General features: G+C 45.1%; 2 protein-coding genes across 2 annotated transcripts in view; both read right to left on the bottom strand.

Annotated features, from left to right (window-relative positions):
• Positions 1–6,789: 6,789 nt before the first annotated feature.
• Positions 6,790–27,429, bottom strand: LOC144499773 (mesenteric estrogen-dependent adipogenesis protein-like). The gene is made up of 5 exons (XM_078222216.1): positions 27,064–27,429; positions 19,788–19,897; positions 15,723–15,835; positions 9,865–10,159; positions 6,790–7,844 (listed from the first exon to the last, which is right to left on the bottom strand). The coding sequence occupies exons 1-5, from the start codon at positions 27,297–27,299 to the stop codon at positions 7,690–7,692; spliced, it is 909 nt and encodes a 302-aa protein (XP_078078342.1). The 5' UTR covers positions 27,300–27,429; the 3' UTR covers positions 6,790–7,689.
• A 30,798-nt stretch (positions 27,430–58,227) lies between these two features.
• alox5ap (arachidonate 5-lipoxygenase-activating protein) overlaps positions 58,228–60,948 on the bottom strand; it is a 15,020-nt gene continuing 12,299 nt past the window's right edge. Inside the window, exons 4-5 of the mRNA XM_078222225.1 lie at positions 60,329–60,410; positions 58,228–58,686 (exon numbers count right to left, since the gene is read on the bottom strand). Coding sequence (XP_078078351.1) covers positions 58,524–58,686; positions 60,329–60,410 — 245 coding nt within the window. The 3' untranslated portion in view covers positions 58,228–58,523. The remainder of the gene's footprint in view (positions 58,687–60,328; positions 60,411–60,948) is intronic.

Below are 60,948 nucleotides of genomic sequence, written 5' to 3'. Positions count from 1 at the left end.
GAGTGTCAGATAGACATACACAGAACTAATAAGAGTGAATGAGAAAGACAGAGAAAGTGTGAACCTTACCATCCAGTCCCAGCCTTCAGCGCATTCCCAACCATACCATCAGTCCTTTTCATGGCCTTTAAGTACTATTCATTAGTACTGTATTTAAGTGCTTGCGTATTGCCAGTAAATACAATAATAATGCATTTTGTATAGATGGAATGATCTGAGCTTACAGCCAGGAACAGGCAAGGTGGGTAATATTGCCCTGGGCTTACTCCATTCCCATAGCTATGTCTCAATGTTCACAGTTCCTGCAGCCACCCTTCAAGTATTCAATATCGTGGGACTTTCTCTCCAATATTATGTAAATGAAGAACCTCAGCATCAGCACATTATAAGATCATGACAATTTCACACAAAATAAATGCCCCTGTTACTCTAATACCCAGCTCCCTGACCTACACAAACCTGCCAGTTGTTCAGCTACTTTGACTCCCTGAATGTTGCTTTACAAGGATGTTCTTTATTGAGTGCTGCAATTAATACTTGGGGAAAACAATCATCAATTGCTTCTTCAATAATCTTCCTTCCATCAAAAGGTCAGAGGTGGGGATGTTTGCCGATGATTGCACAATGTTCAGCATCTTTATTGACTCCTCAGATACTGAAGCAATCCATGTCCAAATCCAGGAAGACCTGGACAATATCCAGGCTTGGGCTGACAAATAACAAAGAACAAAGAACAAAGAACAAAGAACAAAGAAAATTACAGCACAGGAACAGGCCCTTCAGCCCTCCAAGCCTGCATAGACCATGCTGCCCATCCGAACTAAAACCACCTACCCTTCCGGGGACTATATCCCTCTATTGCCATGCTATTCATGTATTTGGCCAGACGCCCCTTAAAAGTCACTACATATCTGCTTCCACTACCTCCCCCAGCAGCAAGTTCCAGGCACCCACCATCCTCTGTGTAAAAAACTTGCCTCGTACATCTCCTTTAAACCTTGCCCCTATGCCCCCTAGTAATTGACTCTTCCGCCCTGGGAAAAAGCTTCTGACTATCCACTCTGTCCATGCCCCGCATAATTTTGTAGACTTCTATCAGATCGCCCCTCAACCTCTGTAATTCCAGTGAGAACAAACCAAGTTTTTCAACCTCTCCTCATAGCTAATGCCCTCCATACCAGGAAACATTCGTGCAAGTGCCAGGAAATAAGAGAGGATCTGACATTCAATGGCACGACCATCAATACCATACGGTTTGTAGATTTTCACAATGTGAATCCCCCACTATTAACTTGCTGGGAGTTACCATTGACTAGAAACTGAACTGGATTAGCCATATAAATAGTGTGGCTACAAGAACAGGTCAGAGGCTAAGAATCCAGCAGTGAGAAACTCACCTCCTGACTTCCTAATGTCTATCTATCATCTACAAGGCACAAGTCAGGAGTGTAATAGAATACTCTCCACTTGCCTAGATGAGTGCAGCTCCAATAACATTGAAAATGCTTGATACCATCCAGGAAAAAGCAGCCTGCTTGATTGCTATTCCTGCTACCATCAATCCCTCCAACACCAATGAACAGTAGCAGCAGTGTATACCATCTACAAGATGCACTGTAGGAACTCACCAAGGCTTCTTAGGCAGCACCGTCCAAGTGCTACCAGCTAGAAGAACAAGAGCAGCAGTTACCTGGGAACACCACTTCCTAGAGGTTCCCCTCCAAGTACTCACCATCCTGACTTGGAAATATATCGCCATTCCTTTACTGTCACTGGGTCAAAATCCTGGGATTCCCTCCCTAACAGCATTGTGGGTGTACCTACGTCTCAGGGATTACAACGGTTTAAGGAGGCAGCTCACCACCACCTTCTGAAGCGATGGTCAATAAAAGCTGGCCTAGCCAGTGACACTCACATCCCATAAATTATTTTTTTTTTAAATGTGACTAAAGAATTTCCCAATTTGGATCCATATTAGCTGCAGCTCATTGGATCACAGTGTTTGTTTCTACAGCTAATACTGCTCATTGGCTTTGACCATTATAATTAGTCATTTTGTCAGAAGTATTAATATGTTGAATCTACTCCTTCCGATTACCATTGTATTAATAATTAAAGTAATACCAATTATTTTACAGGCCAAGAGAAAGTCTTTGATGCTGCCCAGTCATATCATTTAGCTGGTGTGATTTAATTTTATTGTTCACCCTATGATCAGTGAGCAGTGGATACCACACACCAATGACAAGTAAGATTTTCAGTCACATTGTTCAGGCAGACCAATTGAAGCACTCAAAACTAATGAGCTATGGTTATCACAGAGACAATGATGTTACCAGGAATGAATAAGCAGCAGCCATTGTGTTTAGTTTCATTTTACTCACTAATATCAGCATTGAATTAATGCAGAGGTTAAAAGATCATAGGATATAGGAGCAGAATTAGGCCATTCAGCCCATTGAGTCTGCTCCACCATTCAATCATGGCTGATAGGTTTCTCAACCCTATTGTCCCACCTTTTCCCCGTAACCTTTGATCCCCTTACCAACCAAGAACCTATCTATCCCTGTGTTAAATGTATTCAATGACCTGGCCTCCTCAGCCTTCTGTGGCAATGAAGTGCACAGACACACCACCCTCTGGCTAAAGAAATTCCTCCTCAGATGGCACTTGAGGCAACCAACATTTTAATATAACTAGCAGACCGCCCATGCTGTTATTCAATCAGTATGTGGTATGTCAATATGTTATCTTAACCCATGTAAAGTAAAAATGTTTTCAAGTCATTGACTTATTGTGGTTGAATGCATCAATTTTCACATATTACACAAATTAGATATTTCTAGGAATACATTCTATGACTGTATTCACATTTATACGGAAGTTATAAATCAGTGGCCTTAATTCTTATTAAATATTCATTTAACTATGTTAATGTTATCCCTTATTAAAGTCCAGTGTACCACAGGAGTTAGCAGTAAAGACAGTGGTAATTGTCAGGAATGGTGTAGGAAATATATTCCAGTTCATATTTACGTTGGAAGTGTGCAGGAAACTGACCTTCACCCTGGAACATTGCTGGAGGGTGGTTCAGGTGCCTGGAACTTGGTGGCAGTCTTGTGTTCTGGGTAGTGAGAATAGTCTTAGTTTGTGACAACATTGAAAGAGGGTGTGGGGTGTGTGAGTATTAAGGAGGCAGTGATCTCAAGAGCTAGGAATGCTGAAGATTGGTGGTTGTGCAGTCTGGGAGCATTGGGACGGTGCATTGTCTAGAGAAAGTGGAGAGGGGAGTTTAAGGGTATTGATTATTGGGAAAGTCCTGTGATGCATAAGCAGTGTGAAGGGATCCTAGAGTCTTTGGATAGTGGGAGAGATGTTGAATACATTTACTACAGTGTATGAATATTTTCTAGCCCACTTAAGTAACGGTGGGTGACTGAAAAAACAGCTGAATCTTAGGCAGTAGGACTTACTAAGACCTGGATTCATAGCCCAATAACTTCTCTTCCCTCCGCAGGTCTCAATCTGCAAAAAATAAACTAGGTTGGGTTTCTGGTTGATGTTCACATCATGTAGACAATGAATATCTCTCTCCTCCTGGTCTCAGTATGTAGCAGCTCAGGGGAGATAGTCAAACGTCTAATGAGATTTAAATTGTTCCATCACCACAGAATACTCTGGTATTGTGACTTCACTACAATACCTCAAGCTATTCTAAAACCATACGCACTGCCACACATGTTGCTTTATTTGAAACAATAAAACAAATAATATGGTCTGTCAATTATCACAATTTTTGTACAGTTTAGTCAGAAAGGTATTGGAACATATTGAAAACAAAACATTTTTCTATATTTTATTTAAAACAAAGTTGCACAAAAACTTTATACAAATATTGGATTGAGAGCTTTGGTCAAAAAGGTGCCAACAACTGGATCCCATGCTCGGGAGATGGAGGCAGTGACTAGATAAACAAATACAGATGTAGGTCACCTCTGGAAGATGTAAAGCAAAGTGCAGGTAGAGTGGAGAAGAAGAAAATTGAGTTCTTAACCATGTGACATGATATGGAGAGAGCAGATAGTCTAATGTTACTTGCTGCAATCCATAGAAGGTGTAATCAGTAATGACTCATCTGATTAAAACACAGACTTTGGTCGTTCTTTTTGGAGTTGGTGAAACTCTGTATATCAACCTCTATATTGTAAGAAGGTAACTAATTTACCGATTTCTAAGTCCAAAGTGACTCCATAGAATGACCCAGTGACCTGTGCAGTGAATTGAATTAAATGTGATTCCCAGTAATAGCCCTAATCTATTTACTTTCCAATGTCAATAAAGCAGGAACCTGAGGCACATGCACAAAATATTCAAAAGGTGCTCATTCATTTAGTTTAACCAGCATCCAATGAGACACTTGAGTGAGCCAGAAGATATTCGATGTAGGGTGGCACGGTGGCACAGTGGTTGGCACTGCTGTCTCACAGCGCCAGTGACTCGGATTCAATTCTGGCCTCAGGTCACTGTCTGTGTGGAGTTTGCACATTCTCCCCGTGTCTGCCTGGGTTTCCTCCGAGTGCTCCGGTTTCCTCCCATACTCCAAAGATGTGTCGGTTAGGTTGATTGGCTATGCTAAATTACCTCGTAGTGTTAGGGAGATTAGCAGGGTAAATATGTGGGGTTACGGGGATAGGGCCTGGGTGGGATTGTTGTCGGTTCAGGCTCAATGGGCTGAATGGCCTCCTTCTGCACTGTAGGGATTCTATGATTCAATTCTATGATGCAACTTACAATATATTGTGAGGCTACTAAATTAATGTGGTTAAATATTTCAAAAGGCATTTTTTTTACATAATAGTGAGCGTAATAGAGTCAGGTATTTCTGGGATCTTGGAATCTTCAAGCAGTGGCTGGTCTATTATAGCTGGTTAAAGTCCAACAGGTTTATTTGGTAGCACAAGCCACTAGCTTTCGGAGTGCTGCCCCTTCATCAGGTGAGTGGAACTCACCTGATCAGTTCATCAGGTGAGCAGAACTCCCACTCACCTGATGAAGAGGCAGCGCTCCGAAAGCTAGTGGCTTGTGCTACCAAATAAACCTGTTTGACTTTAACCTGGTGTTGTGAGACTTCTTACTGTGTTTACCCCAGTCCAACGCCGGCATCTCCACATCTATTATAGCTGGGCAGCAAACATGTTCTGGTCTGGTTAAGTGAAGGTGGGTGATTGAGAACATGCGAAAAAGAATCAACTGAAACTTAGATTTGTGACCATGATGATGTTTGCTGAAGAACTGAGCAGTATTTTTGTGTGTATCCAAATACACCTCTCGGCCATCTACCCCCTTGCCATCGCCACACCCTCTCACCACCCTCCCCTCCCCTCACTTGGCCATCCTGACAATCTCACCAAAGATGCGCAGTCACTTTCTCAGTCGGCGAGGTGAAGGCCCGATGCACCGGCACCACATGTTGGATCTACAGACTGAGTAGTCAAAGGACAAAGAAAGGTACAGCACAGGAGCAGGCCCTTCGGCCCTCCAAGCCCATGCCGATCATGATGCCATCACTAAACTAATAAAAAAAAACCTCCTGCCCTTACTCAGTCCGTATCCCTCTATTCCCTCCCTATTCACGTACCCATCCAGATGCTTCTTAAATGTTACTAATGTGCCTGTTTCCAACACCTCCTCTGGCAGCGCGTTCCAGGCATCTTTAACTCCCTTAAGTTTCCACACAGGCATTGTCACCTTTATGGTACAGATTTGGCTCTGCTTCCAAATTTGTGACATTTGTCAGTTGTCACCATCTGCCAAGGGGCGGATGGACAATAAAGATATTCCAGCAATTTTGCCCTGAGTTCAAATGCCATTCAAACATCAAATAAAAAATTAGGTTTAAAATCTAGGCTGACACTCCAAAGCAATACATGGGCACACTGTTCATTAATTGGGCCATTAAACCTTGGTCAGGTCTACCAATTCAGGTAAGTAAATTGCTTTGAGACTCTTGTGAGATGCATTAAGGATGATGCAAATACTAGTTATTTTTTCTTGTTGTGTTCATTGTCAATGGAGTGTGTGGGCAGTGTAGGGAATGTCATTGAAAAATGTGCATCATTAGGGCCAGGCTCTGTATACACATGATTCAAGGCTCTGTATTCAATTTTCCCAAAAACATGAACACAAACATATAACTTCCATTTGGCAAATGTTGTCTCTCATTGATATTCCCAACTGAATCTCCGATGTGGAAGGGCAAACAAAGCTAATTCATACGTATGTACAAACATACATATCAATTAGGAGCAGGAGTAGGCCACTCGACCCCTTGAGCTTGCTCTGCCATTGCTGATCTGTTTGTAATTTCGACCCCGCATTCCTGCCTACATTTGATAACATTTCACCCCCTTGTAATCAAGAATCTATCTAGCTCTGCCTTAGAAATATTCTAAGACTCTGCCTCCTTTTGAGGAAAAGAGTTCCAGAGAGTCACTACCCTCTGAGAGAAAAGTTCTCCTCAACTCTGTCATAAATGAACGACCCCTTTTTTAAAACAGTGATCGCTAGTTCTAGATTTCTCCGACAGAGAAAACATTCTTTGCACATTCACCCTGTCAATACCCCTCAGGATCTAAATGGTTTTGATCAAGTCACCTCTTACTTCTAAACTCTGGTGGATACAAACCTAACCTCGCCAACCTTTCCTCATAAGACAACTCTCCCATTCCTAGTATTAGTCTAGTAAACCTTCTCCAAACTCCTCCAAGTGCATCTTTCCTTAAAAGAAGTACACAAAGAAAGTACAAATTTATTTGTGGCAATACTTGGAGTTTCCTCCCTTCTCCCAAGTAGTGGAATATCTTGTTAGTAAAATGAGCATATTTTCTCAGAAGCAGAAAATTAGAATTTGTAAAACCCTTGCTGTCCCTTAAGTGATCCTATTGTTAACGTACAGTCAGTAATACAAAGAGAAAATCTTTCTTTAACCCACAATGAAAACATTTTGGGTGGGAGTTTCCAGCCGTGCTAGCCCCAAGACACCAAAATCCCGCCGAGATCAACGAACCTTTGCAAGGTCCATCTCCCGCCCACTACGAATCCCGTGGCAGGCAGGGCAGAAAAATTCCGCCCATTGGGGTAACCTTTTGTCTTCACCAGCTTGTGGTAATCTGGCAGAATAGATTTTCCGTCTATTGTAACTATTGTGACTTTACAACAATCCCACCCAGGCCCTATCCCCGTAACCCCACATATTTACCCTGCTAATCTCCTTGACACTATTGTGACTTATTCCATTGATTTCAGTGGAATGAAAATTGGGTAAGTGCTAAAAACAAAAGTGCCGGTGATCTGCCAGCCAGATTACTGCTCAGGCAGCTAAACTGCAAAGTTCCTCCATTAGAAACCATGGAACAAACACCTTTCTAACCCTGTATGGCAATCATGTAATGGTTAGTGAAAGATATGCCATTATCATATCAACCAACAATGTTATACATTCCTCAAACCACACTAAATAAAACACTTAGAAGTGATATAAAAAAACACAGATTAATGCAAATACTAGGCAGCTTAAAAAGATGTTACATACATATCCTTCCCAAATTCAGACTCTTTCAAAGTCATTCATAAAGAACTCTTCTTCTCAGTTGAACGACTTGTGATTTGATCTCATTTTCTTAAAAACATTCATTCTATATATTTGGGCAGGTTTTGTGTAAACTGCAGCAGATATGATTTCTCATTCACTGCAGGCAGCTGTGTTGAAGGCATTTCCTTTATAGGTGTCCTCTTGACACATGGTTGCGCACGAGATGAACTGAGCACTTCTTTCCCAGAAGAACCTGTTTTTTTAAAAGAAAATATACTTAAGTAATTTGTGACATAATTGTTTATAAAGGAGGAATTGCTGGCTGTACGGCTAAATTGATAAGCCGATGCAATCATACAGTCAGTGCAGGAAGAGTTTATGGGATTGGGGTTAATCATATAATTTATAGCGGATACCAGTGACTAAACTGTTGAAATATTTCTGCATTGCAAACTAAATATTTTAGGAACTGAGTTACAAAGAGTGCATTGCTGCCCTAATCTGGTATATCTACAGGATTTAATCAATAATATGATCTCGATCAATGCTTCATTTTATTGTTAATTACCTTAAATTCTAGTCAAAACCAAATGCAGTGTTATTATAAAGGAAGGGAGAAACAAAGAAAGATAGCAAGCGAGAAAGATCAAATTTATATCACATTAAGAGCCGTTGTCTAAGACCCCTAGGTCTCTTTCATCTTCACTGTCAGGTATTCATGAAGTATTAAGTCATTCATTGTCCCCTCTTCACAGTGCTTTCCACGAGCGCGTATAAGATTTCACCTGCTATTCTTCTGCTAATTTTAATATTTTATCTGCCTATTGTATCGTTTCCTAGCCGCCTCTTTAGATTTAACCGTTCTTTAGTTTAGCTTGATACCGTTTGTAAATCTGACCCATTCGCATCACGTGGTATCTGTAAAATACTTGAAACCCTGTGACAGCACGATAACCAGAATGTGAGATCAGAGACTGGACAATACATTGGCTGTTCTTACTGTTCCAGTAGCCATTGCTGAAAGGGAATGTGAGTCAAAGCTTAAACATTTCACTTTCAACTTACTTGGCTCAGTGTTAACTGCCTCTGAAACATAAAGTTATAGGATCAAGCCTTACTACTAAGGGAGAAAGGGCCATGGAAGTTGTTGATGATAGGGCCAGGAGTGGGTCAATGGCTGAGGTTCGTGAAAATTGGAAATAGGAAGCCAATAGGGAAGCAACTTTATCACGGGGCAGGATTCTGACAGCAGGTCGTCCAACAAAGTTGGCGAATGACACCGCGGTGAAAATAGCCAGTTTAATGATGGTGCAAATATGAGGTTGGAGGCTCATTTTGAGGTCAAATGTGTCTTGTTCAGCTGCCAGGGAGAGAGATCAAACGGATGGCAAGGGAATAGAGTTTGAAGCGGGGAATGAAAATATTAGCTGTGGTCTTACCAACGTTTGATTAGAGGAAATTTCTGTTCAATTTTGGATGTTGGATAAGCAGTCTGATCATTTCAAAACAGTGGAGGAGTTGAAAGAGATGATGGGGAGGTAGACTAGCAATGATATCACAATACATGTGAAAACTAACACTGTGCTTTTGAGTGCTGTCATCAGTGATGTAGATGAAAAACAGGAGAGGGACCTGGATGGATTCTTGGAGACAGATGCCAGAGATAACAAGACCGAGCTGGATGACTGCAGAGGGACTTTGGGCTGGTTGAAAAAGACAAGGAGGAAATGTTTATCTTTGTCACAGTCATACAGGGTGTCATTTCCCACGCCGAGAGAGACTGTTTTGTTACTGTGACAGGGGCAGAAACCAGAGGAAGGGATTCTAACATGGAGTTTGGGGAAAGGTATGAATGGATTTGGGGGGATGCCAACCAGTCTGAGGACTTTGCAGAGGAAAGGAAGGTTGGAGATTTGACATTAGTTTGAAAGGGTTGGCGGGGGGGGGGGGGGGGGGGGGGGGGGGGGGTCAAAAGTTGGCTTTTTAAGGAGAGGGGTGATGATGGCAGATTAGAAGGAGAGAGGGACAATATTTGAAGAGAGAGAAGCATTTACAATATGGGGTAAGATGGGGAGCAGAAGGGAAGTTTGATGACTGGAAGTTAGCAGGGTTAGGATTGAGAGCTACACAGGCAGGGATGATTTTAGATAGGGCATAGCAGGAGAATCAGCAGAATATATAATCGTGAACTATTGAGCCAACTACCAAAAATATCATAGGTAAGATCTGTTTTATTACTAATAAAGACAATGTTGAACTGAACAAGTACATACCTGCACAAATTGAGGAAACCGCACCAGGGTTCTGCTCAGACACACTGCCTATTTGAACATTAGGGTCACTCATCTTGTCCAATAAGCTTTTCACTTTGCATTTCTCATCTTCTGTTGTGCAAGACAAGTCCAGAATCTTTCCGTTCAGTTCCTTAGTCTTGGAAGTACGCTCAAGCCGGTGGAAAACATCAAATGAATCACATTTGAGTTCACAGGTGAAATCCAAATCAAGACCATGGATTTTATATCCCTCGTTCAAACTGAAGAATAACTCGACTGCTTTTTGTAAGGTGAACTAAAAGAAAAAAAAATCGCAAGCTAGCAACTCTCTGTTTCTCTTTACAGGAAACACAAATTAGCAACCAGGATTTAACATGTAAACGAGTGAACACTAATGTCATTCCAAAATTCCTACTGTATAATCTATTAAACTAATTTAAATTAATAAAAACTAAGTCATCGTGCGGTTTTATCTTGAATAGAAATCCCACTAAGGGGCTGCTGCCACATTTTGCAAAATTCATTGCACGCGCGCTAATTCTTCAACGTCCTGTTACAGAACACTTCATGTGACACCAAATGCAATGATAATGCAAAACTTTATACAGTGCATTCATCCTTAAAAAAAACGGAAATCAAACTTGGAACAAAATCCCTCTTGAGTGTAGACAATTTATCAAATCTCATGGGAAGCTCACTTGTTGGGCATGTACTCGTTTAACAGAAGAAGTTTATATCGCATGTTTCACAAAGACCGGATATTTCACAGTGCTTTATAGCCAATGATGTACTTTTGAAAGGTGGTCACGGTTGTGATGGAGGGAATGTGATACAGGAAAGAGATAGAGAATCTGGTGAACTGGTGTGACGACAATAATCTCTCCCTCAATGTCAATAAACTAAAAGAACAAAGAACAATACAGCACAGGAACAGGCCCTTCGGCCCTCCAAGCCCGTGCCACTCCCTGGTCCAAACTAGACCATTCTTTTGTATCCCTCTGTTGTCTTTTGTATTCCCACTCCGTTCATATGGCTGTCTAGATAAGTTTTAAACGTTCCCAGTGTGTCCGCCTCCACCACCTTGCCTGGCAGCGCATTCCAGGCTCCCACCACCCTCTGTGTAAAATATGTCCTTCTGATATCTGTGTTAAACCTCCCCCCCTTCACCTTGAACCTATGACCCCTCGTGAATGTCACCACCGACCTGGGGAAAAGCTTCCCACCGTTCACCCTATCTATGCCTTTCATAATTTTATACACCTCTATTAAGTCTCCCCTCATCCTCCTTCTTTCCAGGGAGAACAACCCCAGTTTACCCAATCGCTCCTCATAACTAAGCCCCTCCATACCAGGCAACATCCTGGTAAACTTCCTCTGTACTCTCTCCAAAGCCTCCACGTCCTTCTGGTAGTGTGGCGACCAGAACTGGACGCAGTATTCCAAATGCGGCCGAACCAACGTTCTATACATCTGCAACATCAGACCCCAACTTTTATACTCTATGCCCCGTCCTATAAAGGCAAGCATGCCATATGCCTTCTTCACCACCTTCTCCACCTGTGACGTCACCTTCAAGGATCTGTGGACTTGCACACCCAGGTCCCTCTGCGTATCTACACCCTTTATGGTTCTGCCATTTATCGTATAGCTCCTCCCTACATTATTTCTACCAAAATGCATCACTTCGCATTTATCAGGATTGAACTCCATCTGCCATTTCTTTGCCCAAATTTCCAGCCTATCTATATCCTTCTGTAGCTTCTGACAATGCTCCTCACTATCTGCAAGTCCTGCCAATTTTGTGTCGTCCGCAAACTTACTGATCACCCCAGTTACACCTTCTTCCAGATCATTTATATAAATCACAAACAGCAGAGGTCCCAATACAGAGCCCTGCGGAACACCACTAGTCACAGGCCTCCAGCCGGAAAAAGACCCTTCCACTGCCACCCTCTGTCTTCTGTGACCAAGCCAGTTCTCCACCCATCTAGCCACCTCCCACTTTATCCCATGAGATCCAACCTTTTTCACCAGCCTACCATGAGGGACTTTTAAACGCTTTACTAAAGTCAATATAGACGACATCCATGGCCCTTCCCTCGTCAACCATTCTGGTCACTTCTTCAAAAAACTCCACCAGGTTAGTGAGGCATGACCTCCCTCTCACAAAACCATGCTGACTATCGTTAATGAGTTTATTCCTTTCTAAATGCGCATACATCCTATCTCTAAGAATCTTCTCCAACAACTTCCCCACCACGGATGTCAAGCTTACCGGCCTATAATTACCCGGGTTATCCTTCCTACCCTTCTTAAATAACGGGACCACATTAGCTATCCTCCAATCCTCTGGGACCTCACCTGCGTCCAGTGACGAGACAAAGATTTGCGTCAGAGGCCCAGCGATTTCATCTCTCTCCCTGAGTGGCCTTGGATAGATTCCATCAGGCCCTGGGGATTTGTCAGTCTTTATATTCTCTAACAAACCTAACACTTCCTCCCTTGTAATGGAGATTTTCTCCAACGGTTCAACACTCCCCTCCGAGACACTCCCAGCCAACACATCCCTCTCCTTTGTGAATACCGACGCAAAGTATTCATTTAGGATCTCCCCTACTTCTTTGGGCTCCAAGCATAATTCCCCACTTTTGTCCCTGAGAGGTCTGATTTTTTCCCTGACAACCCTTTTGTTCCTAACGTATGAATAAAATGCCTTGGGATTCTCCTTAATCCTGTCTGCCAAGGACATTTCGTGACCCCTTTTTTGCCCTTCTAATTCCCCGTTTGAGTTCTTTCCTACTTTCTTTGTACTCCTCCAGAGCTCCCTCCGTTTTTAGCTGCCTGGACCTAACATACGCCTCTCTTTTCTTTTTGACCAGTCCCTCAATTTCCCTGGTTATCCACGGTTCTCGAATCCTACCCTTCCTATCCTTCTTTTTTACAGGCACATGCCTATCCTGCAGCCCTAACAACTGTTCCTTAAAAGACTCCCACATGCCAGATGTGGATTTACCCTCAAACAGCCTCTCCCAATCAAGAGCTGCCAATTTCTGCCTAATCCCACTAAAGTTAGCCTTCCCCCAATCCAACACCTTACCCTTGGGACACCACTCATCCTTTTCCATCACTATCCTAAAGCTAACAGAATTGTGGTCACTATTTGCCACATGTTCCCCTACCGAAACTTTGAAGACCTGGCCGGGCTCATTCCCCAGTACCAGGTCCAGTATAGCCCCCTCTCTAGTCGGGCTGTCTACATATTGTTCCAAAGAACCCTCCTGTACGCATTTTACAAATTCCTCCCCATTCAGAGTCCCTGCTCTCAGCGATTTCCAGTCTATACCAGGGAAATTGAAGTCTCCCACTACAACAACCCTATTTTTCCTGCACCTATCCAGTATCTCCTGACATATCCGTTCTTCCACTTCCCTTGGGCTGTTGGGGGGCCTGTAGTACACCCCCAACATAGTGACTGCGCCCTTCCTGTTTCTAAGCTCCACCCAGAGTGACTCGTTACACGACCCCTCTGAATTGTCCTCCCTCTGCACCGAGATTGTCATCGACTTCAGGAAATGTAGTGGAGGGCATGCCTCTCTCTACATCAACGGGGATGAAGTGGAAATGATCGAGAGCTTCTGGTATTTGGTGTCCAGATCACCAATAACCTGTCTTGGTCCCTCCATGCCGATGCTATAGTTAAAAAGCCCACCAATGCCTCTCCTTTCTCAGGAAGCTCAGGAAATTTGGCATATCTGCTACGACTCTCACCAATTTTTCCGGATGCATCACTGCTCCTGCTCTGACCAAGACCAGAAGAAACTACAAAGGGTTATGAATGTAGCCCAGTCCATCACACAAACCAGCCTCCCATCTATTGATTGTGTCTACACTTTTCACTGTCTCAGAAAAGCATTATTAAGGACCCCATGCACACTGGACATACTCTCTTCCACTTTCTTCCATAGGAAAAAAATAAAAGTCTGAGGTCACATACCGACCAACTCAAGAACAGCTTCTTCCCTGCTGCCATCAGATTTTTGAATGGACCTATCTCATTTTAATTTTTCTCTACACCCTAGCTATGACTGTAACACTACATTAGGCACTCTCTCCCTTCCTTCTCTATGAACGGTATGCTTTGTTTGTATAGCATACAAGAAACAATATTTTTCACTGTATACTAATACGTGACAATAATAAATCAAATCAAATCAAAACACAGCCACCAATTTGTTCACAGCAAGCTCCCATAAACTGCAATGTCTGTACGATATTGGCCAGGACATCAGGGTTAACCACCCTGCTCTTCTTCAAAATAATGCAATGGAATCATTTTCATTCATCTGAGAGAGACAGATGGGTTATCGGTTCAAAGCCTCCTTCAAAGCACGTGTTAAGAACATCCTGTCAGCCCTCAGTTGCTGTCCTTTTCCACATTGTATGAAATGAGTTTGACACACATTCTCAATTCCAATGATACATTGGTGTAAACGTAACACTGGGCTGAATTTTACAGTCCCTCCTGCGAGCGGGATCTTTCTGTCCTGCCGATAGGGGCCCCTGTGGCAGCTTCTCTGGCAGCGCGACCAGCGAAGAACGCAAAACGCTGTAGACATTAGCGGGACCAGGAGATCCTATCGTCAGCCAATGATGAGCTGCCTCTGCTACCACAGTGCAGGCGGGATCGGAAAATCGAAAACTGTCATTTATATTGGGATTGTTAGAATCACCTCTTTGAGCAAGCTTTGGTTGTGTGTATGCAAAACGTCTTGGGGCATTTCTTTGCCATAAAGGTTCTATATAAATTCTTCTTGCTATATCTCATTCCACGAACCAGAATGGACTGTCTCACAAATTCTTGGGAATCGCTCATTCTACCTTGGAAATAGTTGTAGCTCACCCACTTATCTGGAGGTGTATCTACCTGAAAGAAAAGCTACATGGTGTATCAGTCCTTTTGTGGCTTGCTTTTATTAATGATGTTGAGTTTTTCTGGTTGTGATAGATTGGCAGCACTAAGCCACTGAGCCCACACGGTGGCACAGTGGTTAGCACTGCTGCCTCACAGCGCCAGGAACCAGGGTTTGATTCCCAGCTTGGGTTACTATCTGCACATTCTCCCCATGTCTGCGTGGGTTTCCTCCAGGTGCTCCGGTTTCCTCCTTCAGCTCGGAAGATGTGCATTGGCCATGCTAAATTCTCCCTCAGTGTACCCAAACAGGCTCCGGAGTGTGGCAACTAGGGGATTTTCACAGTAACTTCATTGCAGTGTTAATGTAAGCCTAGTCGGCTTACAATGTGACACTAATAAATAAAACTAAAATATCATGGATATGAAAAGGGCCAAAATTTTACCTAAAAGTTGTCGTGAAAGATACAATTACAGCACACTATTATTGTGCAGAATTTTTGCTTTAAAGTTTATTTATTAGTATCACAAGTAGGTTTACATTAACATTGCAATGAAATTACTGTGAAAATCCCCCAGTCACCACACTCTGGCACCTGTTCCGGTACACTGAGGGAGAATTTAGCATGGCCAATGCACCTAACCAGGACGTCTTTCGGACTGTGGGAGGAAACTGGAGCACCCGGAAGAAACCCACGCAGACACAGGGAGAGCGTGCAGACATGGGGAGAATGTGCAAACACCACACAGACAGTGACCCAAGCCAGGAATCGAATCCGGGCCCCTGCCGCTGTGAGGCTGCAGTGCTAACCACTGTGTCACCGTGCGAATGGATGTTATTATCCACTAATAGAATCCTGAGACTAAATTAGGATGGGGCTGAGGTGTTTTGAGATTCCTAAAATAAAACTACCGTCAAGCTATTCACCTCCATCTGAATAGGAATTACCTGGAGGACATAGTTTGTCCCCATTTCTGATGCTGTGACATTGTTCATACTATCTTCAATCTCCTGCCTCATTCTGGGATGACGTGTGTTCACAATGACAGCATAAATCATGTCTGCAGAAGTATAAACAAGGCACATATTGAGTACTCATTAGAGGACAACAGGCTCTTTGCTGATGCTGTGTTGTTCCGTAACATGTGGGTAAAATAAGAAGTTGATGAGTTTTATATTAACTTGATTATGATCAAATACATTATTTTGTTCCTGATTTACCATTTTCGTTCAATCTTTTCATTGGTATTCCTTTGCCGAAGCTAGTTTCCTGAACAACTCAGCAACAAAGACAAAGATTTTAACTCGGGGTGGAGGTAATGTTGGAGGGGACTGGAGCAGAATACAACCCACCCTTAGCTCAGCACAGTGAGAGTGGGAGATTTTAGCTCCCAGCTTAACTGCATAGTCCAAGGTGGTCTCCCAACTAGAACGGGCAGGGTGGCAGGTGTGAGCTGGGACCCTGAGGGCTGGCTTTTCAATTCGGGGGTCAGGAACTCGACACCCAGAACATTTCTGGGTCCCAACCCTGCATCGGGTAAGTGTCACTAAACTGTTTTAATCTGCAGACCTGGTGGCACAGTGGTTAGCACTGCTGCCTCACAGCACCAGGGACCCGGGTTCGATTCCCGGCTTGGCTCACTGTCTGTGCAGAGTTTGCATGTTCTCCCCGTGTCTGCGTGGGTTTCCTCCAGGTGCTCCGGTTTCCTCCCACACTGAAAGACGTGCTGGTTAGGTGGATTGGCCATCCTAAATTCTCCCTCAGTGTACCCAAACAGGTGCCAGAGTGTGGCAACTAGGGGATTTACCCCTGAACACTGACTTCATTGCAGTGTTAGTGTAAGCCTTACTTGTGACACTAATAAATAAACTTTTAAAAAAGAACTTTAATTGGGGTAAGCTCAGCTCGCCACCCTGTTGGTGCTGCCATGACTGGGCTGGCAGTTCCTGAAAGAATGAAGCGGGCAGGAGAGATGGGCAGCAGCCTCACACTTCAAACAAGTGCCCAAACACTCAATCATCAGGTACTTAATCCATTCTGCTCAAACAACGGCCACTTTGTATTAAAATCTCCCCTTTTTCCCGAAACTTCAAATCAGCAGTAACGATCAATAATGGCTCACTGTTGTTCTCCCAACAACTTTTTTTTCATTCATTAATGGGACATGGGCGTCACTGGCTGGCCAGCATTTATTGCCCATCCCTAGTTGCCCTTGGGGGGCAGTTGAGAGTCAACCACATTGCTGTGGCTCTGGAGTCACATGTAGGCCAGACCGGGTAAGGACAGCAGATTTCCTTCCCTGAAGGACATTAGTGAATCAGATGGGTTTTTCCGACAATTGACAATGGTTTCATGGTCATCAGTAGAGTCTTAATTCCAGATTTTAAAAATTGAATTGAAATTCCACCATCTGCTGTGACGAGGTCGCCAGAACGTTAGCTGAGTTTCTGGATTAATAGTCTAGCGGTAATACCACTATTACCAATAGTAATATTATTATTATTTTTACTATTACTAATAGTAATATTATTACTATTACCACTAATATCACTAATACCAATAGTCTAGCGATAACACAACTAGGCTTTCACCTTCCCCAGCAGGGGGAGACAATGGCCTAGTGCGCCAACATTCTGCTTGATCTTATCTTTCATCTGTCCCAGAGCTCATCAGTGAGCTCGACCAGCAGTGAGTTTGAAGCATGCATGTCATGATGGTAGCTGACTGTGTGTGGACTTGAACATTAGATACTATATTGGTAAATACTATTTGGTACTATTTGGTACTTGGATAAGACATTGTAAGATACATTCTGTACTACATATTGGGTCACCTAACCTGGGGGGGCTGGTGGCAAGGTGCTGTTGAAGGTCACTTAACACATGTTAGGGAGTTAGCCAGTGAGACAGCAGTGCTAATCTGGGCCACCCCTCCTGTCAGATGAGACACAAAGAGGGGAAAACAGTAGCTTAGTTAGTAATCCATTTGAGGCAGACATTGGATGGGTGTAAATACGTTGTGACAGATCTGAATAATCAGATAATTGCAAGTCGGATAAATTGAGGCACGCGCTGATGGCAGGAGGAGGCGACCTAATGTTGGATAACACTTTGAAAATAGCAGCTGCATTGGAAGCAGCGGATGGACAATCTCACAACATGAAACTGAGTCAGACCTCTGCCATTGGCACCACACATTCCAATTCTCTTCCCGCACCAAAAGATTAGATTAATCGGGTGGCACAATGGCATCTAGGTACATGTAAAAGTAAACAACAAAAGTCTGAGAGCATGTTTCAGATGTGACAGCTTGGGACACTATGGGAAAAGATGCCTCCTGCCCCACCAAGGGCAAGATAGGTAGTAAGTGTGGGGGATTTAACCACTTTGCCAAGAATTGCAGAAGAACAAGCTTGGCAAACCACATAAAGGAAAGAGAAACGAAAGAAGCACAGCTCTGAGATGAGCTGAAGAAGATGCAGAGTGAGGAATATGGATAACAATGATAGATACACATCTTCACAACAGGAGTAACCAGGAGAAAGTTCCAGTGATTGATGAAGTGAGCATTATTGTAGGTTCAGGCAATGATGTCATTGGCAGAGCACTGGGAGAGGAACCGAAGACAAAGAGAATCGAATGGACATCTCCTTACATTTCTGAAACCCCACTTTAAATTGTTGGATGCTTCATTGTGGATATGAGAGCTGGGGATGGGAATGTGGAGGCTGAATTTGTAGTAATTTAGGATGTTGACTCTCCTCCACCCAGAGAAACTGCGCAAGCCTTGGGGGTGCCGCACATTGGATTGAAAGCGAATTCTGTGGAATCCTATATCAAACTTAGTGAGGGATTTGAACCAGTGTTTCAAAGAATTGGGAAGTTACATGACTGCCAAGTGTTAACCATAGATGGGAATGTGAAGCCTGTAGCTCAGCCTTTACACAGAATACCTTCTGATCTAAGAGGGAACGTTGTGGAAAAGATAAAGGGCGGCACGGTAGCACAGTGGTTAGCACTGCTGCTTCACAGCTCCAGAGACCTGGGTTCGATTCCCGGCGTGGGTCACTGTCTGTGCGGAGTTTGCACATTCTCTTCGTGTCTGCGTGGGTTTCCTCCGGGTGCTCCGGTTTCCTCCCACAGTCCAAAGATGTGCGGGTTAGGTTGATTGGCATGCTAAAATTGCCCGTTAGTGTCCTGAGATGCGTAGGTTAGAGGGATTAGCGGGTAAATATGTAGGGATATGGGGGTAGGGCCTGGGTGGGATTGTGGTCGGTGCAGACTCGATGGGCCAAATGGTCTCTTTCTGCACTGTAGGGTTTCTATGATTTCTATGATAAAGGCTGGGATTTTCCATCCCCACCACCACCAGGCATTGCCATGGGTTGGACTGGAAAATTTGGAGAGCTGCCAACTTTTAACAGCTCTCCAAATTTTCCCATCCCCCTCACGATGATGTCGGGCGGTATCGGGGCTGGAAAATCCTGGCCCAAGGAGTTGATTGACTCATTCACCATCAAGCCAGATGAAGGACCTACACTGTGGGTGAATCCTGCTGTGGCCATGCCTAAACCAAATAGTGACATTGAACTCTGTGTTGATGTGACACGTGTATGAAGCAGCTGTATGAGGGCATCATCCAATTCCCACTGTGGTCAAAGGCCAAATTTTTCCGGCCGTTCCTGCTGTCAGACTTTCTTATGCCCACGCTGCAGATGTGACAATGTGGGTTGCTGGTTCCCCTCCAACTTAGCCTGCATTTGAAAATCCAACCCTTAGTAGTGAGCTCAAACTGAGTCTGAACCTGACCACACATGCACCATGCAGCACCTCAGCACAGAGATTAGCCAGTGAGCCGCTGAAAAGCCGAGGGAATTAGCTACGTATTTCTAATTATTTATAATGAATATATTTGTGATGAGATGCCTTTGCATTTTTCTCCTTCCTCTAAAAGCCCCAGAATGCACAGCAATAAAGTATATCAATAAAAAACACAGTGGTAACAAAACCTACCTTTTTTAGAATCTTCAGTGAGCTTAACACTAGTGAAAAGGACCATTGGTTTGCTTAATAAAGTCTCTTGAAGGCTTTTGTATTCCTTTTGTGATGTGAGAGTAACTTTCCTGGAAGTAAGAAAGAAAAATCAGAGTTTGACGCACAGTGCAGAAGAGTAATTTACTGATGCACATTCTTCAGTGTGATGGACATTGTTACAGTTAATTAATAGTCTGTCACTAATAGCAGAGTCTCCAGGTTCAGGCACTATTCTTGAGAACTCAATTGTCCAATTGTATTCCCCCTTTGATACTTCTAAAAATCTGTTTCCTTGGCCAGGCTTTCTGTTGACCATCCCAATCTCTCTCTTCTTGGCTTAGCATCTCTTTCCCCTTTTCTGTTCATTTTTGAATTGTCATGGGGTTTTTCTTTGTTTAAAGATAAATAAATAAATTTTGATTTTTGGATCTCCATTGGCAGAAATGGAGAAGTATTTGAAGACAGTCAGTCACTGGTCATGACCCAGTAAGAAGAAGATTTGAGTAAAGTAAACTGGGTATTTGCATGTACAAGTCATATATTAAACTGTACAGATTAATGGTGAGGCCAGTTCTGGAACACTGTGTACGGTTTTGCTTGCAAGCACAGTCGCTTTCCTCAGGTTCTATCACCCTGCCCTGCAAATTTACTGTCTTCATCTCAAAGAAGCTCTGCTTTCTTCATCTATTGCATCTCCAGCCGCCTGTCTTCTTGAAGGTGCTGAAATATATTGTCATCATCCAGCTCTGTGCTTACCTCTCCCAACCCTCTTAGTTCATTCAGTTCAATTCTGCCCTGTTTACATCACTGAGATTGAATTGATCAGTTGGTATTGGCTTGCTTCTTCCCTGGATTTCTTCACGCTTTCCTCGGTCCACATCTCAATGTTATCCACTCATTCCATTTTTCTCCTTCCTCTTCCATTTTTATCTGCAATATCTGCTTCAGTTGTTGCCTGAACAAGGCTCTCGGAATTATGGACCCGATTTTACCAAAGCTTCGCGCCCGTTTTCGGGTGCGAAATCGCGGTAAAGGTGGGCGTTGGGCCTATACCGCGATCTGCACCCGATTCCGAGCAAGTCGCGATTCTGAGCAGATCTGGCCCGCGCCCGAATCGGGCATGCATTTAAATCGACTTAATGAACCGCGCGCCCAACTCTACCGCCAAATCCCACTTTACCGTCTTCTGGTCCGATGCGGATCCACGCACTAATCGACCTGCCGAATAAAAATCCGAAGTCATCACTGCAGCCTCCGAAGAGCGGGGTCAGAGACTGCAACGGCTCTCTGACCCAGCTCCTCCTCTGGGGCGGGGAGGGGGGGGAGGAGGAGAGGGGGTGTGACGTATCATCCTCTGGGGGTGGAGGGGGGGTGCGCGGGGGGGCCGCTGCCACTCTGCGGCCAATCGGTGGGGAGGGAGGGGGCAGGGGATTCTGCTGCCACTCTGCGGCCGATCCGTCCTCCCCATCGGAGGAACGAATCCCTCCTCGCCGGAGTGGCCACATACTTCAAACACCACGACTGTCATTATTGACCTCAGCGGAACCCCCTGCCCCCTCCCTCCCCACTGATCGGCCGCAGAGTGGCAGCGGCCCCCCCCAGAGGATGATACGTCACACTCCCTCTCCTCGCCACCCCCCCCCCCCGCCCCCCGCCCACCCCCCACCCCAGATGATCTGGGTCAGAGAGCTGCTCTCTCTGCTTTTTTCTTTCCCACCTGGGCGCCATATTACACCCGGATCCCGCCCTTAGGTTCCGATTGGTAAAATCGGGCCCTATGTTTCCAATGTCTGTACTTGGCTAACTTTTTCCCTCGAACTGTACTTGCCAATCCCTTTGATTCTTGAACCTTTACTCTTGATCTAACCCACTCATTTGTCTTTCTGTCCATCCAGATGTTCCTGAGAACCCTCTGTCATACCCACATTTCAAAAGCTGTTCCCCTCACATCCTCTTCCTTCAGAGTCCAACTCTCACATCCGCAGAGTGCAACGCTCCACACTAGTGACTGTATTCAATTTTTTTTCATAACATAGACTACAAAAGCAAGGAGGTCATGTTGGAATTGTATGGAACTTTGGTGAGGCCACAGCTGGAATACTGTGTGCAGTTCTGTTTGCCACATTATTGGAAGGATGTGATTGGCCTGCAGGGGGTGCAGAGGAGACTCACCAGGATGCTTCCTGGACTGGAATATTTAAGTTTCGAAGAGAGGTTGGATAGGTTTAGGTTGTTTCCATTGGAGCAGAGGAGACGAAGGGGCAAGCTTATTGAGTGAGGTGTACAATATTATGAGAGACATGGACAGGGTGGATAGGGAGCAAAGGACAAAGAACAATACAGCACAGGAACAGGCCCTTCAGCCCTCCAAGCCCGCGCCGCCCCCTGGTCCAAACTAGACCATTCTTTTGTATCCCTCCATTCCCACTCCGTTCATGTGGCTATCTAGATAAGTCTTAAATGTTCCCAGTGTGTCCGCCTCCACCACCTTGCCCGGTAGCGCATTCCAGGCCCCCACCACCCTCTGTGTAAAATACGTCCTTCTGATATCCGTGTTAAACCTCCCCCCCTCACCTTGAACCTATGACCCCTCGTGAACGTCACCACCGACCTGGGAAAAAGCTTCCCACCGTTCACCCTATCTATGCCTTTCATAATTTTATACACCTCTATTAGGTCACCCCTCATCCTCCGTCTTTCCAGGGAGAACAACCCCAGTTTACCCAATCTCTCCTCATAACTAAGCCCTTCCATACCAGGCAACATCCTGGTAAACCTCCCCTGCACTCTCTCTAAAGCCTCCACGTCCTTCTGGTAGTGTGGCGACCAGAACTGGGCGCAGTATTCCAAATGCGGCCGAACCAACATTCTATACAACTGCAACATCAGACCCCAACTTTTACACTCTATGCCCCGTCCTATAAAGGCAAGCATGCCATATGCCTTCTTCACTACCTTCTCCACCTGAGATGTCACCTTCAAGGATCTGTGAAGCAGCTGTTCCTTTTAGTTGAAGGGTCAGTCACAAAGGGAGATGAGTTAAAGGTGAGAGGCAGCAGGTTTAGGGGAGATGTGAGGAAAAACATTTTTATCCAGGGGGTGGTGACAGTCTGGGGTGCTGTCAAGGAGGGTGGTAGAGGGAGGTTGCCTCACAACCTTTAAAAAGTATCTGGATGAGCATTTGGCACATCATAATATTCAAGGCTATGGACCAAGTGCTGATAAAGAGGATTAGGTGTATAGGTTAGCTATTTCTCATGTGTCAATGCAGATTCGATGGGCCGAAGGGCCTCTTCTGACTGTGTGATTCTGTGATGCTGAGCTCACCAGTTACAGCTTTTGCCCTGGTAAATCTAACCTGGGTGTAACTTTGGTGTTTATCATTCAGCCAAGGAATTTTTCCACTTCCTTTATCTCAGTGCTTCCAATCTTGACATCTCCATTGCCAGTTAGAGCTCTAACGTTAGTCTTTGCCTCATGTATGTTCAGTCCAAATACTCACTGGGTCTTCTGAATTAGCCTGCCATTGGGTCTAGCTATGAATGTGGTGTCGTCTGCGGACCTTTTCAGGTTCTTTACAAATATCGACAAGAAAATAAGGAACAGTCATACAATGTGATACATGTTGGTAGGAAGAATGAGGAAATGCAATATAAAATACAGGGTGCAATTCTAAAGGGAGTGCTGTATCTATGCCAGTTCACTATGGAAGCAACTTAGATACATAAGAACACAGGAAATAGGAGCTGGAGTAGGCCCTTCAGCCCCTCCTGCCTGCTCCACCATTCAACAAGATCATGGCTAATCTGACCACTTTCCTGCCTGTCCCCATAACACTTGTCTCCCTTGTTGATCAAAAATCTGTCTAACTCAGCCTTGAATATATTCAGTGAGCCAGCCTCCAATGCTCTCTGGGGTACTGACTTCCAAAGGTTTTAAGTTTACTTATTAGTCACAAGTAGGCTTACATTCACACTGCAATGAATTTACTGTGAAAATCCCCTAGTCGCCACATTCCGGCACCTGTTCGAGTACACCGAGGGAGAATTTAGTTTGGCTAATGCACCTAACCAGCACATCTTTCGGACTGTGGGAGGAAACCGGAGCACCCGGAGGAAACCCGCGCAGACATGGGGAGAACGTGCAGACTCCGCACAGACAGTGACCCAAGCCGAGAATCGGACCCGGGGTCCCTGGCGCGGTGAGGCAGCAGTGCTAACCACTGTGCCGCCGTGACCTTCTGAGAGACGAAATTTCCCCTTATCTCAGTATTAAATTGGAGACCCCTTGCTTTGAGATGGTGCGCTCTAGTTGTTGGTTCCCCCAGAAAGAGAAACGACCTGCCGGAATTTTCCAGTCGTGCTGCAGTGAACAGAGATTTGGCTGAGCGCCAGATTCTCCATCTGTGCTGGCAGCGGTGGTGGGGCATGAACTCACATCATTGAACCATTAGTCGAGGCCTCTGGATAATTGGTGCGGTAATATAACCATTATCATACCATGCCTAATGAGGGTATGGATGTATGAAGATGTGCTTTGGATCACAGAAGGTGTGTGACTGCTTATGGAAGTCACCTTTGACGTGAGAACAAATAAGAGCACCACAGGAGGACCAAATTCATAAGACTGCACTTCAATGTTCCATTCTTAATCCCACCTTCAGCAGCCTCATTCCCTGGTGGTCGAGTGTAAAACTGAATTGATTTATTATTGTCACATGTATTGGGATACAATGAAAAGTATTGTTTCTTGGGAGCTGTTACAGACAAAACATACCATTCATAGAGTACATAAGGAAGAAGGAAAGGACAGGTGCAGAATATAGTGTTGCAGTTACGGATAAGGTGTGGAGAAAGATCAGCTACTACTTCATGCAACCTGGGATTTTTCCATTTGGAACTAATACTTGTGGTTATCTGCCTTACAACATTAAATAGATAAGGGAATGTTGGTGATTTTAATATCCACTTGAACAAACTGGGCTGACAAACAGAGGGACCTTTTCTTGTACTATACTGTGAATTTTTACTAAGAGTCCACCATGGTCCACCAATCCATTTTCCTTAAAATTCACAGAAGCTTCAAACCCCAGTGTTGCTGGTTGGTATTTGGCACAACTCTTACGTTAATCAGCGTGGGTGTAGTTTAGTTGGCAACAACCTCACTTCTGTGTAGACTGATTGTACATTCAAATGCCTGAGAAATCATCAGGGTTGATGTACTCAGGGCAGCCAGCAGGGAGCGCCAGGTTGTTGAACTGCCGCATTTCAGATGAACACTTGCTTCAAGATTCAAGCCAGTATTAAAGATGCCAAAAAACAATGTCAGCAAAGCACTAGGTTCTCCTGGTGAACGATCTTTCCTTCCTCATTTTACATTAATTGGCTGTTTATTTCATTACTCTTTGGGGAATCATTATTTGCCCAAAATAGCTGCCACATTGTGAGGGGTAGAGATACAATAGACAGGAGGAACCTGTTCCCTTGGCAGAGAGTTCAAAAATCAGGGGTCATAGATTCAAGCTAAGTGGCAGTGGGTGTAGAAGGGACATGAGGAAGAATATTTTTACGCAGAGGGTGGTGGGCGTCTGGAATTCGCTGCCTGAGTTGCTGTTGGAGGCAGGGATCATGAACTTGTTTAGAAAGTATCTGGCCTTGCACCTTAAGTGATGTAAATTACAGGGCTATGGGCCATGTGCAGGAAGATGGGATTAGAAAGGGCACCTGGGTATCTTTAGGTTGGCATGGACAAGATGGGCCGTATGCCCCCCTTCTATGCTGCATCATTTCTATGAACCATAAAATCCTTACAGTGCAGAAGAGGCCATTTGGCCCATCAAGTCTGCACCAACTCTCTGACAGATTATCTTACCCAGGCCCTCTCCCCTGCCCTATCCCTGTAACCCCATACATTTACCATGGCTAATCCATCTAACCTACACATCTTGGAACATTCAGGGGTAGTTTATGGTTCTACACTCCCCAATTTAACACTGACTGTGCCTCTGCTTCTGAGAGAACATAAGAAATAGGAGCAGGAGTAGGCCATCCAGCCCCTCGAGCCTGCCCCGCCATTCAGTAAGATCATGGCTGATCTGAAGCGGATCAGTTCCACTTACCTGCCTGATCCCTATAACCCCTAATTCCCTTATCGATCAGGAATCCAGCTATCCGTGATTTAAACATATTCAACGAGGTAGCCTCCACCACTTCAGCGGGCAGAGAATTCCAGAGATTCACCACCCTCTGAGAGAAGAAGTTCCTCCTCAACTCTGTCCTAAACTGACCCCGCTTTATTTTGAGAGATGCGAGGTTCTTTTCTTTCAAGTGATTTAATTTTCCAAACACTATAACATTATTCATATGTGAGGAATTTGTCATTGATGAAGGATTACACCCTATGTATGAAACTAAACAGCTTTAGTAGCTTAATTCCATTGATTTAAATATTTTAAAATGAGAAGAACCTAGAAGCATCATTGAGCTAAGGTCTATTCTAATAACCAGTGTTTATTCAGGAGATTAACATTCAGCACCCCATAACATTTATTTTATCAAATGGGATGCAGTTGTACTGTTGTACCTGAACTTTCAAGTATGCAAATGAAAGGAAAATGTTGATAATATATACACAGGAATAACTTTGACTTGCATGCTCGGCGTAAAACAGTTGATTTTGATTCAGTTACTGATTTGCATAAGAATGTGATAAACAACTTAATGGATTACTGTTGCCTCACAGCGCCAGGGACCCAGGTTCGATTCCCTGCTCGGATCACTGTGCAAAGTTTGCATGTTCTCCCCGTGTCTGTATGAGTTTCCTCCGGGAGCTCTGGTTTCCCCCCATGGTCGGAAAGATGTGCTGGTTAGGTGCACTGGCCAAGCTAAATTCTCCCTCAGTGTACCCGAACAGGCGCCGCGATTGAGGGGATTTTCACAGTAACTTCACTATAGTGTTAATGTAAGCCTCTGAACTACTTTCTTTTAGTACTGTGCCTCTTAGTGTTAGAAAATTGCAAAGTTGGCGAGGTTTGCATATTGTAGAGGACTCAAGAATATTGGATTTTCGCGGTATTAAATAAAAACCAACCTGGAAGATTCGAATAGTAAAAAAAAACTCGCTAACTGAAGCTTGCATTGAATGTACCTGCCGCCAAGTAGAATGGTGACAGTGTATAACCTCCAGGCTACTAGGTCCCCACCATCCCCATTACTCATGCAATGGCGTTGTCCCAAAACTTGCTGCAGGTTCTCACCTCGGGATGCAGTTGAGCAGGCTGCATTGCTGCCCATCCACTTGGACTTGTCCATTGGAGATGACATTATATCCGGCTCCCGCTGCCTGGCTGATCTGAATGCTCTTTCCCTGCACCAGGAAATGCGGTCGCTGCAGGCTCAGCAACAGCTCCAGAGGCAGCACCGCCAGCTCACAGCTCAGGGCAGAGGGGGGGACAGGCGGCCTGGCTGGGGAGGGGGGACAGCGGGTGGACATGTCCACATCCAGCGTGAACTGGACAAAAAAAAGCTGGAAGTTTCCAAAAAAGGGTAAACGGCTGGCGATGACAGTGCGCTGCGACCTGCTGGGACTGGAGTCACTGTCATCAACATGAGCTTTATTCCACTTCTGGAAAGTGCACTAAAGGGGAGGAATATTAATGAGTCACCACTCCCAAATTAAACACCCAGCAGCCGGACAGACTCACCCTTCAGAGTCATTCCCTGTTCAACCAGAACAAGCAGTTCAGAGCTGGCAGTGAGTGATAGCCAGGCTGTTGCTGTATCTACTCCACACACGAGCTGTACTCGCCTGCGGGAAGGGCAGGATAAAGCTCATTGTCTGTCAGGGCATTGGAGGAGAATCATCTTGCCACAGCAGGAGTAAGTGTAACAAATCATCGTGAGGAAGATTAATCGGAGCGGCTGCAAAGAAATCTCTCCATCCTGCCAGAATAAATTCCACGGCAGCTATACACATTTTCACAGTAACTTCATTGCAGTGTTAATGTAAGCCTACTTGTGACACTAATAAAAACACATGGAGTGGACTGGAAAGTTGGACTCAAAAAAACAAATATCAAAGAGAAATTGGAGTTCCAGCAATTCTAGCAATCAGTGAGAACAAATACTGCTGTGTGTCATTTTGAAAATAAACACCCATTATACTCACTTGCAATTCTCTTGAATACTTCCTCAGCATCACGCTTTCCTCAAAAGAATTCTTCGCTGAAACAAGAAGCAGGATGTACACTCCCCAGATCGGATCAGTAGCCTGGAGTCTGTCAGTGTTTTAAGTTTATTTAGCAGTGTCACAAGTAGGCTTACATTAACATTACAATTAAGTTTTACTGTGAAAATCCCCTAGTCGCCACGGTGCCTGTTCGGGTACACTGAGGGAGAATTTAGCATGGCCAATGCACCTGACCTAGCACGTCTTTCGGACTGTGGGTGGAAACCGGAGCACCCGGAGGAAACCCACGCAGACACGGGGAGAATGTGCAGACTCCACACAGACGGTCGGAATTGAACCCGGGTCCCTGGAGCTGTGAAGCACCAATGCTAACCACCGCGCCACCGTGCCGCTCCTAAGAGGTCTCCCTTTTGAAGTGGAAATGAGGAGAATTTTTCTCTCAGAGGGTCATTAGAGTGTGGAATTCGGGATGTAATGGAGGCTGGTCCGTTAAATTTATTCAAGGCTGGGTTAGATAGATTTTTATTCGTCAAGGGAATCAATAATTATGGGGGCAGACAAAGATTAAAGGGTATAGAGAGCAAGGTAGAGTTGAGGCTACAATCAGATCAGCCATGTTCTTATCAAATGGCAGAGGAAGCTCAAGGGGCCGAATGGCCTACCCCTGCTCCAAATTTTCATGTTCTTATGTTGGTAATGCAGGTAATAAAACCATGCACTCTGTCAGATAAACACTTCAGTAACCATGGGTGTGTCACTGATTTGCATGGGCTGAGATTTAATTTTAGGTAAACTGACTTTACTAAGTAAATTGACTTGCTTTATTTATTCAGCTCACTGTACCCTCCATATGTAAACATAGCTACCCAAATTCAATGCTTTGACAGTCACTCAGGTAGTTCCCTCATCGTGATATAATTAAAAATTCCAATCCCTGGGTTGCACAATTTTCACTAACCCCATCTTACACTTACTAATGTGCATAAGATTTAAACAGCTGAAAAGACATTCAGAATATGCCTCCTATTGTCAAACTAACACTGTGGTTTGGCTGCCGATCATAAAAACCGCCCTATTTTCTTTTCCACTGTCGAAATGCAAATCTATGGTTTCAACCTGTCCTGGTCCGTCCATGCTGATGTTATAGTTTAGCAAACCCACCAATGCCTCTGCTTTCTCAGGAGATGAAGGAAATTTGGCATGTCAGCTACGACTGTCACCAATTTTTCCAGATGCACCATAGAAAGCATTCTTTCTGGTTGTATCACAGCTTAGTATAGCTCCTGCTCTGACCAAGACGGCAAGAAACTACAAAGGATCATGAACAAAGCCCAGTCCATCACACAAACCAGCCTCCCATCCATTGGCTCTGTCTACACTTCTCACTGCCTTGGAAAAGCAGCCAGCATAATCAAGACCCCACACACCCCAAACATACTCTCTTCCATCTTCTTCCGTTGGGAAAAAAGTACATAAGTCTGAGGTCATGTACCAACCGACTCAAGAGCAGCTTCTTCCCTGCTGCCATCAGACTTTTGAATGGACCTACCATATATTAGTCTGATCTTTCTCTACACCCTAGCTATGGTTGTAACATTACATTCTGTACTCTCTCCTTTCTTTCTCTATGTATGGTATGCTTTGTCTATATAGAGCGCAAGAAACGATACTTTTCACTGTATGTTAATACATGTGACAATAATAAATCAAATCAAATCAAATCAATCATGGATGGCTGATCCGCGATGCTAGTTTTACACCCAGGTGGCAAAGTGAGAATCTACTCTATTGTGATACATATATGCTGGATTTTAAACAGGCTGCTTGAAGGGTGGGGCCTGTAAATCATGTCACGAGTTATGTGTGATAAAGGTTAAATGTGACGGGGAAAAGAAGCTGAGTTCTTCCAGTTAGTTGCCCACTTGGATGATTCATTTTAGGAAGTTGAATTGTGTAATTTCCAAACTATGTTAGGGATTGTGGGTGTTAAACGAAAAGAAAAAGATGTGGTTTGCACACGTAGATTCCAAGTAACACGCAACATGTTTATTCTAGCAGGTCTTGCCTGTTCAGAGTACAAGCTGAAAATAAAAGCAGGATTCTTTGAAACACCCCAATGACATCTCCACCAAAAGATGTGACCTGCTCTTAAAGTGATCATGCAACCACTTAAATATATAACCTATCTGAAGTGATGTGATGCATCATAAAGGCCATCTTGCATCATACTGGCTTGATCACATAGGTTTCTTAAACCAAGATGTACTTAAGAACTTGGACTGAAATTGGCCATAAAGTGAAGAAATTTATTGGTGAAAAAAGGAGCTCAGCCTGGAATGATCATGAGAGAAAGAGAGCACGATTGGCATGGTGAGAGGCTATGTCCCGTGAAACTGACACTTCAGAGGCAGAGCATCTCACTGCTTTTCCCGGGGGTCCCAAAAGCACAACCAAACCCTAAATTGGGACACCACAACCTCCAACATCTGTTTTCCATCATGTTTTAGAACAAGACGTTAAGCAACAATAAAAGAAGAAGGAAACTTTCTCCACAACCAACAGCACGAAGCCCAGCAGCGCTGCCGCTATATATTTCAGCCCCATAGAGTCATAGAATCATAGAGGTTTACAGCATGGAAACAGGCCCTTCGGCCCAACTTGTCCATGCTGCCCTTTTTTTTAAACCCCTCAGCTAGTTCCAATTGCCCGCATTGGCCCATATCCCTCTATACCCATTTTACCCATGTAACTGTCTAAACGCTTTTTAAAAGACAAAATTGTACCCGCCTCTACTATTACCTCTGGCAGCTTGTTCCAGACACTCACCACCCTTTGTGTGAAAACATTGCCCCTCTGGACCCTTTTGTATCTCTCCCCTCTCACCTTAAACTTATGCCCTCTAGTTTTAGATTCCGCTACCTTTGGGAAATGATGTTGACTATCTACCTCATCTATGCCCCTCATATTTTATAGACCTTTAATTTTAATGTTCAGGTCTCTTACAGGATTCTGCTAGTGATCTGCGGGGTGCATCACAATCCATAGGACACAACTGCATAAATGCTTGTCGCAGCTGCACGCTTCAGGAGCATGAATACCTTCACACATTTCAAAGCAGATGAGGATAGCCAGGCAGACAATGCAGGGGGATTGGCAAGCACTGCTGGCTTCCCAAAGATTTGGCGATCAAAGCCCCCTGCAAGAGAGCTGGGGGACCGTTGTGAATCGTAAAGGTTACCGCTCGCTCAATATCCAGCTGGCGTGCGACCACCAGCAGCAGATCCTCCATCTTTGTGCATGGTAGCCTGGGAGTTGCCATGACTCATATTCTCCGGCACTCCCAGGTTCCAAGGCTTTTCAGCCCCCCTGCACGATTGGCTGGCTGTCTGGTGGGGGTTAGACGATACCCTCTGAAAAGTTGGCTAATGTTACCTATAAGACATCCTCAGACCCCTGCTGAAGAGGGGTGAAACAGAAGCCACACCTCCCCAAGGGCCATAATTGAGAGGATGGTTGGCCTGCTCAAAATGAAGTTCCATTGTCTGACTGGGTCCGGGGACCTTTTTAATGTGCACCAGACTGTGTGTCACACTTTGTGTAGTTGTGGTATGATGTGCCCTGCAGAATCTGGCTCTCTCCCTCGGGGAGATTCAGATGGAGGAAGACTGCAATGTACAGCTGAGAGGATAAATCCAGCACAGACTCTGAGGATGAAGCTACACGGTTACAGGATCTTTTTCAGGAGCCAGTAGGGCAGCAGCCTTTGGGAACAAGGGAGACTCTGATTCAAAAGAGTTTCCAATAGGTCTCCATCGTCATCGTTCCATATCCTTAAAAAGCTTTGATGACATTATTGGTCAGATCATGTCAAAGCCTCCAGACACCCACTTTGACCCTCCTCTGAGAAAGAACCATCATGCTGTTACTTTTTGGGATTGAGTTGCAGGACTCCAGTCTTAATGACACACATAGCACAAGAAGAACATTTAATGTTAATATCAGTTTAATAAAGTCATGTGGGACAACAATACACAATTCACAAAGCTAAAGATTTCACCCATGATTGCCCTGTGTGTTTAGTGTGATTTCTTAAACTGTTTACCAGTGCTTTGTCTTGGTGCTCCCCAGTCACTGGCAGCTTCATTGGAGGCAGGCTGTTGGCTTAGATGCTCTGTTGGCTTGGATTATCTTGGCCATCGCCCTCTGGTTGCCAGTGGCAAGACACTCCCCCCAAGTCATTGTGGATTCTTCAGACAATATTGCCACTGACAGAGGGGTGGAGAAGCTGCTGTCATCATCAGGAACGCCCTGAGAGGAGCCCCCAGATACAGATGGTTGCTGTTCATCCGCCAACATGAGGTATGCTTGGACCTCCCTGCTCACCAGGTGCCTCATTCAGCTCTCACACTGGCACTGCCCAGCTGAGGGCACTGCCAGTGTGTGGGTTTGCAGGTCTGAATGCAACCCCAGGAACCTTTGATTGAGCTGGAGCTGGATCCTTATGAGAATCAGCAACCTCTGATTAGAAGACGTAATGTGTTCAGAGCAGAGGGTGAGTGCAGTGCTCATAGAATCATAGAATCCCTACAGTGCAGAATGAGGCAATTTGGCCCATCGAGCCTGCACTGACAATAATCCCACGTAGACCTTATTCCCGTAACTCCATATATTTACCCTAGCTAATCCCACTGATACTAAGGGTCAATTTATCATAGCCAATCAATCTAACCCACACATCTTTGGACTGTAGGAGGAAACTAGAAAACCCGGAGGAAACCCACGCAGACACAGGGAGTATGGGCAAATTCCACACAGTGACCCAAGCCGGGAATCGAACCAGAGTCCCTGGTGCTGTGAGGCAGCAATGCTAACCACTGTGCCACCGTTCCGCCTTGCATGTCCTGCATGGACTCCTCCATTGTACAGACCTGCATGCTACCCTCTGGAAGCTCCACAAGATCTCCATGTACCTCCTGTTGAACATCCAGCATTTTCTGCCTGATGGATGACTACAGAGGCTTGTCATCTCCCTGGGGATTCGCATCTTTCTGGTCACCAAAACTCCTCGGACTATTAGAGACCTGGGAACCGCAATTTCCAACAGCTCCATAGGCAAATGTGATGTGTTTCCCCCAGTATGTGATACTGTCTATGAATGTACTCAACCGCACTGAGGTGCCAGTATCTGAGTGAACAGTGCAGAACAAGGATGTGACAAAGCAGCAACTGAGGGTCCCTCCTCCTCTGATGTTAACGCTGGACTGTGTGGATCCTCGATTGCTCTGGGTGATGATCCAGCTGTTGGATTAGAATCAGTGGTGAGTATACACGAGCATTGAAGAAGCAGAGTGAATAGCTGCTGCTGCATTTTGCACTTAGGCATGGAGCGATTCCAACATATAGTGATGCAGAATCACAGAGGAACTAGCATTCCTTACCCATAAGCCCTTCATTTCTGAAGCACCCCCATTGAAAGTGTATTGCATTCACTCTCAATCTCTCAAAACCCCCATCTCTCCTCGATGGGCAGATCTCACCCCCTGCCCCCATGTCAACTCTAGCAAAGGATAGCAAATGTGGTCCCGTTATTTAAGAAGGGTAGCAAGGATAACCCAGGTAATTATAGGTCGGTGAGCTTGACGTCTGTGGTAGGGAAATTGTTGGAGAAGATTCTTAGAGATAGGATATCTGCACATTTAGAACTGAATAATCTCATTTGCGATAGACAGCATGGTTTTGTACGAGGGAGGTCATGCCTCACAAATTTGGTTGAGTTTTTGAGGAGGTGACAAAAACGATTGACGAGGGAAGGGCCGTGGATGTCGTCTATATGGATTTTAGTAAAGCGTTTGACAAGGTCCCTCATGGCAGGCTGGTGCAAAAGGTTAAATCTCACGGGATAAAAGCTAGCTAGATAGGTGGAGAACTGGCTTAGCCATAGAAGACAGAGGATAACAGGGGAAGGGTCTTTTTCCGGTTGCAAGTATATGACTAGTGATCCGCAGGGCTCTGCACTGGGACCTCTGCTGTTTGTGATATATATAAATGATTTGGAGGAAGATGTAGCTGGTGTGATCAGTAAGTTTGCGGACGACACAAAGATTGCTGGAGTTGCGGATAGTGATGAACATTGTCAGAGAATACAGCAGGATATAGATAGGCTGGAACATTGGGTGGAGAAATGGCAGATGGAATTTAATCCAGATAAATGCAAAGTGATGCATTTCGGTAGATCTAATATAAGGGGGAGCTATACAATAAGGAGTATAGACACACAGAGGGACCTGGGAGTACAAGTCCACAGATCCTTAAAGGTGGCAGCACAGGTGGAGAGGGTGGTCAAGAATGCATATGGCATGCTTGCCTTTATTGGACGGGGCATAGAATATAAAAGTTGGCATATGATGTTGCAGCTGTATAGAACATTGGTTAGGCCACATTTGGAATACTGCGTCCAATTCTGGCCGCCACACTACCAGAAGGATGTGGAGGCTTTGGAGGGAGTACAGAAAAGGTTTACCAGGATGTTGCCTGGCATGGAGGGTCTTAGCTATGAGGAGAGATTGGGTAAACTGGGGTTGTTCTCCCTGGAAAGACGGAGGATGAGGGGCGACCTAATAGAGGTGTATAAAATTATGAAGGGCATAGATAGGGTGAACAGTGGGAAGCTTTTTCCCAGGTCGGAGGTGACGAACGCAAGGGGTCACAGGTTCAAGGTGATGGGGGCAAGGTTCAACACAGATGTCAGGGGGACGTATTTTACACAGAGGGGTGGTGGGGGCCTGGAATGCACTGCCAAGCAAGGTGATTGAGGCGGACATGCTGGGATCGTTTAAGACTTATCTAGATAGCCACATGAACAGACTGGGAATAGAGGGATACAAACGAATGGTCTAGTTGGGCACATGAGCGGCGCAGGCTTGGAGGGCCGAAGGGCCTGTTCCTGTGCTGTATTGTTCTTTGTTCTTTGTTCTAAAATGTCCTCCTCCATCAGTTTCAGCACTGCCAGATTGGGAACTCCCCCAGCTGTACAGCCACGTTCCAGTACACAGTGCTTCCTCTTTGTTTCACTCGTTTATGGGATGTGGGCACACTGGCTGGGCCAGCATTTATTGTCCAACCCCAACTGCCCTTGAGGTGGTGAGCTGCCTCTTTGAACTACTGCAGTCCATGAAGTGTCAGCCCACCCACAGTGCTGTTAGGGAGGGAGTTCCAGGATTTTGATTCAGTGAAGGAATGACAATTGTTTTTTGTACTTTTCCAATTCAATCAAATCAAATCCAATTCAGAGTCTCAACAAGTTGAGACGTTTCCGATCCAGGCTGACAAGACAGGGCAAGCGACCAAATCACCCTGTCCTGGGCCCGATCTACATGAGCCAAGCTGATTGGAGGAGGGAAAGCAATACCTCCTCCAAGACTTGAGCTCATCTGCATCCTAGCCAAAAGGCCGAGATACCGCTTTTAAAAATTGCTTCATATGAAACATATGAAGCTTCAGTGTAACCTAATGACCTCAACCAAGTGCAGCATCCAATCCATACTACACTTGATCTTAGCCAAAAGGGGAATGACAATTTTTTTTTTTTAATACTTTTCCAATTCAATCAAATCAAATCCAATTCAGAGTCTCAACAAGTTGAGACATTTCAGATCCAGGCTGACAAGACAGGGCGAGTGACCAAAATCACCCTGTCCTGGGCCTGATCTACATGAGCCAAGCTGATTGGAGAAGGGGGAGGTTCCTCCTCCAAGACTTGAGCTCATCTGCATCTTAGCCAAAAGGCCGAGATGCCGCTTTTAAAAATTGCTTCATATGAAACATATGAAGCTTCAATGTAACCTAATGACCTCAACCAAGTGCAGCATCCAATCCATACTACACTTGATCTTAGCCAAAAGGCCGAGAAGGGGAATGACAATATTGTTACAAGTCAGGATGGTGGGTGGTTTGGAGGGGACCTCCCAGTGGCAGTGTTCCCATGTGACTGCTGCCCTTGTCCTTTTAGATGATAGTAGTTGTGCATTTGGAAGGTACTGCCTAAGGAGTCTTGGTGAGTTCCTGCAGCATCTTCTGTGATGACAGGAGCATATTCATTAGTTCCTATTCTATATGGCTGAGGTATTCATGCTGCTCCCTGATATCGCTGCTCCATGTGCCCAACACATTGCAGGTCTTTTCCCTTCTAGGTTTGCCTGCCATCCTGCCTAATCCTAAAGAGGCTTGCTGGGCGTGAATTCCCCTTTGCCTCTGGAGCTGCTTATTTACCACATTCCAGCCCCATCAAATGCATGCCCATTGCCCACCCAGATACATTCATTTAAAACACAAAGTGGCTTCCTTCCTCACCCTTACAGAGCAGAGAAGATCATTCACCCTCTTCTGACACTGCACTCCAGCCATACGCACGAACCCATGGCTGTTCACTATTGCTGCCACCTCTGCCCAGACTTTGTTGGTTAGATAGGTAGGTTCCTTCTTGTCATCATCTGCAGCAATATCCCCCATCAATCACTGCAGGTGGGCCCACAAGAAGTCAGCAGCGAAACACGGGGCTGTTTGCATTTGGATGTTTTATTGCCACTGGCTTGGCTTTGACCTCAGGCCAGCCCACCTCCTCAGATCCCTCTGGAAGTTGTTCCTGTCTCTGCTGCAGGATAGCAGAGCCGAGCTGTCTCTGCCACGGCACAATCTTCCAGAATTATTCCCTCGGTCCACCCAGCATCCTTCCTCAACACTGGGTGCCCTTTAAACCTTCTGCCCACCACCAGCTTCGTGGAACAGCTGCCCCATACTGCACTGGCCTTTTGAACAAGTCATGATGTGGAGATGCCGGCGTTGGACTGGGGTAAACACAGTAAGAAGTTTAACAACACCAGGTTAAAGTCCAACAGGTTTATTTGGTAGCAAAAGCCACACAAGCTTTCGGAGCTGCAAGCCCCTTCTTCAGGTGAGTGGGAATTCTGTTCACAAACAGAGCATATAAAGACCAAATAAACCTGTTGGACTTTAACCTGGTGTTGTTAAACTTCTTACTTTTGAACAAGTGCCTTTCATGCTGGCCGACTATTAATGAGGCAGCCAGTACGTGATTGCTGTCGGTTGTTGGGAGCGACCATTACATCCGAATGAAGAGTTCAGGCCTGTTTCCCTGTCTTTCTGAGTCTGCACAGTAAGAAGTCTCACAACACCAGGTTAAAGTCCAACAGGTTTATTTGGTAGCACAAGCCACAAGCTTTCGGAGCACTGCCCCTTCATCAGGTGAGCACTCACCTGATGGAGGGGCAGTGCTCCGAAAACTTCATAAATTATATACGAATAGAACTATCATTAACTTCAAATGGTAAAAACAAAATAAATATTTACACTTTGGATGCAGAGGGAGCACACGGCCCTCACAGTCAATGCTGTGAGCAATCAGCATGCACTTCACTTCACTTGCCCTTGCTTTAAGTGTGCGTTACTTCAGTTATACCAGTAGGAAAAATCTACTTGGATGGAATTCATCAGAATGTGGCAACTTTGTGCATAGATAACAATCAACAAAATGTCTCGTGGGTCACACTCAGAACCCAGGTGGGCCGTATATGGCCGCCAGGCCGCTGGTTGCACACCACTGTCCTAGACTCTCTCACAGGGGGAAACATCCTCTCAGCATCTATCCTGTTAAGCCCCCTGAGAATCCTATATGTCACAATAAGGTCATAGAACATAGAACATAGAACAGTATAGCACAGAACAGGCCCTTCGGCCCACGATGTTGTGCCGAGCTTTGTCTGAAACCCAGATCAAGCTATTTCTTCCCTATCATCCCGAAGTACTCCATGTGCCTATCCAATAGCTTCTTAAATGTTCCTAAAGTTTCTGACTCCACTCTCCCTGCAGGCAGTCCATTCCACACCCCAACCACTCTCTGCGTAAAAAACCTACCTCAGACATCCTTCCTATATCTCCCACCATGAACCCTATAGTTATGCCCCCTAGTTACCGCTCCATTCACCCGAGGAAATAGTCTTTGAACATTCACTCTATCTATCCCCCTCATCATCTTATAAACCTCTATCAAGTCTCCTCTCAACCTCCTCCGCTCCAAAGAGAAAAGCCCAAGTTCCCTCAACCTTTCCTCATAAGACCTACCCTCCAAACCAGGCAGCATCCTGGTAAATCTCCTTTGCACTCTTTCCAGTGTCTCCACATCCTTCTTGTAGTGAGGTGACCAGAACTGCACACAATATTCCAAATGTGGTCTCACCAAGGTCCGGTACAGTTGCAGCATAACCCCACGGCTCTTAAACTCAAACCCCCTGTTAATGAACGCCAACACACTATAGGCCTTCTTCACGGCTCTATCCACTTGAGTGGCAACCTTCAGAGATCTATGGATATGAACCCCAAGATCTCTCTGTTCCTCCACATTCTTCAGAACCCTACCTTTGACCCTGTAATCCACATTTAAATTTGTCCTACCAAAATGAATCACCTCGCATTTGTCAGGGTTAAACTCCATTTGCCATTTTTCAGCCCAGCTCTGCATCCTATCTATATCTCTTTGCAGCCTACAACAGCCCTCCACCTCATCCACTACTCCACCAATCTTGGTGTCATCAGCAAATTTACTGATCCACCCTTCAGCCCCCTCCTCCAAGTCATTTATAAAAATCACAAAGAGCAGAGGACCAAGCACTGATCCCTGTGGCACTCCGCTGGTAACCGGTTTCCAGTCCGAAAATTTTCCACCCACCACCACCCTCTGTCTTCTGTTAGATAGCCAGTTACCTATCCAATCGGCCAAACTTCCCTCTATCCCACACATCCTTACTTTCTTCATAAGCCGACCCGTGGGGGACTTTATCAAAAGCCTTACTAAAATCCATGTATATGACATCAACTGCACTACCTTCATCTACACACTTAGTTACCTCCTCAAAAAATTCTATCAAATTTGTGAGGCAAGACTTGCCCTTCACAAATCCGTGCTGACTATCCCGGATTAAGCTGCATCTTTCTAAATGGTCGTAAATCCTATCCCTAAGGACCTTTTCCATCAACTCACCGACCACCGAAGTAAGACTAACCGGCCTATAATTACCAGGGTCATTTCTATTCCCTTTCTTAAACAGAGGAACCACATTCGCCACTCTCCAGTCCTCTGGCACCACCCCCGTGGACAGTGAGGACGCAAAGATCAATGCCAAAGGCTCTGCTATCTCATCCCTTGCCTCCCAAAGAATCCTAGGATATATTTCATCAGGCCCAGGGGACTTATCAACTTTCAGTTTATTCAAAATTGCTACTACATCTTCCCTCCAAGCATCTACTTCCTCTAGCCTATCAGCCTGTGACACCATCTCTTCCTCAAAAACATGGCCCCTCTCCTTGGTGAACACCGAAGAAAAGTATTCGTTCATCACCTCTCCTATCTCTTCTGACTCCATGCACAAATTCCCACTGCCATCCTTGACCGGCCCCAGCCTCACCCTGGTCATTCTTTTATTCCTCACATAAGAGTAAAAAGCCTTGGGGTTTTCCTTGATCCGACCCGCCAAGGACTTCTCATGCCCCCTCCTAGCTCTCCTAAGCCCCTTTTTCAGCTCATTTCTTGCTAACTTGTAACCCTCCATCGAGCCAACTGAACCTTGTTTTCTCAACGTAACATACGCTTCCTTCTTCCTCTTGACAAGACATTCCACCTCTTTTGTGAAACATGGTTCCCTCACTCGGCCATTTCCTCTCTGCCTGGCAGGGACATACCTATCAAGGACACGCAGTATTTGTTCCTTGAAAAAGTTCCACTTATCATTAGTGCCTTTGCCTGACAATTTTTGTTCCCATCCTATGCTTCCTAATTCCCGCCTGATTGCATCATAATTACCTCTCCCCCAATTGTAAACTATGCCCTGCCGTATGGCCCTCTCCCTCTCCATTGCAATAACAAAAGACACCGAATTGTGGTCACTATCTCCAAAGTGCTCTCCCACAACCAAATCCAACACCTGGCCCGGTTCATTTCCCATTACCAAATCCAATGTGGCCCCACCTCTTGTCGGCTTATCCACATATTGTGTCAGGAACCCCTCCTGCACACACTGCACAAAAACTGCCCCGTCCGAACTATTCGACCTATAAAGGTTCCAATCAATATATGGAAGGTTAGAGTCCCCCATGACAACTACCCTGTGACCTCCACACCTATCCATAATCTGCTTAGCAATTTCTTGCTCCACATCTCTATTACTATTTGGGGGCCTATAGTAAACTCCTAACAACGTGACCGCTCCTTTCCTATTCCTAACCTCAGCCCATATTACCTCTGTAGGCAGATCCCCTTCGAAATGCCTTTCTGCAGCCGTTACACTCTCCTTGATTAACAGTGCCACTCCTCCACCTCTTTTACCAGCTACCCTACACTTACTGAAACATCTATACCCCGGAACTTCCAACAACCATTCCTGTCCTTGTTCTACCCATGTCTCCGTAATGGCCACGACATCGTAGTCCCAAGTGCCAATCCACGCCCCAAGTTCACCTACCTTATTTCGGATGCTCCTTGCATTGAAGTAGACACACTTCAACCCACCTTCTTGTCTGCTGGTACCCACCTTTGACCATGATACCCTTCCCAGTACCTCACTACACTCACTGACCTCCGGACTACAACTCTTTTTCCCATCCCCCTGACAAATTAGTTTAAATCCCCCCCGAAGAGCCGTAGCAAATTTCCCTCCCAGAATATTGGTGCCCTTCTGGTTCAGGTGCACCCCGTCCTGTTGGTACAGGTCCCACCTTCCCCAGAAAGTGTTCTATTTATCCACATATCTGAAACCCTCCCTCCTACACCATCCCTGCATTCATGTGTTTAACTGCACTCTCTCCCTGTTCCTCAACTCGCTATCCCTTGGCACCGGCAACATACCAAAGATGACAACCCGTTTTGTCCTGGCTCTCAGCTTCCACCCAAGCTCCCTGAATTCCTGTTTTAAATCCCCATCCCCTCTCTTACCTATGTCTTTGGTGCCGACGTGCACCACGACTTGTGACTGTTCCCCCTCCCCCTTTAGAATCCTGAAGACACGGTCGGAGATGTCACGGACCCTGGCATCCAGGAGGCAACATACCATCCGTGAGTCTCTCTTGTTGCCACAGAACCTCCTATCATCTCCCATTCTTCTAAACTCCAGTGAGTACAGGCCCAACCTACTCAACCTCTCATCATAAGAAAATCCCTCCAACCTAGTGAACCTGCCCTGGACTGTCTCCAGTGTCAATACATATTTTCTTACACAAGAGGACCAAAACTGTTCATAGTATTCCAGGTGTGGTCTAGCTAGTACATTGTATATTTGATTTTTTTTCCCTGGGAAGTAATTTTCTGCTTTGGTTTCACTGCTTGACTGTCAGTTTTCCTGCTCTTTAGTATTTGTGCACTTTCACACAACTTTAAGCATTTCTTCAGGCACGCAGAAAGGTGGGATTGTGATTCCGTGATTCTGATTCTAAAGCTATAAAGAGAGGTTGGATAGGCTTGGGTTGTTTTCGCTGGAGCAGAGAAGACTGAGGGGCGACCTGATTGAGGTGTACAAGATTATGAGGGGCATGGAGAGGGTGGATAGGGAGCAGCTGTTTCCCTTAGTTGAAAGGTCAGTTACGAGGGGACACAAGTTAAAAGTGAGGGGTGGGAGGTTTGGGGGGGATTTGAGGGAAAACATTTTTACTCAGAGGGTGGTGACGGTCTGGAATGCACTACCTGGGAGGGTGGTGGAGGCGGGATGCCTCACATCTTTTAAAAAGTACCTGGATGAGTACTTGGCACGCCCTAACATTCAAGGCTATGGGCCAAGTGCTGGCGAGTGGGATTAGGTTAGCAGGTCAGGGCCTTCCATGCGTCGGTGCAGACTCGATGGGCCGAAGGACCTCTTCTGCACTGTAGTGTTCTATGATTCTGTGTGATTCTGTGATCCAACACTGTGTTTAAATGGAGCTTTCAGTGTAGTGTTTCATTAGTGGGTGTGTCTTCTTAGCAGCAACGTTTCTCATTCAACAAACTTACATGTAAGATATGAACCCCGTGGTCAATACACAGTCCAGCAGGCATTAATGCTCACACTGTTGTGGCACATTTTTATTGTTCATTGAAACCAATTTGTACTTTTCAAAGATGCAGACTTGCTCATTTTCCTATTCAGCATTGTGAAATGTATAATGCATGCGCATAACACAACCTCAATACAACTTTCAGACAATGGAATACACTGAAGTGTGATCTACACCCTGAAAAACTGGTTTTGCAGTGTCATCACAAGAGAAGGATGTTCTGATGAATTGCTTCATCATTACTCAATAGTATGAAAGCAGATCTTGACCTTTATTGCTGCCTTTTCATTAGTTATTATGCTGATTACAGATAGCTAGGGAAACATCACTTTAATATGACATAATGAAATTCTGCTCCAGCAACTTTCATTTGGATACTCTTTTGCGTTATTGTTCGATTCAGTTGTTCAATAACAGGGTGGCACGGTGGTTAACACTGCTTCCTCACAGCGCCAGGGACCTGGGTTCAATTCCCGGCTTGGGTCACTGTCTGTACAGAGTCTACATGTTCTCACAGTGTCTGTGTGGGTTTCCTCCGGGTGCTCTGGCTTTCTCCCGCAGTCTGAAAGATGTGCTGGTTCGGTGCATTGGCCGTGCTAAATTCTCCCTCAGTGTACCTGAACAGGCTATGGAGTGGGGCGACTAGTGGATTTTTACAGTAACTTCATTGCAGTGTTGATATAAGCCTACTTGTGATAATAAAGAGAACAATATTTTCTTAAAGGCAACTGCTTAAGTCTGTTGCAAGAAAAAAATACATCTAACTTCTCCTCCAGAAAATCCACCAGTGTTCTTTGAGACCCAGCTAAAGCCCATTCCACCACATTGAAAGAGTTAAGGGTTACCTCTCTTCTTTCCCAAACATAGAAAATAGGAACAGGAGGAGCCCATACAACCCTTTGAGCCTGCTCTGCCATTCATTATGACCATGGTTGATCACTGGTGGCCAAGTTCCGCGGACGTGGGGACGGCCTTGGCCGGGGTCTTGGGTTCATGTCACACTATCTGTGGCCCCCACGACTTGCCTGGGCTTGCAAAATCTCACTAACTATTCTGGCTGGAGACAATACACATCTCTTTAACCTGTGCTTAACCCTCTCTCCGCTCACATTGTCTGTACCTTTAAGACTTGATTACCTGTAAAGACTCGCATTCCAATCATTATTTTGTAAATTGAGTTTGTGTCTTTATATGCCCTGTTTGTGAACAGAACTCCCACTCACCTGACGAAGGAGCAGCGCTCCGAAAGCGAGTGGTATTTGCTACCAAATAAACCTGTTGGACTTTAACCTGGTGTTGTGAGGCTTCTTACATGGTTGATCAGCCAGCTCAATAGCCTGATCCCGACTTTCCCCTATATCCTTTGATCCCCTTCATCCCAAGTGCAATATCTAACTGCTTCTTGAAAACACACAATGTTTTGGCCTCAGCTATTTTCTGTGGTAATGAATTCCACAGGCTGACCACTCTCTGGGTGACCATAAGACCATAAGGCATAGAAGCAGAATTAGGCCGCTCGGCCCATCGAGTCTGCTCCGCCATTCAATCATGGCTGATATTTTTTGCATCCCCATTCTCCTGCCTTTTCCCCATAACTCCTGATCCCCTTATTAATCAAGAACCTATCCATCTCTGTCTTAAAGACACTCAATGACCTGGCCTCCACAGCCTTCTGTGGCAAAGAGTTCCACAGATTCACCACTCTCTGGCTGAAGAAATTCCTCCTCATCTCTGTTTTAAAGGATCGTCCCTTCAGCCTGAGGTTGTGTCCTCTGGTTCTAGTTTTTCCTACTAGTGGAAACATCCTCTCCACGTCCATTCTATCTAGGCCTCGCAGTATCCTGTAAGTTTCAATAAGATCCCCCCCATCCTTCTAAACTCCAACGAGTCCAGACATAGAGTCCTCAACCATTCCTCATACGACAAGCTCTTCATTCCAGGGATCATTCTTGTGAACCTCCTCTGGACCCTTCCAAGGCCAGCACATCCTTCCTTAGATATGAGGCCCAAAACTGCTCACAATACTCCAAATGGGGTCTGACCAGAGCCTTATACAGCCTCAGAAGTACATCCCTGCTCTTGTATTCTAGCCCTCTCGATATGAATGTTAACATTGCATTTGCCTTCCTAACTGTCGACTGAACCTGCACATTAACCTTAAGAGAATCTTGAACAACGACTCCCAAGTCTCTTTGTGTTTCTGTTTTCCTAAGCATTTTCCCATTTAAAAAATAGTCTATGCCTCCATTCCTCCTTCCAAAGTGCATAACCTCACACTTTTCCCCATTGTATTCCATCTGCCACTTCTTTGCCCACCCTCCTAACCTGTTCAAGTCCTTCTGCAGCCCCCCTGCTTCCTCAATACTACCTGTCCCTCTTCATATCTTTTTTCATCTGCAAACTTAGCAACAGTGCCTTCAGTTCCTTCCTCCAAATCGTTAATGTATATTGTGAAAAGTTGTGGTCCCAACACTGACCCCTGAGGCACACCACTAGTCACTGGCTGCCATCTTGAGAAAGATCCTTTTGTCCCCACTCTCTGCCTTCTGCTAGTCAGCCAACTTTCTATCCATGCCAGGATCTTATCTGTAACACAATGGGCGCTTAACTTATTTAACATTCTGCTATGCGGCACCTTGTCAAAGGCCTTCTGGAAATCTAAATAAATCACGTCCATTGGTTCTCCTTTCTCTAACTTCCTTGTTACCTCCTCAAAGAACTCTAACAGATTTGTCAGACATGACCTCCCCTTGACAAAGCCGGTGAAGAAATTTCTCCTCATCTCAGTCCTAAACGGTCTCCAATGTATCCTCAGACTCTGACCCCTGGTTCTGGATACCCCCCATGATTAGAAACATCCTTCTTGCATCTACCCTATCTAGTCCTGTTAGAATTTTATAGGTTTCTGAGACTCCCTCCTCATTCTTCTGAACTCCAGTGACTACAATCTTAACCGACTCAATCTCTCCTCATACGTCAGTCCTGCCATCCAGGAATCAGTCTGGTAAACCTTCTCTGCACTTCCTCTAGAGCAAGACCATTCTTCCTCAGATAAGGAGACCATTTATTTATGCCCTAAACAATCAGCACCACCTATCAATGGCAGTAAAAGCTGCCTTGAGGTTGATTCCATACTGAAAAAGTCATGTTTCTACACAACCACTTTGTGTTTCTTAGCCTGCTTAGTGATTTTTTGTAGAACTTGAAGGGTTGAGTTAGGATTTATGATAGAAACATAGAAACTAGAAGCAGGAGTAGGCTATTTGGCCCTTCAAGCCGGCTCTCTCACACACACACACTCTCTCACACACACACGCTCTCTCACACACACACACTCTCACACACACACACGCTCTCTCACACACACACACTCTCTCACACACACACGCTCTCTCACACACACACGCTCTCTCACACCATTCATTTTGATCATGGCTGATCACCAAATTCAATATCCTGATCTCCCCCCATATACCTTGATCTCTTTAACCCAAAGAGTTATATTTAATTTCTTCTTGAAATCACACAATGTTTTGGTCTCAACTGCTTTCTGTGGTAGCGAATTCCACAGATTCATACCTCTCTGGGTGAAGAAATTTCTCCTCATCTCGGTCCTAAATGTTTTACCCCTTATCCTCAAACTATGACCCCTAGTTCCAGATTCCCCCACCATCGGGGACATTCTTTCTGAATCTACCCTGTCTATAGTCACTTCACAGTTCTTTGCATTAAATTTCTTATAATCTTACTCAGCTCTGCTCAAGTTACTGTCTTTCAATTTACACAATAATTCCTGAATGGGACTTCCTTCATTTTGATGTTATGAAGGGAAGGTTAAAGACCTGGAAGAAGCCAGTTTAGACTCATACAGTCAGGCAATGCTGAAAGTATCAATTGCCGCCCTGTGTATAGTTACCCACTCGTCAAGAACTACAAATCAACAGATCCAATTTTGGCAACCCCATGGCACAAAGCGGGTCCACAAGAAGAAGGAGGAAGTGGACCATTCTGACTCGGAAATATATTACCATTTCTTCACTGTCGCTGGGTCAAAATCCTGGAACTCCCATCCTAACAGCACAGTGGGCGTACCTACACCACATGGGATGAGTGGTTCAATAAGATGGCTCACCACCACCTTCTGAAGGGCAATTAGGGCTGGGCAATGAATACCAGCCTAGCCCACATCCCCTGAAAAAAAAGATAGAGGTGCCAGTTGCCAGTGCAAGGATATCATAAAGGACTGTCAGAGTATTCAATAAATGAAAGCTGTCTCTCCAGATAAAAGCATTTCACACCGTTCTGTTTTCCACCCCAAAACCCTTCCTCCATCTCCAGCCACCCCCAGCCTCTCATTATACTGTGCTCATAGCTGAAGTTCGAACAATTCGAATGCATTGGAGGAGAATGAAAGAAATTGGTTTATTTCCACTCTTTGAAGAGAAATGTCCACACTCAGTGTTTACAGACCACTGGGGAAACATTTCTGAGGTGCAACAGGTGATTAATGTCCTGGACCGAATAGTCCCCATTGGGTCTTACAGACCCTGTGAAAGTGACCACTTCAGAAAATCAATCGCTAGCTGTCAATCTTTGCGAAGTTTGGTAGCTCGTCAGAAAGCAGACAAAACTGAAATGAAGTCTGATAGGCCGTAGTCAGCTTTTTATCACACTTCTTTTTCTAGTTCACCTCTGAACCTACAGAGAAAGGGCATTAAAGTAGAAAATTCTACAGCCTTTCTCTGTACATCTGCTTATTCAGTCTAACACCTTCACTTCTCTCCTGCAACCTCGGGATTTTCAATGATAGCTGATCTCCTCCACCTCAACTTCAGCCTATGGGAATAATCGTACACTGTTTTTCCTTATTGAGGGGCAGAAGACACAGTTACTGGCCAGTGAGTGTCAGAAAGTCTTGCCCCATATGAATGCAATAATGATAAGAAATGAAGGTTCCATTAAGGATATTATTAAACTAGAAAGAGTGCAGAAAAGATTTACTAGAATGCTACCGGGACTTGATGGATTGAGTTATAAGGAGGGGCTGGATAGACTGGCACTTTTTTTCTCTGGAGCGTAGGAGGCTGAGGGGTGATCTTATAGAGGTCTATAACACAATGAGGGGCATAGATCAGCTAGATAGTCAATATCTTTTCCCAAAGATAGGGGAGTCTAAAACTAGAGGGCATAGGTTTAAGGTGAGAGGGGAGATATACAAAAGTGTCCAGAGGGGCAATTTTTTCACACAGAGGATGGTGAGTGTCTGGAACAAGCTGCCAGAGGTAGTTGTAGAGGCGGGTACAATTTTGTTTTTTAAAAAGCATTTAGATAGTTACATGGGTACGATGGGTATAGAGGGATACTGGCCAAATGCAGACAATTGGGATTAGCTTAGGGGTTTTAAAAAATAGGGCAGTATGGACAAGTTGGGCCGAAGGGTCTGTTTCCATGTTGTAAACCTCTATGACTGCATGACTCTATGAGATGGTGTCATTCATGACTAACAAATGCCTTTAATTGTGGCAAACAAAGTACGCTGAGAGATAAAATTTGAGTAAAGATATAAATAAAATTAGGCAGGAGGCATGGGTTGAAAGGAAGTGATTGCTGGAGATGTGTTGACCCAACGAGTCGGTGGCATGTTGGCACAGTGGTTAGCGCCAGGGATCTGGGTTTGATTCTGGCATCGGGTCACTTTCTGTATGGAGTTTGCACATTCTCCCTGTGTCTGCATGGGTTTCCCCTGGTTGCTCCGGTTTCCTTCCACATTTCAAAGTTGTGCGGGTTAGGTTGATTGGCCATGCTAAATTGCCCCATTGTGTCAGGGGGATAAACAGGGTAAATGTGAGGTTACAGGGGTTGGGCCTGGGTGGAATTGTTGTCGGTGCAGGCTCGATGGGCCGAATGGCCTCCTACTGCACTGTAGGCATGCTATGATTCTTCTGTAACACAAGGCATTCAATTTAAATTTTCATCTTCAAATTCCTCAGTGCCCCTGATCTGCCTTAACTCTGCCTCATCCAGCCTTATATTGCACCCCACAATTGGTGGTCTATAGCAGTAAGAATGTCGCAACAGCCAACACACAGCAAAGTGTACTGTCCAGTTGGCTCTCCTGTTGTGCAGTCCCTTAATCTTATCACTGGGTGTCTCTGTAATACTATCCATTTCATTTGGTAACACACATCAAACACAGAATGAAGCACGATTATTTTCCAATTGTAGTCAAATCTGTATAAATGGTTTTTTTTACGATCATATACTACCTAGAATGTTTGATCTTTGGCAAATTTTAATGAACAGAAGTCAGGATTGACAATGTGAGCCATCAGGCTATTCATAATTGAGAATTAATACAAAACTTATCAAGTCCTAACAGTCATAACAAGAAACTCAATGAGGGGAGGGAAAGTCCCACAGGATTGGAAATCAGCCAACGTCCTATTTTCAGGAAAGAAAATAAAAATATTGAAATTACTAGCTCTCGATTTCCAGAAAACCTCTGGTGAAAAGCTCGGTGAAGGTGAAAATTTACCAGTGGTTTAGGAATTGGCTGAAAGTGAGGATGCTTGGTCATTGCTTAGAGAAATGATATCAGACCAGGAAGATGTAACTGGGGGAGAGTTTTAGGGATTGTTAAGACCTCTACTTTTTCAGGCCCAAAAAATGAATTGGTGTCCACAATGCAGAGATGCAGAGTGAGATGGCCACATTTACAGATGGTGGGATAAGCTAGTGGGATAGTTGGAGCCAGATAAAACAACTAAGGAATTACAGACAGACCTACAGAATATTTACAAGTTGTACAAATATGCCAGACAAAATTAAATATACAGAAATCTATTGGAAGAAAAATGGGGGTATGCCTAATGAATCGTGTCAACCCAGTGAGGTAAAAAAACTCCGGGGGCAATCTTACCGGTTCATCACACCAGTTGATCGGCGTGGCAAGTTGGGAAGATTGCGAGAGAGGTGAAAACTGAGTTGGTGCCTGGTTTCTCGCCTCTTGTGATACTACTGGCGCTGTGACGTTGGCATGATCAGCCTCGTGCCAAGGAAGCTGCGAGGCGGATAGTTAAATCAGAATTTCAATATTATTAGTGAGCCCGGGATGCAATTGTCCGGGCTCACTTGCCTTAACGGCTTTGCCAGTGTAGGTCCTCACTGACGAGGATTACATATGGTCTCCATTAATGGAGACCTGATGTGATGACCTTGCTAATGAGATCAGAGGTAATTGAGGCTCCCCGGGTGGTCAGGGACAGGGGACAGTGCTCCTTGGGCAATGCCAAGCTGGCACTGTCAGCCTGGAACCCTGGCAATGCCACCCTGGCATCCTGGCTCTGCTAGCCTGGCACTGCCCACCTGGCTCGCTGGAATTGCCCACTGGGAATTGGGCTGTGCCATGGGGTGGGGCCTAAGGGGAGAGGTGGGGCCTGAATGGGAGGGACATGGCCTAAAGAGTGCAGAGCCTATGGCAAGGCAGAGGGCTGCGCGCTCTGCAAATGGGATCAGCTGGGGCAGTGATCAGCCATGGAGGAGTATCGGGGTGATGATTGGCTGAGGGGAGCAGTGGGGCAGCGATTGGCTGGGGGGGTGCAGTGGGGCAGCGATTGGCTGGGGGGTATGGGGTGCCACGATCGTTGGGGGGGGTGCCATGATCAGGAGACAATTGGGCAGCAGATGCGAATGGGAGTGGGGTGTGATTCCAGGGGGGTGGGGGGAGTGAGGTATCTCCCAATGTATTAACCGTGTACTCTTGTAAACATTTAGTGCACTAGGAGAGCAGTGCATGCGCAACCGCACTTCCCCAGCTGTCATCAACCGGCTTCCTAGTGTAAATAGGCTTCGTCCACTCCCCCTACTGGCATGAATCACATTTTGCCTCTTTTTTTGCGCTATGTGGCATAAGATTGTGTCTGAGAGCTTGCCCCAAAAATGGGCCCAATTCTCTCCTGTTTTCATGCTCGTTTGGCATTTATAATTTTTTGATAAGATTGCACCTGAGTTCTGGAGTAGTAAGAGGCTTAATTTAGACTGATGTTTAGTGAGCGCACAGGAGCAATTGACAAAATGCTGAGATATGTCTGACATTGACATACTGAAACTGCAGACTGCTCAATGAGCACTGAGTGCAGAATTGCTCATTGAAGGAAAATGGTCCAAGTCTCGGGCATGATGCTTTAAAGGACTATGAGGCTGTTCCCAAGGGATAAATGTAATCCCAGAAAATGGGTAGATTGGAGTTGGGTGAAATGTAAAAATTTTTAAAACCTTAAATCCGGCCTCAACCTGCCTCCAAAGTGGCCAGTTCTAAATGCAAGATGGGGCTGCTGACCAGGTTTCTCCCAAGAGATTAGAACCAAAAGTGCTGGAGGAACTCTGTATGTCTGGCAGCATCTGTGGAGAGAGAAACAGAGGCGTGAATCTTGCTCTGAATCATAGAATCATAGAAACCCTACAGTACAGAAAGAGGCCATTCGGCCCATCGAGTCTGCACCGACCACAATCCCACCCAGGCCCTACCCCCATATCCCTACATATTTTACCCGCTAATCCCTCTAATCTACGCATCCCAGGACACTAAGGGGCAATTTTAGTATGGCCAATCAACCTAACCCGCACATCTTTGGACTGTGGGAGGAAACCGGAGCACCCGGAGGAAACCCACGCAGACACGAGGAGAATGAGCAAACTCCACACAGACAGTGACCCAAGCCAGGAATCGAACCCAGGTCCCTGGAGCTGTGAAGCAGCAGTGCTAACCACTGTGCTACCGTGCCGCCCTGGTTGGGCACTTGTGATCAGCAGACCCAGAAGTGGGCACGATAAGCATTTTTGACTGCGATCGGACCCCAAACGTGATTTCACGCTAGCTGGCCAATTAACTGGCAGCCAGCATGGCATGCTGGGAAAGGCTCAATGATGCCAGGGGAGGGGTGGGAAGAGGACAGGCTCTGAGTGAAGTGAGGGAGGGTGTTTCCAGCGAGCTCCGTGAGGACGGGCAGCTGATGTGGTGCTGCCTCAGCGAGCGGCAGTGTTGAAATGAGCTCCAATGAAAAAGACGGTGTCTCAGCTGGAGATTCAACTACCTGACAGCAGAACACAGGGAAGCTCAGCCCTCAAACATCCTCTATTATTTTACATCATCCTGGATGTCTTATCCTGCCGTGGAACGTGCTGTTGTGAACACATGAAGGCCACCTGGCCGATTGGCCGATCCACCAACCATAAAAATGGACGGGCAATGTGAAATCGCCACCAGTTGCCTCTTTAATGGGCTTAATTGCCCACTTAGTTGTCGATGGGCACGCGTCAGAGTCCTGCACGGGCCCGTCAACCATAGTCCCGCGAGCGAGCGCAATGACATTGGGACGCACACCTGACATCTTCTCACGTGGTTTCAGGAGCTTCCAGGTGGGGTGCACGCCCATGTGGCCAGAGTCAATGGCCAGAATTCTCTGGCAGTTCACAGTGGTGGGATTCTCTGGTTCTGTCGGCAGCGCACGCTAGCCCGCGGGTCTCCTGCTGGCGTGGAGTGATGTCAATGGGAATTCCCATTGACACCAGCGGGACCAGAGAATCCCGTCACTAACAAACAACATGCCACCTCCCGTCGATGGGAAACACATGGCTGGGAGGTCGGAGAATCTCGCCCAGCGTTTCCAGTCCAATATGACTCCCCTTCGGAATCTCTTCTGCTCTCTTCACAGATGCGGCCAGACCTGCTGGCCGGAATTTTATGGCCTCACTTGCTCCAATTCCGTGGCAGGCGGGGCGGTGGAATTCTGGCGGCTGAATTTTTCCAGCATTTTCTATTTTTATTTCAGATCCCCAGCATTTGCTTTAATTTTAGTGCTCCCTAGAGATGGTCGTTTGAATATGCCTCAGATTTAACCCATCTCCCAGGTTTAATCCTGGCCTGGCAGTTTTCCCCAGGCCACTAAGGATTCTGCTTTAATAAAAAGACAGACAAAAGACAACCTCAGGGTCCTGTTTTCAGAGGACTGAATTGTGAATAAAGCTTAGAAACAGTTGGATTTTGCAACCATGAAAGGAACCAAACGTGACTGCATGCCCCCACCCCCAGCACCAAGCAGAAACCAAGTGGGTGTCCAGTTAAAATTGCTGTGAATAATTACTGCATCTTTTCACCAAAGCTTATTTGACTATGCAGCTTTTTTTGGGCCATCAAAACACAGTCAAGAGAAGGATGGGGGCCTCATGAATGGAAGGAACTGAAATGTCATTAAAACGCCAAAATCATCTTTAACCTGAAATGATGGAACCATTGTGCCACCATGGGCGGCACGGTGGCACAGTGGTTAGCACTGCTGCCTCACGGCGCCAGGGACCCGGGTTCGATTCCCGGCTTGGGTCACTGTCTGCGTGGAGTTTGCACGTTCTCCCTGGGTCTACATGGGTTTCCTCCAGTTTCTTCCCACAGTCCAAAGATGTGTGGGTTAGGTGGATTGGCTATGCTAATTGATGTGAAAACCAACAGGAGAGAGTTTGGTGATTTGTGAGAGTGGCTGGCTTTCCTGGTGTGCAGGGCATCATAGATGGGCATTGCCATCATTATGCCAGGATGCCAGCCAGCTGCCTTTGTGATTAGAAGAGTGCCAAGGAGCAGCTTGTCTATCTTCACAGATGGAAGTTTACGGCATGTTTTCAGGCAGCTGTCACAATGCCGTCATCAGCAACACTAAAACTTCCCTCAATATTCAACCCTTCCAGCAACTGGATTGGGGGATATCTCCAACACACCTAACTCATAAAATAATATCAGAAAATGCTGGAAAAACTTAGCAGGTCTGGCAGCATCAGTGTAGAGGGAAACAAGAGTTAATGTTTTGAGTCCAATATGACGCTCCTTCGGAAGAGGAGTAGAAGTGTCATATTTAACTGGAAACATTAACTTTGTTTCTTTCTCCACAGATGCTGCCAGAACTGCTGAGTTTCTCCAGCACTTTTCATCTCCATCAGGGGAGGTGCTGGCATCGTGGTATAGTTGCTGGACCAGTAATCCAGAGAGCTGGGGTAATCCTTTGGGGGCAGATGGTGAAATTTGAATTCAATAAAAATCTGGAATTGAAAGTCTAATGATGGCCATATTGCAAATTGTAGTTAAAAACCCATTTGGTTCACTAATGTTCTTTAGGGCAGGAAACCTGTTGTCCTGGCCTAAATGTGACTCCTGATCCACAGTAATGTGGTTGACTCTTAAATGCCCTCAGGGATGGTCAATAAATGCTGGCCCAGTCAGCGATACCCACATCCCATGAACGAATAATTTAAACAACTTTGGATCTCCAGTATCCACAGTATTTGGCTTTTCTTACACATAACTTTTAACACTCCTTCACAACCTTACCATTTTTTAGTTTCATGGGTATTATCAAAGCCAAAAACCACTAGGTCTCTAACTAAGTACAACACATGGCTTCTCAAACAAATGTTCAGTTGCCTAGAAGGGTCTGGGGCTCCCTGTCATGTGCCCCAGAGAGGGCCTCCTGCATCATAATGTGTAGCTTCAGCCTACACAACCTTTCTGCATTTGGGGGAGGCAGAGAAACAATTCTCACCAGTTGAGAAAGACCAGTGATGGCAAGGAAGAACCAGTTGATGGAGGGCCACCTTGCAGCAAGAGATACACAAAATGCATTACTTACCCAGCCATTCAGGTGACAAACTAATCTTCCTTCCCTGAAAACTTACAGAAAACCTCACTGCATTAACAGTTCCTGTTCCATCCTTCACCACTTCCTTAATGCTACATTTAAAATCAGAAACCACTCAGCCGCCTCCTCCACTAACTGACCCACTGACATGAACTCACACTGCAGATTTGATAAAATAATGTATTTAACTCCTAATATAATAATTATTGTGAATTCATTTCTCACCCAACGTCAGCCCAAGGTACTTTTCTTGAAAGATGCATGAGGTGCCCCCTTGTGGCCTTAGTCAAGATGGTGGAAAGCAGCGATTACTCTTTCTGGGACCCCTGGGATAGTTGCGGTTGATGACTTGTGAGGACCTGGCAGCCAGGTCCTCCTCATATATAAAAGAGCAGAATGCAGTGATGAAAGAGCCTTGTGCTGAGATCCTGAAAGAGGGCAGTACGTACTGTTCCCATAGAGCCGCCACCACCTGTCCTGTGGGGCTGGGCCTCTGCATTGTCACTGCACTATGGGGAAGACACTTCCAAAGTTCCTTTTTGGTCCCACCAATCTGTCCAAGGTTGGGGCCTGTTTTTCCGTGCTGAAGCCCAGAAATTGTCATTTGAGCTGCTTAGTTTTCTAATGGTCACTGAGTGATTACCCTCACAATGTGAACAGTTATTAGGTGGTCATTAGAAAATGAACAAGCACAGGTTTGAGCCCTCACTAGGTAGAGTGAGATACACCCCATGAGGAGCACAACTCCCCATTAGAAATATTGGAATACATAACCACCATTTTCCATGGATAAGGCATGACCCATTGAACCAAGGCTCCCATTAATTGTAGCTCTAGAAACTTCAGCAGCAGTATTTGCATCTCGATAAGATAATGATGATAAGCGTGAAAACTTAACATATGAGTAGAATGCCAAATGGCTCAACTGTTGAGCTTTATTACAATAATGCACAGCTGTTCCAACATCAGTGTGTGGACTGAAAGCTGAGAAAGCCACCCAGGAGTTAGTTTTCTAAGAATGCAGCTGTCTGAAAATTAAAATGTCAACTTTTTATTATTATTTACTAATGAAAGCAAAGCTTCTTAACTCTATGTCCAACTAGTAAGAACATCTATCAATAGCTTAGAATCACAGAGTTGTACAGTTTTACAACACAGAAAGAGGCCCTTCGGCCCATCGAGCCTGCACCGGCCATCAAGCATCTATCCTAATCCTATTTTCCAGCACTTGGTCTACAGCCTTGTATGCTATGGTGCTCCAAGTGCTCATCTAAGTGCTTCTTAAATGGTGTGAGGGTTCCTGCTTCTACAGATAGTGAGTTCCAGATTCCCACCACCCTCGGGATGAAAAGGTTTTTCCTCAAATCTATTAGTAACAATTAACCACAGAAATTCCTTTCTTGGTTCAACATTGCTCGCGGCCATTGTGTCAGGTCCTTCACAATATTTTCATGTCGTCTATTTAATGAAGTCTGTAAGATAAGAATTCAATGTACCCAACATAACCTTTGCATAGTGCTTTTACCCTCTGCACTGTGAATGGACCACTGTTGCCAATAATTCCTCTGCTTTCTACTAAACCAAGAGCTTTGATGTGACAAATCCCTATAATGGAAAGTATTTTTCATATCAAGTCTTGTTTTTTAAAACCATATTGAGTATTTGGGCCCAATTGCTGGTATCTCCTTTGACGCTATTTGCATCTCTTTGATAAAGGTATCACATAGATCAGCACATTTGATCATGATCATTGCCACATTATATTTGAGACATTGCTGCAGGAAGTTGCACCCGTTGTGATATCTAACTGCTCATGACTGTACCTGCCTTGTGGCTCAGTTCTTCAAGAATCATTTTAAAATGTATTTTGTCCCAGTTTGTTTCAGGACCATTTAAATCATGTTGGGTTGTCTCTAACTGAATCTGAAAGTATTTTCCATTTTACAGTTGTCCAAATTGGTATGTGATCATTATTTTAAAAACAGCTGCTTTATTTTGGGAGGGACAGGAAGTGGCTCTAAAGATATTAAAAACCTCCCATATTAATGGGAAGGTAAGGAGAAGACTGTGGTTGGCTGACAAATTAAGGAAAGCCAGGAATGTGGAAGCTCTGCCAATCTCAAGGTTCCCGGCTGCCCAGAACGATGTCCTGGCTGGGTGGGATCAAAAGCAAGCGGCAGGAGGCCCAATGGGAAAACGAGTGGGAAAGCTCAGTGGCTTTGTGTGTGGTAGGTCATGTTTGACCAATTGCTGATGACACGAAGATGAGTGGGAAAGCGAATTGCGTGGAGGATGCGGAAAGTCTGCAGAGAGATTTGGATAGGCTGAGCGAGTGGGCGAGGATCTGGCAGATGGAATATAACGTTGGCAAATGTGAGGTTATCCACTTCGGAAGAAATAATAGTAAATTGGAATATTATTTAAAAGGAGAAAAATTACAACATGCTACTGTGCAGAGGGACCTGGGGGTCCTTGTGCACAAATCGCAAAACCTCAGTCTGCAGGTGCAGCAGGTGATCAAGAAGGCGAATGGAATGTTGGCCTTTATCGCGAGGGGGATAGAATATAAAAGCAGGGAGGTCTTGCTGCAACTGTACAAGGCACTGGTGAGGCCGCAACTGGAGTACTGTGTGCAGTTTTGGTCCCCTTATTTGCGAAAGGATATATTGGCCTTGGAGGGAGTGCAGAGAAGGTTCACCAGGTTGATACCGGAGATGAGGAGTGTAGCTTATGAGGAGAGATTGAACAGATTGGGTCTGTACTCGTTGGAGTTTAGAAAGCTGAGGGGTGATCTTATAGAGACATATAATTGCAAGAGTATGTACCGTGTAGCTGGTGGATGTTGTTCTCACGTGAGATGATGGCATCTGAGTCGATGATCCACGGTACACGGTACATACTCTTGCAATTCGGCCAACGTTGTCTACCTGATACGCTGCAAGAAAGGATGTCCCGAGGCATGGTCCATTGGGGCAACTATGCAGACGCTGCGACAACGGATGAATGAACACCGCTCGACAATCACCAGGCAAGACTGTTCTCTTCCTGTTGGGGAGCACTTCAGCGGTCACGGGCATTCGGCCTCTGATATTCGGGTAAGCGTTCTCCAAGGCGGCCTTCGCGACACACGACAGCGCAGAGTCGCTGAGCAGAAACTGATAGCCAAGTTCCGCACACACGAGGACGGCCTCAACCGGGATATTGGGTTCATGTCACACTATTTGTAACCCCCATAGTTGCCTAGACCTGCAGAGTTTCACTGGCTGTCTTGTCTGGTGACAATACACATCTTTTTAGCCTGTCTTGATGCTCTCTCCACTCACATTGTTTTGTTTCTTAAAGACTTGATTAGTTGTAAGTATTCGCATTCCAACCATTATTCATGTAAATTGAGTCTGTGTCTTTATAAGCTCTGTTTGTGAACAGAATTCCCACTCACCTGAAGAAGGGGCTTAGAGCTCCGAAAGCTTGTGTGGCTTTTGCTACCAAATAAACCTGTTGGACTTTAACCTGGTGTTGTTAAACTTCTTACTGTGTTTACCCCAGTCCAACGCCAGCATCTCCACATCAAGGTTATATAAGGCATTGGTGAGGCCGAATTTAGAGTATTGTGTACAGGGTTTTGGTCACCTAGTTACAGGAAGGATGTAAATAAGGTTGAAAGAGTGCAGAGAAGGTTCACAAGGATGTTGCCGGGACTTGAGAAGCTGAGTTGCAGAGACAGATTGAATAGGTTGGGACTTTATTCCCTGGAGCGTAGAAGAATGAGGGGAGATTTGATAGAGGTGTAAAAAATTTTGATGGGTATAGATAGAGTGAATGCAAGCAGGCTTTTTCCGCTGAGGCTAGGGGAGAAAAAAACCAGAGGGCATGGGTTAAGGGTGAAAGGAGAAAAGTTTAAAAGGAATATTAGGGGGGGCTTCTTCATGCAGAGAGTGGTGGGGGTGTGGAATGAGCTGCCGGATAAAGTGGTAAATGCATTTTTAGCATTTTTTAGCACTTTTAGCATTTAAGAAAACCTTGGACGGGTTCATGGATGAGAGGGGTGTGGAGGGATATGGTCCAAGTGCAGGTCAGTGGGACTAGGCAAAAAATGGTTCGGCACAGACAAGAAGGGCCAAAAGGCCTGTTTCTGAGCTGTAATTTTCTTTGGTTCTATGGAGGGAGGGAGGGCTGTGAACTGAGTTGCGATCAGCGACACTCGAGGAGGGGTGGGAGGGAGGAAAGGAGTCTTTTCTTGAAGTAATTGGAGTCTTGGGGAAGGGAAGGTTCCACAATCTTTCCACATTCACATCCATAGTCCCGGTTTCTTAGAACAATCCATTTGTGCCTCCAATTGCAAGATGCCATTTTGTTGAGGGCATTAGCATGTGTGGCATTTACGCCAGAAGTGTTTTACCTGTTGCCATGCAATCAACCACCATCTCATGAAGTGGCTGTCCATACTATTGAAGGCATTAGTAAGGTCTTGTTTATACTGTACCCTTTAGCTGTAATATAAATGCTGTATAACCCACGTCGTGTAAAACTCTGATTCTGTTAAATGTTGTGGCTTGGTGCACGTACATAGTGTCCTGAATAATAATTAAGTTTCAGTTGATTTTTATTAGTATGTCACATAAGAAATGTTAAGGACATTAAAATTTGTACTTAGTTTTTTCATCAAAAAAACCACGAAGGATTTGCTTAAACATGTAACCAATTGATTGGAGTTATTCAAGTTTAAGTGTTAACGCTAACAATGGGTGTTACTTGATTAAGGAATAAGAAGCAAAGCAGCAGAGGCTTTTGTGGCTGTTTGAATGTAAAACAGAAAGTTGATTCCAAGGAAATAGTTTGTTGCATAGTTGATGATTCCAGCAGCCGCCATGATGAACAAGAATGCCATTAAACGTTTTCCAAAAAAGAAACCAGGAAGGCTGTAAAAATAATGAAAAGGAATTAAAGATGCAGCTTTGGAAACTCACTGAATATGTTTGTAGAAGTCAAAATCCACAAATAAAATTGCTTACAGGGCCACCGGTATGAACAAATCAGATGCAGCATCTAAGATACTGATATGGCATAATTGTGACCTTAAGCGCACATACCTCAACAATGACTTATCTTCAGCACATTCAAAGAACAGACATTTTTGCAAGTGCCCACTTTCTGAAGGTGAGCCTTGTCTGCAACGAGGCAGACATGCTCCCACAATTACCCAATACGCTCGCGCAAGAAACAAAACTCATTGTCACAAAGTGCACATCTGTAACATCATCCCTGTTGAGTGTCATGAGTCCTCAGTCACCTCACTCAAGTCAATGTCCCATCTTTGGAAGAGCAGTAATACACTTGCCTTGCCCTCACAAAAGGTACATTGCCAACTGATCAAAGAGTAGTAGTATTAAAAACCCATATCTTAACTCACACCTCTCATCCCTTTCCTCCCAAGACCCAAGTACGTTAGATTCTAGCCCTAAGACCAAGTTTCTTGGTAGCCTTATGTGGACAAAGCCTCTGGCTGACTTACAAGACTTTAAAATAAGAAGGCTGGGCCGTAGACCGACATTCCCTCAACGTGTTTGTCTTACTCTTCATCCCTCAATGAGAACCAAACATATTGTTGGCTCAAATACATCTGAACACACCAGCCATACCTGTCTGATTCCGGTGCAGGTGACGCCAAGGAGCATCAAGTGTTGGTCTATAGATTCATAGAATCCCTACAGTGCAAAAGGAGGCCATTCAGCCCATCAAGTCTGCACCGACCACAATCCAACCCAGGCCCTATCCCCATAATCCTACTTATTTACTCTACTAACCCCCTGACACTAAGGTGCAATTTGGCTTGGCCCGCACATCTTTGGAGTGTGGGAGGAAACTGGAGCACCTGGAGGAAACCCACGCAGACACGGGGAGAATGTGCAAACTCCACGCAGACAGTGTGGAGTTTGCACATTCTCCCTGTGTCAGCGTGGATTTCCTCCGGGAGCTCCGGTTTCCTCCCTTACTTCCTGGGACCTCAAATACTAGAAAATGTTTGGTTCCAACCACCCTGCCCCATCCTTACATAATTCAAAGCAATTCTATCATGTTACTCTGTATTCTGATTTGCTCTAATGAACAAAACCCCAGTGTTGAGTTTTGAATGGACTTGGATTTACTCAAAGCAGGCAGTATCCTGATGATTCTGAGTTGTTTCTTCTCTAAATACCTGGGGTAATTTTAACTTCCCCTGCAAGAAACTGATGGGATCAAATGCCTGTTTTACATCTTGCCCCAAGGTTACTTGCCATTGACTCCAATTTGTGATTGAACCATGGCACCTTTATCACTAGAGGAGTGGCTTTTGCTGCCAAATAAACCTGTTGGATTTTAAGCTGGTGTTGTTAAACTTCTTACTGTGTTCACCCCAGTCCAACACCTGCATCTCCACACCTTTATCACTACACAGTGACCTGAATGAGACCATGTGATGGGGATATTTTCAAAATGTAACTGCAAAATAGCACTCGAGCAAAGCACCTTGATTGAGGAAGATTTGTATTTATTAAAGGATGCAGAACAAAGAACTTTTACCTTTGACTGGTTTCTCCGAGATAACCCACAAAGTATTTGTGCCTCACCACCAAATACAACAATCCAGCGAAGGCTGCAGGAGCTGACAGAGGAGAAATCACAGAGTGGCGTTAGTTACTCAGAATCTTGGTAATCTAAAAAACATGAGTAAATGTTGACCACTACAAACGGTGTTTGCAACAATCCCACTGAACTCTCCGAAAACAGAAGGCATCAATTCTCAGAATGATGGGAACTTCAGGTATGAGTAAAAAAGCACCTTTCACAACCAGAGTTAATAGATTGAGACTGTCACAGTTCCAAAGCCAGAGAGGTATTACACCGAGGTTATGCTGTTACATCAACAGGAGCAAGATAGATGGAGTCTTAAAGGAATGCCACTTTAAAGGTCTGACTATTGGACCATAAGACGTAGGAGCAGAAATAGGCCATTTGGCCCAACAGGTCTGCTCCACCAAGTGGGAAAATAAAGGAGCTACAAAGCAGTTTAGTTCGTGTTTTATAATAAAAATTGGCTCATTTTAATTCCTTACTGTGTGTCTCTTTTAAGAAGGTTAACACGTTAAGTTTCACTCAGGTTGGTCAGTATCTGAATAGGCATTGCACCTTGTGAAAGTAAA

The sequence above is a fragment of the Mustelus asterias genome, chromosome 10 (assembly GCF_964213995.1).
Source record: "Mustelus asterias chromosome 10, sMusAst1.hap1.1, whole genome shotgun sequence".
Lineage (NCBI taxonomy): Eukaryota > Metazoa > Chordata > Chondrichthyes > Carcharhiniformes > Triakidae > Mustelus > Mustelus asterias.
The sequence above is the reverse complement of the archived record's forward strand: the minus strand, read 5'-3'. Positions and strand labels throughout refer to the sequence as shown.

Coding starts and splice junctions, on each gene's coding strand:
- LOC144499773 (XM_078222216.1), bottom strand. CDS start 27,299: ATGTCCACCCGCTGTCCCCCCTCCCCAGCCAGGCCGCCTGTCCCCCCC. Junction 19,898..27,063: donor CTGCTCAACTGCATCCCGAG/GTGAGAACCTGC, acceptor TCTTACTTCCAG/GAAAGTTACTCTCACATCAC. Junction 10,160..15,722: donor GGACAAACTATGTCCTCCAG/GTAATTCCTATT, acceptor TTTTTCTTTTAG/TTCACCTTACAAAAAGCAGT.